Source organism: Fistularia commersonii, chromosome 34, assembly GCF_037954325.1.
Source record: "Fistularia commersonii isolate RoL2024-O1a breed Wild chromosome 34, RoL_Fcom_v1.0, whole genome shotgun sequence".
Classification (NCBI taxonomy): Eukaryota; Metazoa; Chordata; class Actinopteri; order Syngnathiformes; family Fistulariidae; genus Fistularia; species Fistularia commersonii.
Window position 1 is genome coordinate 834491 of NC_141317.1, and position 71061 is coordinate 905551.

The window sequence follows — 71061 nt, forward strand, 5'->3', positions numbered from 1 at the left end:
TTGAGACATAATTCAAGCAGCAGACAAGGAGCCACCACCACCCCAGAAGCAGAATGCAGTGGCTGCAGGGGTGTCGGCATCCAACAAGGAGAGTCTTTTGTGCACCTGTTCTCATGCAAGGCCAGATGAAACTTTTATGATCTTTGTGGGAAATACAACATCACATCAACCAGCACAAAGCAAACAATTCCTTAAGCGGTGCTTATTTGTGTTTTCAAACTTGCAGTTGTTGTTTTTTTTTTATATATATTGAAAGGATTCAGTTGTGCAGTTTTGTGTAATTATAAACAGGGATACAGTGATCCGCATTTTCTGCATCACATCATTCTAGTACTGACATCACACATTGAAGATATTGGACAAATAAAAGTCTTTATTGTTGATGTTGTGTTTCCAGACATTCTGTATTTTACCAGGAAATTGCCATTTTCAATTTATATTTCTCAAACATTATTGAAATTGAACTACTTACTGACTTTTTCAAACGTATGAAGACTGACATTTTTTTACCACATAGTTTGTGCATGAAATGCAAAACAAATAAAAACAGAATAATTACTTGGTAATAGCACATCTGTATTTCTTATGTTGGGTGAGTACGCTATTTGTTTCAGCAAGGTGTTTACAAATGGCAGTTTAGGCAAAAATTCATCCATACAGAAAAAAATCCATAATTCGGGAGGAAAAAATGGTATATAAGCACATGGTGTTGCTTTCAGTGTCTGCCATGAACAGTTAAATTTTTTTATTATTATTATTCTGCCTGCATGTATTCCCTAAAGCAAGAATTTTCATCTTAAACTTAAAACATATTCAGCTTCAAATGACTGTAGCCTATACTTTCTATTTTGGCGGAATTGACCTGTTGATTCCTTTTGAGAATCTATGTACATGCATTCAAGTGATCAAACACGATCCACTTTGAAGTTTTATAACACCTTAACAGCTGAGAGTATGAACACACTGGCATTTGAACACGAGTTCTTAAAGGCAACCATTTTTTTCAAATCTGCAACCCAAACAGCAGTGCTTGCTGACCTCTTTCATCAGTCATTCATCAGTCATTTCATCATTCAAGCTCAATATCAAGGAGTGAAAAGATGCAGCATTACGACACGGTTTACAAATGCAGAGTTTTTAAAAATTCAGGACGTCATTGTGGTTTTTGTTCAGCAAAACTTCATCAGGAAATTTCATTTATTTTCAAACAGAAACAAACTTCTCATAGAAGCAATTCAACTGATTCTTCCACTGAAGACAGGTATCAACAAAGGTGCCTTATAAAGGGAATCTGAAACATCTGTCTAAAAATCAACAGGTTATCAACAGGTACAAATTTCACACACAGGCCAAATAATGGTTACAAAGAGTCATTAAGTATAATCATACTATGATTTACAAATGAGTGGATCCACAGGATCTATTTATGGGATTTTTTTCTTTCATAAACACAAATGTGATCAGATCAGAGATACTTGATGTCAAATAAATACAAAAAAAATCAAACTGCATCTCAGAATCTTCACACATTTGAACACAGTTCAATAGAACAAGCGAAACAAACACAATCGCAGGATACCTTGTATCCACACTTACAATAAACACAATCACAGAGTCAACACTCTCATGTCAGACATACAGGAAGATATTCAGTAAAACCTGAATCATTTGAGCCATTCCAAAGGAAACCCAGCACATTGTGCAACAGTATAGACTCTTCTGGCAAAAAAAGAAGAAAAGGACTCAAGGGAGTCTCTACGAGTGGTCTGTGCCATTCACAGACATGCTCTTGTCCTCTGTTTGTGGAGGTGACTTTGCTCCCATCCTACCAGGGCCTCCACAGAGCACAGCCAGCCTGGCTTGGACCCTTACTCGAGCTGAGCTGATGGTGAGGCGAGCCGGGAGGGGAGAGGCTGTAGGGACTGTTCCTGCTGGGCGCCTGCAGGCCCTGGAAATGGCAGAGCAGCTGTCTGTGGGCTTGAGTCTGGACCTTGCAGTGGGACAGGAAGCCGATGGCCTCCTGCACGCAGTGAGAGTAGCCGTCTCTGGCAGTCATTAGACCAGACGGCACGCTTGACTGCTGCTGCTGCCAGCTTCTCAGATAGGACACGGCCATCTCTAAGATGTCAGCCTTCTCCTGCTTGGAGTCGGGCTGTTGTCTGAGGAACTCTGGACCCAGCAGGGACTTCAGCTGCTCGATGCTGGTGTTGATGCGATCTCGCCGCAGTTTCTCCACCATTGGTTTTCGCAGCTGAAAATAAAAAGATCCAAACATTCAGTCCCCGCAAGCACGTTGAACTCCACATTGCAAGAACATGATTCAAGAAAAATAGAGAGGTAGGCTTTCTAGACGTGTTGTTTACCTTGTGAGCTGGAGCTAGGTGTTCCTTAGCAAAGGTTGCTTGGCCATAAACAGTGGGAGCCATCACTGTGAGGAAGAGCCGAATCTGCTCGGTCAGAAGAGTCAGTCGAATCTGAGCTGCTGACTCTCCTGCCTCCCCCTGTATTTATACATCCAAATCTCCATATGAATGTGTGGGTCTTGAGCTTGTTGGAGGTTCTCACAGTCCCTCAGCCAATGGCAGTGCTGGGAAGGGCTTTGAGGAACGCCGGGCTGCCACATGCTCAATGAAGTGTTTATAGCTGTGGGGACAATTGAGTGTGTCTCCGGGGAGCAGGTGGAGGAATAGACTGTGAGAGAAAGGGCCTGGGTGGGGTGGCTGGGTGGGGAATGGGAGACTGACCTAGTGCTTGTGTTGATATGGGAAAGTGGTGACCCCAGAGAGAAGCATGCCGCTCTCGCATGTCATCCCCACTGCCACGTAATTGAGCACAAAGTGCCTCTGCCACTAGGCACACGTGGGTGTTACAGGGGAGCAACCTTCAGAAAAGACTAACATGTAACCACTTCCAGCAGTTTGACATGGTGGACTCGCCTCACCAAGCTGTGCAACAGTTGAGATGCCTTCACACAAGCAACCTAGATAGCATCAGAATGCACTTTAGAATAGGCCGTTTCTTCTAACCTAATAAAGGCCCTGCATCAGAAAACAAGTCGGAGCTACTTTCTTTCTCTCTCTTTGCGCTTCTTAACTTAACTTTTCACATGGAAGTGAACCCATTCCTGTGGCTCATAACTTTTTGCTGACCAAGTTCATTGCACTTTGGTTTTAATAATATCGAGTTTACAATCTGCATGATTTCCAGATCACTCTGGCTAATTTTCAATCTGAGACATACTAGTTTGTGATGGACATGAAAGTCCTGCATAGCTGCCGCTTCTGTCGACAGTAATACCCTACCATTAATCAAAAGTAAACTGTGAAACTGCTGATCCTTTCTTCCACTGTTAACTATTGTTTTACTTTGATAAGTGGTTTCTAACCTCCACAAAGGTATGAATTATGAATTCTGTCCACTAAAAATATGGCCACAGATGGTGTTACTGGAAAATTGGTACTCACTGATGTAAAGTTGCTGTGAAAAACACTTGAGCAGCTGCCTCAAGACACAGCCTGTCAGCTTGGATTTGATGGTAGATGATGATTACAAAGTTTTATAGAGGCAAAGTGTCTGACTGTAAACTGTGCTCACACTTCTGGAGCACAGGCACACACTCCCTCCCAACCACACACAGACAAATTCACAGCTGGCTGGCTGGCCTGCCTGCCGCTGGCCACGTCTCAGTCACACGCTTCTTTCCTGCATGAGTGGGACGTGGGAGACGCTGTGGTCTGGAGCTTCCCACACTTCAGTGTTAATGACACTGAGGCTGGCCACACAAAGGAAGTGTGCCCCATTGAACAAAGATTGAGTGACCGGCCCGCTCTCAGCACGCACACACACACACACACACGCACACACACGCACACACACACACACAGAAAGAGGAACACAGGACTGTCAACAGGGCTTCCAGGCACACCATCTGGACCAGTCCTCTGCTATTGTCAGCCAATCAAGCATGGGAGATGTTCACCGTGAGAACTAGAGGTTGAAATAGAGACAGAAATTTAAAGAATAGGCTGGATGTGTGTGTGTGTAATATGGCAACTCTTGTGGACAGTTTACTAAAATTTGGAATATGCCTGAAATAAAGAAGTAAATAAGGACAAAGAGGACTGCTATACTACATTTATGGAGATTAATGTACAAGTAGGACACACGGAACAAATGGAGACACAAGAAATACCTCCTCCTGATAGAAAAGTGGTGATTGTTTTTATTTTGCTATTTTTAAAAGGACATAGAATAGTACCTTGCAGTTCACATGTCTGTTCAACATTTAATTAAGAAGACATCATTCTTATCAGTCAGGCAGATGTTTTCCTCCAGATATCACTCACATCAACCGGACAGAATGAGAAGCCCCCTCCCCATGTTCTCGCCAAGGAGGGGCCCCTCCCAGCTTTGTGTCTGGCTTGGTGCTGTTGCATTTCAAAAGTTAATCGAATTTATTCACATCCTCTGGTCATATCCCTGCTTTGTCATTGGCTCAACACTGAGATCCAGCCTCAAATTAAATGGAAGGGACAGTTGCTCTAAGTATAAATGGAAGGTCTGTAGGTAAAATCAGAATCTTGAGGGATTTATCTGATGCCACGTGACTCACAATGAAAGATCAACACACCACGTAACCTCAGATTCTCCATCTTTACTTCCTTTTGCATCGACACACACATCAAAGGTTATACTGGGGTGAAGTGTATTTTAAAATTGAATGGTGAAAGAGTATGACTCATGAACTAGTTTTATTAAGCTGAGTAAAAGACTACTTGAAAAATTTGATGGATACTTAAGGGGTTCAAGGACATTGTGTTGCAGTCAAAGGAGAAATCTGAGATGGACATAAGAAAAATTTGACTATTAGTCAAATGTTTTTCCCCTTTGGGGAGGTTTTATGATTTATTTCATATTACATTTCTTTCCCCCAGCATGTGCAAGATGAAGATCTTGGAGAGGAAGTGCACAGACAGAGAAGTGGAAGATCTGCTCAGTTCTGGTGCCAATTCACTGCTGGGATGTCAAGTTCTAACATGTGGGATAGGACGGTCTCCTTCTTTGCCCTTACAAAAAGTCATGATTTTTTACAAGTACTTCACCAAATCCCTCTGGCTCTTCCCATCCCCGGCTAAGGATGTGGCTCCACTTTGCTGCCAGTAATGAGACCTTGAAGCCTATGTAATAGTGCATCAGAGAAAAATATTTTTTTCAGAATGGAAAAACTGATAACAAAGCCGATTTTGAAGCTCACTCTCTAACTGTGTTGCACCAATATTATGGTTTCCACTGTAGCAAGTGTAGAAAATTGGAAAATTGTTTCCTGACCGTTTGTCAAGCACTTAAAATGGGCCAGGGGAAGTGCATTTCATAATCAGCCCAAGAATTCCTGTTTAAGACTTTTAAGCGTAAGTCATATTTCCCCCTGTACAAAGCAAAGCTGTTTTATGCAGATGCATGTTACATGATTTTAAGGCATCCTGGCTGGTGTCATTTTTGTGTGTGTGACTGTGGACAATGCAAACTCAAGGGACACTTTCTCTATGAAAATAAAGTCTCAATGATCAACATTGTTACTGACAGATTTGCCATCAAGGCAGTGCTTCATGAAGTTATACATTTACAGTTCCTTTCTAACACAATAGAAGTATATTAAGGTGCTGAATAAGTGTGAATTGTGGAATAAAAGACAAAGAAATAGAAATGATGTACAGTTGTTGGTGCTGACTGCTGAGACCTTTCAAGCTGTTACCATCAGATTTGTCTTCCAGGCAGTGCTTATTGATCCAAGCAGTTACTCTGCTGTTCAGAGACTTCACTTATGAACAATATTTGAAATATAGTGTCATTATTATTTTCCAGCTATAAACCATCTAAAGAAAAAGTTCAATATTTAAGATCAAAAATGTTTTTGAATTGGCAAAACATTGAGTTAACTGTAAATATTCCCCGTCTAGTTCCATTGAGTTAAGTCGGTATCATCAATTTATAAACCATTAAAGACTGATGCCATCTGTTAATGTGCTTGATTATCTTCTAAATAGACATTTGTTTGATTTTGAACAACACTGCATATTGTTCAAGTAATCATTAAGATATACATTCAGTGTTATTTTTGATGGACTCCGTACGAAACAACATTGCTGAGATCTCGACTCAAGAGCACAATTTATGGAAATTGGGTGCATTTTCTTTGACAAATATGGTACCCCTTGTCTTCTAAAGATGACAGGACAAATTGAAGTCTCAGTCATTTACGGATTCTGTAGCTATTATGTCCATACAACACTGTAATGGTGTGCTGAATGAATACTCCTTTAAGACACATGACATTAACAAGATGTTCACAACATCTGGATTCTGTGGCAAAGATGGACACTGACAAACCCTCATCTTATTCACACTATTTACTTCTCCAAGTGTCAAAAGTTGCCTTTGGCGAATAATACCCCACTAAGTGCAATCTTTGGTTCAGATGGAAACACTGGTGCTTTGTGAGTGATGACTCAAGAAGTGATGCATCTCTTGGAATGGAAACAGAAAAGGTTACCCTGGATCACTTGGAATTATTACGGCTTTATTAATCATAGGCTAAATTCAAAAAGCAGACATTCAGCAACATTTGAACAATTGTAGCAGCGGGAAGAGGCAAATTAATAATAAGCTGAGTGTGCTCCACACCATGCATTCAGCTTAAGAACGAAAGTATAAATATTGTAGCTGTATTTTGAAATGCTGATCAAATCACTGAGGTCAAAACTCAGTGGCACTTTGCTTTTCAGAATTCTGACAGTTCTGCCGGTGGTTTCAGGAACACCAAAATCTCAATTCCAAGAGCACAGAGGCCCGCCAAATAAAGAAACTGGTGAAAAGTAAACTGTGGAACAAATAACCATTAGGCAAAGTAAATAAATGTTAATGTGATAGAATGGAGGTCTGCTTTATTATTAATTTAGACAGCTCTGACATATTGCAACATATGGAATCTTACATGTCCAAAGATAACTTCTCCAAACAACAGCGTTTAAGAGGAAAACAGAACATTATTCATAATTATTTTCCCCATTTTGCATCTAAGGTTTGATAAGAAACCTTTACCAAACACACGAAATGAAAAGAACAAACTTATTTTTTTTAAATCCACCACTCAAATTCCAGTTAGAACCTACATGAACACCAAAGAGCAAAAGCCCTGAACAAAAGGACATTAGCTCACAACCATGTGACATGGGAACAGTCTGCCATTTTAAAAAGCTCTGTCCAAAAACAAACAAACCGAAGAAACAAAAAGGAGAACAAGATAAAATCAAATGCCACTATGATGCAGTGGGTCAACCCAAAACACAAGTTACCTTAAACATTTCACTCCAACTGGTAGGATGGGGAGGGATTTGAACAAAACAAAAAAAACAAAAACAAACAAAAAAAAAAAAGGCCCCGCTCACAGAAGTCCCATTAACCTGATAACCCGATTTTCATTCCACTGCAGCCACTGTGAAATGTCGCATCCGGGTAAACACTGGTGAACTTCATAAAAGTAATGGCGGTTCACTTGTGTTTGGTGTGTCACAGTACCACTCCTCGTCAGGCTAAATGGAACAGACCCATACTTAATGAGTTACACATGTGTTTATCCTGAAGTGACACAGAAAAGTGCTGTCAATGAAAAACAAAAATGTCTTGCACTCAATCATCTGTATTGTCAAGCTTGCCAATAATCTTGACAGTTACAGGCAGACGTATGAATTCTGTTTTAGTGTGTTCCCTTTGCTCCGTAACAGCACTGTGTGTTTGATTGACTGTGTGGTTGTTGCCACAGGTGGCTCATTTTTAGACTACTCATAGTTTCTGCTTCTTTTTGTTGATGTCATACAGAGGAGGAAGGTGAGAAGAAAGTATGGTGTATATACGGTGTTTCTGTGTAACAGTTTTTAAGAAAACAATTTGGTTAGGTGTCCCAATGACATTTGTTGAGTGGTTGTGTTTCAAAGGTTCTGAAGTGAAGTGGGCGATCAGGGTAAAGAGTTCAACAAATCCTGAAGGAAGAGGTCTGGGTCAGCAATGTCAGAAAGGAGACCTAGAACACAAACTTAAGTTAACATTCACTCATTCAAAGAGTATTTACACAACAAGTGTATGCGGGTTACACATTTATTAGTACAATATCCATTATCCATATCAAAAATACTTGAGAGAAATGGAAAAGAGAAGCACAGCATCACTGATCTGAACATAAAATTAAATCTAATTAATTAAGATATTCTTTAAATTATTTATTGTTAATATTAAGGTAATTTCTATCCATTTTTTCAGGTAAATTGTTGATGTTTCGCTTTCCCCAGATTTTTTTTCTTTTTTCCTTGATCTATTGGTAATGTAGGAATGATTATTTTTTACTTTATTTTTCTTTTTATTTAAATTTTATCTTGATGTGTTCTGGCAGATTTGAGCAGATTTTCAACTCGCTAATTAGCATTGTAATAATGGAAAAAGTGAAAGACATTTGATCAAGAAACATATTCAAACCTGAAGAGGAGCCTGTGTATTCATACTGACCTACAACATCAAAGAACTCTGAGAGGGATTCAGCAGGCATGAGTTCATCTTGAAATGCCCTCAGCACACGCTCTGAAGCTTCATAAATGGGCATATCATTGTGACGGATGTACTCTGCAAGCGAGAAGGACCAGCCCCCCTCTGTGTTACTGGTTGGAACTTTCTGCAAAGCCAGAAAGCAGAAGGAAAGGTCAGTTTGATAGATTATGCTGGAAAAGCTGAGATTACTTAAAACTGCTCCAATAACGCGAACTGACATTCTACCTGACGGTCACTTGAAAAAGACATGAACAATCTAATAAAGAAGAGCCCATAAAACCTTAACCAAATGCAACATCAATATGCAAATGGTTTTGAAGTTGTTACCCTGAACATGTCATAGACCAGGTCCACCAGGCCCCAGAAGAGAAGAGGCGAGCGATAGACTGCATATTCCTTTGGTGCTTTATCAGTGAGTCTGATGACAGGAAGAAGGACAGGATTGGTGAAGGAGCACATCAGCTGCTGAATTTCTTCATAAATCCACCCATCACATACTTTCCATGGCATTTGCAGTGCCTTTCGCACACAAAGGTGCTGAATAAGTGTCAATTGTGAAATGAAACACTAAGAAATAAAAAAAGATGCATACTTGTTGGTGCCAACTGTTGAGACCTTGCGAGCGTGTGCGTTCACCAGGAGTCTTCGAAGGAAGTATATCCGTGAAGTTCTCCAGCGTTCCGGAGGCATGACGTGCATGGCCAAAATTGTGAAATAGTGCGGTCCTTCAACATCGTACGAGCTCTCCACCCATTTCTCAAATGGCTGCTCCTGGAAGCTCTGCAGGTTCTTCTCCTCCCGAGATGTAGCCCTTGTACTGTGAGGGGAGGGAAAGGTTGGCTTCCATGAATTAACCAGATTATGATTTTTGCTGTCAAGTGTGCAAATCTACATTACAACACTTGTGAGGACAAAACTGCATACGTGTTGAGCACATAGAGCACAGTATGGATGATGTAGGGGATTAGGTGAATGTTGCTTTCTCTGCCTCCTCCTCCTGTGTCCACACTGAATGACTGTTCAGTAGCAAAGCGAAGGAACAGCAATTTGGTATCTTGGATGTTGAGTTGGTACGTGGGCTCCCGCTGGCCTGTGCACTCCTGCAGATATGTGTTGTGTCTGTGTGGTAAGAGAGAAGTCCCAGTTGTTAGTTCATATGAGTAAAAAATAAAGGAAGTATTTCTCATTGGCATGACAGCTAACACTTGACTTCACCTTGCTAAACATGTAGCAAATGCTGATTCTGGCACATGTGGCCCCCAGACAGGAAGTAGCCCATTGCACTTGGTGTTGGCATTCTGGAGAGCAGCACTCTCCCATTCCTCTCGCCCCCTAGCCAGCCTTCCACAATAAAAATAAAAACATCAAGTTACACCAAAGAGATTTAAAATACTAATACTAAATTAAAACCGACAAAGCTTTGTTGCTACCTGACAGCTGCCAGATGGCAGTCATAGTGGACTATGTTAAAGTGCGACACAGTGCTGTAGCCTTGTTGTTTGCGAGGTTTGTTTTCAAAGTCCTCCAGGGGCACACGCTTTGTGAAAGTGTAAATGCCTAGGACCTTGGTGGGCTGAGATAAAAGGAGAATAGGACCACGACATGAATTAAAAACACAAAACCTGAGAATATTACATGTTAGCCTCATCATCTGAAAGTGGCTCAAAGTGACTGGACTGAACACTGCAAGTTTAAACCAAGACAAAAAAGACCCGGTTGACTGAAAAACAGACAATTATTAGCAGGCAACTTATTCTCAAATGAGTTTTGCTCAAATTAAAGAGTCAGTATACCTGAAACTTGTAACCTTCTCTACAGATACAGCAAGTCAAGCCTGGTTCCTCTATGAGCTCCTCCATTTGCTTCAACAGGGAAGTCTTTGTCACCACCTGACCCTTCTCATTAGTCTGCAAGTAAAATACAAATGAAACATTGAAATGACAATATACTACCAAAAACCCAAACACAATCAAAAATAATTTATGACAAAATCATAAAAAGATGAATGTGAACGCAGACATGGAGCTCATACAGCCTGTCGGAAGCTGTACTTTTTTGAATTATCTGGGGAATCTGCTTTTTTGCAGCTTCCCAAAATGTTGTTTCAAAGAGGAGTGAACTGTAGTGCCCCCTAGAGGGTCATAATTGGAGTTGTTGCTATGGCAGTATGTTATCAATATGGAAAAAGTTGAATTCAATTCGCAGAAAGACACAATAAAAACAATCCAGAGTCAAGATAAACAAAGAACTGTACCGTCATGCCCAGAGTTCCCAGGGCTTTCTGTCTCATTGCCATTGCCATACGCTTCTTCTCAGCTCTGGTCTCCCTGCGAGCAGCTTCAATCTTTAGGTTTACATCACTGTGCTCCCTTAGCGCTTCGAGTAGGTTTTCTGCCAGTGTGCCAATGCCTTCATCACTGGATACCTGCTCCAGCTTGTGCAAGTTGGATATCGAATCAGTGCCGATGAGAACCTGTAGGTAAGAACACATCCAGTCAGGTGATATCTTTTTTTCTTTTTTGGACCTCAAGAAAGATTGAAGCAATCACATGTAGGCAGGAGAGAATATTTTTACGGTACATATTTTTAACTACAGCTCTCTCGGTTTTGTAAAGGGCTTGACTGAAGAGATAACTCAAAAATATTACCTACCTGTGTGGGAGGATGCTGGGTAGCCAAACCTCGGAGCAATCTGAGAATGAAAGGCAGCGCTGGCCGTGAAAGGAACTTCTTCCACACATCTGCATCCAAACTAGACACAGAGGAAGAAAGTGTCTCAGCCAGTTATATTAAATAAGCAGAACAAAAAAAACCTCTTGGAATCGAAGAGACCCACTTTTTGGCATTTGGGATATGTTTCTTCATATAGTCCAGAGCGCTTTGTGTGATTCCTTTCTGAAGAATGAGGTCTTTCAGTTGATGGCCATTGCTGTTATTTTTGATTCCAGCCGCAATCTTACAAAAGCAATCCAAAAACACTTTGTCATCTGCACTATGTTCCTCGTCATACCTTAGGAAACAAAAGCAGGAGTCAGGTTTAACTTTTCACAAATTCTTATATAAGGACATACCTATATTTGAATTTCTCCCATTTGTGGATGTTTACACATCCATGCTCACTTATCAAAGCTGCAACATGGTTTGAAGCGCTCCACTAAGATCCTCATCTTCTCGAGTTCACCAAAGGACAAGTATGGGATGATGCGCAGCAAACCCTGCAGAACACTGGGGTTCGAGCGCACAAATGGAGTGTTGATCTGGTCCAACAGCATGACCAGCTGGTCTTTGTCTCCAGTGAGTAGTAGGTTACCCTGAAAAATATTGTTTTTCAACATTTCAAAAAAGATTTCTCAAACTAGCTTTATTTAAACATTGCCATATGAAGTTCCTGATCCTTTAGTCACAGGAGTCAATGTAATTACCTTGTCCTCTGAAATCTCTGCATTTGCTTCATCCAGAATGATCTCCATGATGCTGAGAACTTGCTCTGCAATCAAAGCTCCTCCACTGTCCTTGCTTTCCTGTTCTGCCACTAAAGCCTAAAAGAAAAATGACCTTAGGATGTTGTGTTCTCACACAAGATTAATAACATGAAAACCAAAAAAACAGCTGGTGTCCACACGAATGTGACACACTTAGTCAAAACAGTTACAGCATGACTTACCAGGTTTAGGGTTCCCAGCATTACATTGAGTGTGTTCATCTCTGGTTTGACCAGCTGCTGTCTGTTGATCTTCACCTTTACACAATAACTGAATAACTTCAGCAAAACCTGAGAATAAAAATGATAAAAGCTAAGTCAGTGAAAAGAGTGTCCGTAGGAAAGACATACAAAGATCAGAAAAGGTAATCGGTACTCAAAGTTCAAATTTTCTAACACTTCATGAAGATCATAGAAATTAGCATTTTATCTAATTGAAAAAGGAAATGTCAGGAAAAGGATGTTTGCATACAGTAAGTAGATGTCGTCCTTGCTTAAAATCTTTAATTCCAGATAGACGGTTGAGCATGCACTCCAGCCCTCCACACTGAGCCATGACTCCTGCCATTTTATAGACCTCTTCATCATCCTCCTCCTCATCTATAAAACCAGGAAAGGAAAAAAAAAAAAAAATTCCGTATAGTGAAGTGATCTCTTCTAGACAAAGGATGTTTAAAATAAGATACATAAAGCTAACAGCTAAAATACTTTTGCAAATTATGAGTATGTGGTAAATCTGACCTGTGGTTGAGTCAAGCGACTCAATGAACTCCTCTGTTGCATCGCCCAGCAAGCCTCTCATTCGATAAATGATTCTCATTGGCTCACCCTTAAAAAAAATAGAAGAGCCAGTAGGCTACATTATTTAATAGGTGGTGAGTGTGTCATAGAAATGTATATCATTTCAATTTTTAGAAGGACCAGTCCTTTGTGACAAATAAAAAGGATACTTACCTCATTTGTGGGGCACCAGACCTTCTTGTAGACTTCTGCCACTGACAGATCCAAGCTAATGATTTTGTTGTTAACTAAAAGCTAGGAAACACAAATAAACGATGAAGGGGATGGAATTTAAAATTAAACAAACTTATGAAGTTGAGCATGAATTTTACCTCCATTCCACTGTCATCTTCAAGAAGAGCTACCAGGTCGCAGTCCTGACAAATCTTGTTCTTGATGTCCCTCATTAAAGGGCCGATGCCAGGCTCATTACTGCTGTAGGGGTTTCCTGGCATGCGGCCCTGTAGGAAGTCTTCCTGCTGGGGATCCTTTTCCAGTGTCACAAAGAACTCTGTAACCTCATTTTCCTCCTAAATCACAAGGGAAGACAAATTGTCAAGATGAAACAGAATTCAATGTCTCAATATTCATCTTTTTGAAAATAAACTAGAGAAAGGTTACTCACAGGATATATGATGCTGCACAGTCTCTCAAAAATGAAAACAGGTGTTCTGTAGTCATCTAGATTGTAGCGCTTTGCCGTCTCTATGCACACTGCCATAAAAGCTTTGGTTTCAGACTCAGTACCTATGAAAAAGAAAAAATGTTTTTCAGTTTGTTACTTAATATCTTTTACTCATAATTGCATTTTATTTCTCTTTTTTCTTTTTTTTGCTTCTATTTAATTATCATAATCGTGGTAAAACAATTGCCACTGGGTGACTCAAAGTAGTATTAGTCAAAGTGATTCAATGAAGGTTTTTTAACATTAAATAAAGAGCAAGGTTATAATAAAATAGACCAAAGGATAGCAGTTTTGAGCTATGGTGATATCGTTCTGTCAGCTGATTGGGAGTAGGTGCAGACCTGTTGTCATGTCCTCCAGCATCTCTAGCAACATGTCTTGAGTTTCGTCAATGAGTTTGGTTCGCTGTACAACCAGCTTCCTCAGACACAGGTAGCCATTGAGCACTGTGCCAACCAACCTACTCTTGAAATGTCGTTTGATGGACTCCACCTCCACAAACGATGAGAGCAACCCTGCAATACAGAATTAGTTTGAATTGCATGGAATGAATTTGAGAAATAGCATCTACACATGATGAGCATCAAGGGCACATCCCAAGGACAGCAACTCGCTCACCAGTCAAGCTCTTGAGAGCATAGCCCTGCTGTAAGTCTGTGCTCAGTGTGGCCTCCTCCAGAGCCAAGAGATTGGCTATTTCCTAAGTAAATGGCACATTGAAGAATATAGTTCTGTTACTGATATTAATTTAAATCAAGTTTTATATGTGAAAGGATAAGAAATTACCTTTGTAATCAGGTTCCCAATGTAGGGCAGGACTCCACGAGCAGCTAAGTAAACTTTCCAGTGTGTTGGCTTAATAAGTTTCTGGTAGAGACCCAAGTACTCTACCGCACATTCTCCAGCTACACTCAGCTCATCCAGATAACTGACAGAAATGCAGAGTATAACTTAGTGTTTCAAACTGGGGTTTCATACTCAAACCGACTGAACATTTCATTTTCCCCTGTATTACAATCAAAAATATTGACATTCCTCTGACACTGGCATGTATTCGCCACAAATCAAATTGGACATTACTATCTGACCTGGTTTAAAAATCGCAACATTAGATTGATTAAAATTCAACACATTTGCTTCTGAAATTATATTTTAAGTATTTTGACAGGAATTTAGACAAACAATGTGTGGCTTTAATGACTTGCTGATGTTCTGATTACGGTTCGTACCTGGTGAGCAGGTCTAGGACCTGTTGCTTTCGGCTGGGAATTGTTGTAAGAGCCTCCACTATAGTGCAAGCTGCCTGCCTGGCTGCCTGAGTGGCAGGTGTAAATAGGACCTACAATAAATGCAATATAGGAAAATTACTTATTTCAGGAAGGAACTTTGAGTAGTAATGTAATAAAAAATTAGCTGGGTGATTCATAAATAAAATCTGATGTGACTTGACATACAGGCTCCATCTGAAAGCATGTATACCACTATAAAGTAAAAACAAGCAGAGCAAAAATAGAACTTCATTTTACCTGGCGTAGCCAATTGTTGTGGCTCAGTTTGAGCAGGCGAGGGAAAAGGCTTTCACCTTTTCTAGACCGCATGAACTGCTTCCACTTCCACACATACTTCTCCAGAAGGTACTGCCGCCGCAACTCAGCCTTCCCTTGTGGTTTTGCCACTGTCTCCTGGCCTACAGTTATTGCAAAGGTTCAAGAGTGAGCATCTTCTTGATAGTTTGACATATTTTAGAAATTTCTGCTTTTAAGATGATACTTACATCTTGCAGGGAGGCACTTTTTCCAGGCCTCATAAGATGCTTTAGGATCTTTTTTGAGCCACATTTGGGTCTGAGCATGGATTTCATTACTGTAGGGCCTCACTGTGGTCAGGGACTCAGTAGCAGCATCCTGAAACAGACAGATATTTTGGTCATATACTGTGAAAAAACATGAGCCTCTTAAGATGATCAGATAAGTTGCTATGTGCTATGTAACAGTTACAATAACTAAATCAAATACAATGTTATTTGTTCTTTTTTTTCCGACACTTCTACTGAAAATTAATTCTGTTTTAAAGGGAGTCATTATGAGTACTGGATCAACTACCCACCTATGTGAAAGCTAAATTGCAGCTTTCCTCAAAGAAACCAGACAGACAGGTATACATGTAGACCAAAGGAAAAAAGAATACTCACCTTGTTCTTCTTGCTAGTAGGAGCTGGCGGTTTGATCAGTTTCTGCAGGATTCTCAGGCACATCAGAGTGATGTTCTCTACCACTACAGGTGTCTTTATGTTAACTGACATTAGGAACAGACTGAGGGCTATATGAAAGAAATGAAATACTTTAAGACATAAATCTCACTTTAAATTCATTACAATTCTGATTTAATACTTAGGTTGATAGACTAGTCAAACTATAATTATAGAAATATGTGATTAGAGACAAATTTATTTTAAAGATCAGCAAAAACAGTAGCCTGCAATACATAGTATAAAATGGGCAACTCTGAACAAGGCGGACTGTTTTTAATGTAGTCTGACATAATTTCAACAATTCCTGTTTTTATTTTCTTTCTAAAACTACATTATCAGAAAATGGAAAATTGTTAAATAGTCTTACCACACCGCAAGCGTAATTCCCAGCATCCTCCCTCTTTTGAAATTGAATCTGTCAGTAGCAACATCTCATATTGGAGATTACTAACCTGGAAATATAATCACTATGTTGTATACGATCAACAAAGTCTTCAAAGTTAACCTGCTTCACACTAAGGCCTTTATTCTCAGAAATAGCATAAACCATAAAGAGCAATACACAGAATTAGGCAAATTTATTAGTAGAATCTGAAAATGTTTATTTCTTTCTGTTAAAAAGCATGAAAATGGGCATTACCAAGTCAGGATTAGCCCAGTGTCCTTTGAGAGCAGCTGAAACCTTGGCAATAATGAGATCATTCATCTGTTGAGTGGCCTCTGCATGATCTCTGAACCAAGAAAACACAAGTTAATTATAGCATACATTCAATGTATATTGTCATCTAGTTTAATTGTAACTACTACATCAACCAATGTAGCTGCAGGAAGATATTCAGACCTGGTAAGAAGACAGACTAGCTGGCGAACTTCCTCTCTCATGGCTGCAGTTCCTCGCCTCAAGTTATACTCAAATAGCTCACGGATGAGCCCTTGGAGGACCAGTATCTGTCTTAAGGCTGGGTTAGTGGCCAGTGCACGGAGCAATGTGATACAGTGACCAGTAACAGCCGAAGCACAGCCATAGCACTTGGTGGATGAAGTGTGACCACAGCCCAACACTGAGAGTGCACGGTACTGACTAGCAGTGAATGTAGGTAGGTGGCTGCCGCTGCTTCGGGAGGACTTTGTAGCAGCCTCTCGCTGCTGTAGGTCATATTCTAGAAGTTCTTTACGAGATGCAAGAACTTTCTGTGAAGAAATATTCTTGTATGTTATTATCAAGAGAAAGCAACACAAAACCCACTTACAATAATACTAGGTATGACTATTCGGTAGCGATTCTTCACTAACCTGTATAATTTTGGAAAGTTCATCGAATGAAGTCTTGCAATCTCCACTATACTCTTGAGCAAGCTGTTGAATGTATCTGTTAACGTTTGCAGAGGAAGTACCAAGGCCTGCACCTGCTCCTGTGTCGTCCTACATTCAACAAAAAGAAAAGAAATACCATGGAATTATACAAAAAATACCATGCACATCCAAAGCAGTGTCTTAAATTATTTTTCAATACAATAACACATACTTACAAGAACAAAGGATCCTTCACATTAGTCAGACCTCAATTTTTTTCAAGTATAACATTCAGAATATATGTACCAGTAAGACACTAACCTGTGGTTTCTCCGGTGCTGCCTCATTGACCTTTGATAAAAGGCTCTCCAGTTGGGGCCGATGACCCATCAGCTGGTGATAGACACGATCTGCTTTGTCAAGCAGGGTGTTGATATTTGTCACAGCCTACATAAGTACAAAAAAATTAAACAAATAAAAATGGAAGTGCGTACAACAAGATTCTGACTGACTCAACTGCTTTTGTCACCCTTATTACTCTCCTGTCTTTCTAAATAAATGCCTACCTTTTTCCTGTCTTCTTCATTCTCAATGGGATCCACAGCACAACATGGTTTTGCATAAAGCATGAAGTCAAATCTGGCATATTTGCAAAAACCACATGCATTGCACAAGAATGGATCTTTTTCATCATAGTTAATAGACCTACAAGAAAAAAGAAAGTAGTGAATCAAATCTTGGCCCCCTTGGCCTACTTTTTCTATTTACACACCAATAGACTCAAACTGTATCTCACCTGCATTTGTGGCACTGATACACATTCTCACCGCAGTTGCCACAAACCCCTGGGTTCGCGGGGACAGACGCACTGCACCGTGGACATTGCAGGGTCTCAGTGGAAGCTTGGTAGTTCTCGTAAAAATCTGAGAACTCTATCATGAGATTGGATGCAACAATGGGTAGAGGAAGGTCAATCTTCACCTCAGTTTGTCCTGGGGTCAACTGAACCTTCTTTGCTTTGTGCCAGCGAGCAGGCCTGAAGAGTAAGACAATATTGTTATACTATGATGTGAAGCAGTGGCTTTTCATAAACTTGAACCAAAGTGACAGTGGGGAACTCTCACAAATTTATGAGCTTTGGCTGATGGTTTATCATTTTCATGTGATTATGATCTTTAACTATTATGATTAATTGTGGTAGTAAACATCAGGTTACTAAATTGGGATTAAAAAAAAGGAAAGGGGTGACAAAGAAATTGACAAAGTGACAAATTTGGTGACTTTAATTGAGACATACTTGTTCTTCAGTTCCACAATCGCTTGTACAGTCCTGTTATTGTAGTAGAGATTGATAGTCCGCACCATCTTTGTTCTTTTGAGGTCACCAATCTTAACAGTAACTTTGCTGATGGTATGGCTGCCAATAAGCTTGACAACCTGCTGTGTGGTGGTATAGCGAGTGTCCACTTTGATAGAAGACAACTTGATATTCTAGAGGACCAAAAAAGTATATTATTAGTAATAATGTTTGGAACTGATAAAAAATGTTGTTATAGAAACATTCTCCACTTAGTGAGGGTTTGTCACACATACAGAAAAGGGAACTTCTGGATTGTTGCACACCAAGCAAGGGTCGCTCTCCAAATAAAAGCCATCAAATTCCACCAAACCTGACAGGGTGCTGCATAAAATAAAAAAGTCCATTGTCAAAAAGTGGATATCTCCAACATTAAATGAATTCTTCTTTGGATAATACATCATATTTTCATACATACTTATAAATGTTGGAGTTTGGGTGATTGGTCAATATATGATTCTGTGTCCTCAAGATTTCAACAGCTTTCTGGGAATACTCCTTAAGCTGGAACAATTAACAAAGTTCAATAACAAAAACTGATGTGGCCTCTAAAAATGCAAGACTGTAAAGGTTCTAATTTAAATAACAATTAAGTGATAAAATAACCATTCATAAAATGTCTAAGCTAAATAGCTGGTGGGTAATTACTACCAGCCTTTGATATTAAGATGAGAAATACAGTAAATATCATATAACAATGAGCAAACTCTTCAAAACTACAGCCATTGAGGTATTCAAACCTTTTTTTCTGTCTGAGGGGTCTTTAATGAGAAGTATCCAAGGAGGTCAACAAACTGGGCAGCTTTGCGACCATATGCAGGCAGCTCTGGCCAGATGGCCCATGTCAGTTCCAGCAACAGGTCCTGCTGAGTTTTACTGGAGTTCCTATAGTATGATTCACCAGAGTAGGGAATAATTTCATAGCAGATTAAAATACAATGAAACTGCAAGACACTGATAGTAGCTTGCTGTAACCAAGCATTCTATAAATACTTTTACATTCAGACAGCACCTGTAAATATGTAATGCCAAACAGTGGGCTTGCCACCGCACAGCAGATGAATTTGACTCCAGTAGGAAGCAACGCAAAAATTGGATAAGTGTTTCCTTGTCTGCAAACTTGTTAAGCTGACTGACCAGAGCCATACACAATTGATCCTCCTGACTCCCAACTCCATCACCTGTGATCCAACAGCAGACACACAACGGCATGAAAATCCAACTACTATTATTCGTGACAAACCATCCTTTTAAAGTTTGTGGGTGACAGTCTATTTCTAGTCTGAACAACAACATTTTATTATCTCACCTTCTTTGTCTTTCTCTTTGTCCTCTTTTTTGCTCTTTTTACTAGATGACTTGCTTTGAGAGGGCTGAGATGTACCGCCCTGACCAGCACTACTAGAGCCACCTCCTGAGAATGATGAGGAAGAGGAACTGGCAAGGACCTTGCTGCCACACAGAGCACAAGACAGAAGTTGCAACAGCACTGGGGAGACTCCTTCATCTACTAAAAAGCTGACCTGGAGCAGAAAATACAACACCGCTGGGAAAAGGGGAAAAAAAGACAGAAAAAGGGAAAAGATTTTGATCATAAACCATATACTTGTCTAAAGCGTTACCATTGCTTAAAAAATCTTGAATGCACTTACAATCATCCTTCATACAAAATTTTTGCCAGTTAATTGTTCTCTGAGTGGCAATTTCAGCACAAGCTTTCAGGTGTTCCATCTGCATTAACAGAGGGCAGTTACAATGAAAAAGAGTGAAGTGTTCAACCATCAAACAATGTTTAAAAGAAGTACCCTTACCAGACTGATGAGTGTGTCATACTGTAGAGCTGAACCTGATGTAGCTGTCACCACACCAGCGCGGAGGAAGATGCCTTGTTCCTCTAGAAGCTTTTTGATGCTCCGCACATGTGAGTCAAGAGTATGCAGATCCCGCAGCTGACGGTATTTCTCTTTGGAACCGCAGATAAACAGCAGTAGCTTTCTCACTTGTCTTCTGACGAATGGTGTCTGCTGGATCATCAAATACTGAGGAACCACAGCAGAAATAATAGACAGTTTGTTCAAGAAGAAAGCTATCAAAAAGGGAAAAATAATTCATAAATTAAAATACAGACTTCAGACAAATAGTAGAACCAGGAATGGTCAAAGACAGGGGGAGGAATACGTGGATTGGTGTCTGCAATCTTCTTGATCTGATATGGCAGCCGGAGCACCATTTCAGTCAGCAGCTGGGAGTAGGCTTCAAACACATCTGCAGCATGTCCCTTTTGAAGGCAACAACAATGTTAGTGTGTACAAATCATCTATGTGCAAAATTGTAGTTTCAAGCAAAGTTTTTGGCATTTAACACATTACCTTGACATATTGTCGCAGGAAAAACGGGCTCATGTCTGGAGGCGAGGAGGCTGTATGAGGGCGAAGAAGCTGGCTAGTGGTCACAGGTTCTTCTTCACCTTGCTGACTCTTCCAGAACTCAAGGAGTGATTTTAGCACATGGAGACAGTAGTCAATGGCACCAAGACTGAGCAAAGCGGTCGCTGTGGCATTGGAGATCAGTGAAGAGGACTGGAAAGGGGGCATATATCGTAATCAGTGATGGCTGGTGAGACTTTTTTTTGGGTGGATGTGAGGGGAGGGGTCACAGCAATAAAGTCAGTTTACAGATGCAGTCATATCACATATCATGACAGGGGACCATTGTCATGCATCGCAACACTTTTTAAGACATTACATCAAATAAAAAGCAAAGCACGGCTTAAGAGCTCAGTTTCTGGGATTTCGAGCTGTTTTATCCAGTGGATCACTGGTTGCAAATGTTTGTGGTCTCAAATCTTTTGAACAGGAGGGGAACCTACTGAACATGCCCCATTCATTTCTGGAGTCTATGTTAGATTTTTGCACTTGAGAGGAACAGGAAATACTTAATTTGGCTATTCACTGACCAACATCTGAGAGAACATTTTTAACAACATTTAAATGTACATTAAAAAAGGTAGTCACAGACTGTACAATATATAACTGGTTGATTAAAATATTCACATTTTGTTAAATTATTTTATATGATTCTTTTTTTTGTTCTTTATGTGAGACAGACAGCATAGCTGTAAACAATCCACAACCTTGATTTCAGTTGTTGTTCATGGAAAAATTCCATCAGCAGCTATGAGAAGAAAAACCCCAATACCTGACTTCTTAATTTCTGAGCAAAACATTAAAAATGGACAATATACCTCAGTGGAGGATTTGGAGCCAGACTTTGTCCTTGACATGAAGACAGACAGCAGTCTCATGATGACAAGATGAACCTCATTGATTGGGCAGCGCTCATTCTTTCTTGAAACATCCTGCTGAACAAAATAGGTCATGTATCTTATGATGCATCAGACTTGGTATGGCATAGTGAGTCTGGTTACCTTCTTGTTCATGCCAAGCTCAGCAATGAGCTGGGCAAGCAGATCATCTAAAGCACCCTTATCCTTTTCATCCTCCCCATCAAGGTCTGAGGTCAACATGAGGATAACTTGCATGTATGGGATGGCTTGTACCCCGCCTACACTGTGTAGCTGAGGAAGGTGCTGAAGCAAACGCTCCAGAAGCATAAGGCGAACCATATGCAGCCTGACAATAGTAAAAAAATGAAATAAAACAATTGCCATTTTGCAGTGAAATTAATTAAGATATTCCCAACTGTGCATTTGCATATAACTAAGGATATAAAATGTTTAATGCTTCTCATTGGGCATGTTACCTATTGCTTGTGTGGATGTCTCCCTCATTTTCTCCCTCTCCCTCTGAACCTTCACCTTCCTGCTGGGCTGTGGTGGTGCTGATGGCCCCCGTGCTTGAACTCACACTGCCTGGACCTGCAGGGTTGCCCTCCACAGCTGTGTCCCCATATGCACTACTGCGTCCTGACACTGATTACAAAAGAAGAAACAAGGACATTCAGGACCAATCTAAAATTTTAAAACAACAAGAATAGGATTTTCGAATTGCAACGCACTTGTTTTATCACATTAACAGATCTGGTCCTCTTGATTATTTAAACAAGGTTAAAAATCAAAAAAGTAAAAGAAAAATCTAGTTATGGGGGGAAAGAAAGGGTGCGAAAGGCAGCATCATGTATAATGAACTAAAGTACAATATATTCAAGGGATCATTTAATACATCGCTGTTCAAAAAGTATTTTGCTGTTAAGTGAATGGAACATTGTTATATTCTGCCATCACCCACCACTATGCTCCCCAGCAACAGAGTCGATTGCAGAACCTCCACTCTCCGAGCCCACACTGCCTCCGTGCTCGGCTGGGGAAGTCCGCAGTGTGGAGCCATCAGTCGCAGCTGTGCTGCCTTCATCATCTGATGCTGGGGCTGAAATCATAGCAATAGCTGAAACAGTAAATATAACGCAGTCATCTAGCCAGGATTTAAAACTTTAATTTGTGTGCCACAAATGTAATAAAGCATGCAGAACTTTCAAAACCCTCCAGCCTGCTATCACAAGTTTTCATTTTTTATTTCATTATATTTTTTTATGGTTGACTCCACAATGGCTTAACCTTCTCCAGGCAGATGTTGCAGATTTGCGACAGCCAAATATCAGATTTTTCCTGCAACTACAACTTAATTTGAGCCTGGGAGGGTTAATGACTGAACTGTGACATATTATTTTTTAATATTGCCATTGTCTTTTCCCAAAATATGAACAATACCCACAGTAGCCTTGCAGACATAAATAAATATCATACTTGCATGATAATGGCCATTTTACCTGATGCTGTGGTGTCTGAAAGGGTACCAGCATCCAGTGATGAGGAGCTTGGGGCTTGGCCAGAGAGACCCAAACTCTGAAGGCCAAGTGCACTGCTGCTACTACCTAAAATATCAAATTTGTGTACAATATGGATATGCACCTACCAGGAATACTAAATTCAGATGTGGCCAGAGTTCTAATAAACATTCTAGGTTAAAATTTAAAGTGTCATTCAACCCAATATCATTGCATAAGGATGAAACATTGAAATTTACAGATGCATTGACAATGTTTAGAATTTTTCTTGAATAAAAAAAATGCCTACATTTTATTTCAGCAGTAGGAAACTGTAGTTTGGCATGTCATGATGTAGCTTGGGTCAAATAGGGGAATTGGTGGGGGAATCTATTTGCTTCTACTAACCCTGTTGATCCTGCTGAAGACTGAGAGCAATTGCCAATTCAACCATAGTTTCATCATCAGCATCTGGAGGGATGTCCAGCATGGGAGGGAAACCCTCTGCTCCAGCCAGCAGAGCCTCCAAGGGAGAAGGATTTCCATTGTTGACATTCTCTGCTGTTTCCAAGACCATTGACTCGGACTAGGAGAACACAAGATATGCTTGATCTATGTTCTAACTTGTGACACAGAGGACAGCAGAACACAGATCTTTATTGCCCATTCCATTTCTTTTTGAAGAGTCGACAATGGTCTGTGTCACTTATGCTGAAGTCCATCATATTTAGTTTTTGACACCACTGACTATAAACGATTCAGTTCTACCAATTATACTAATAATGTATGGATGAGTAAGGAGAGAATTCACACAATGTAACAGTACCAATTTTAAACTCCACTTCCACAGTTAAGAGAAATTGTTTCTCACCACCATCTCAAAGTCACCATGGTCAACTTCACTCTGTTCCTGACTCTCTTGTCTACCCTCTTCTCCCCCAGTGAGCACTGATGTCTGAATTTTCTCATCTGCATCATCATCGTCATCATCATCCTTGTCTCCTGATGTGGGAATTAAAGCAAAAAGATGTGAGAGCTCATTTGTGTTTCCTGTCATTTAATGCAGTTTGACGGTATATTATTAGCATGATTCACGTACTGCAAGCCTTTATGAATAGAACAAAGAGAATCAAAAAAACAGATGGTTTAAAATAGATGATTAACAGTGAAATAATAAATTACACATAAATAAACACATCAATTGAAGCCTAGAATAATATAACTGGACACTTTTGCTCATTTAATTAACAGCTTATATGATGTGTGAAATCTTAAAATAAAGCTCTTGTTAACTTACCCATTGGTGTGTTGGAGCGTGGGGGTGATGGAAGAGTTACATGTCTACGTTTGTTTCTTGGCCTAAGTACTCTGATCAGTGCCTGTTTACATGCAAAGCTCACTGCTGCATCCTGGAATTGGTTCAAAGTGATTCATTAGTTATCATTCCCAGTAATGGGGACTCAAACCCAAACTAGATGTCCACGTAATGCAAAGTTGTGGTCATGAATGATTTCATTTAGACAACCAATTCTGCATAAACTTGATGTATACATACATACATACATACATATAGTGTCTAGAGTTATGAATATTACAACTAAAACAGTCAAACATATGCAATGACTTTCACCTGGCCTCGTCTTTGAGTTACTCATTTCATTTTGTTGATTACTTGAGTTTAAAATTATTCAAAATTATTGACAGCAAAACTGGACTTACAGGGCACAGCAGCATTTGCATGTAAATTTTTGAGGCTATATTGATGTAATCAAGTTCACATGTGCAGTACGCATGAATGATATCAACCAAGGCATTTACAGTTGCTTCCACATGAGTTAGTCCTAAAAAAGGTAGAAGAGAAGAAATTCAAACATAGTAATTCTATTCATTCAAGTCAAAACAGTGCTTTAGAGAAAAAAAACACCCGAGAGACTGTACATACCAGGTAGACAAGCAGGTGCAAGGAATGCATTCTTTGGTTTCAGGGCATGAAGTTTCCAGAAGTTATTCATTAGTTGTGTGATGAAATTACAGCTCTCACCATCCATATGTTTTTGCCCATCTTCTGTCATCTCTTGTTAGAAAAAAGAAAGTGCACAAATTTTGTGAACATTTTTTGCTACTCTTGACGACAAATCTAAAATTTTGACTGTAAACACTGTCAGAGGTTCCTTCAATATATTGAATTTTTATAAAGCATTAAATTATTTTACCAGAGAGTGGCATGGTATCTTAGCCTCAGCAATATTTGGCACAACATTAAACTGTGGCTTACCAGAGTCGTGATGGAGAGACTTTGTTTCTGTGTAATGCACCAAATTGTTAGGTCTCATGATTGCAATTGAGCGGGCAGTGATGACAAGCCTCTGGAAGACATCAGGGTCAAGCTCTCTCCCTTCACGGCTACAGCCGTTTAGACACTGAACAGCATTACTCAGCAAGGACTGGTCCTGATAAAGATGCAAATACGTATATGACTTTTGGTATGCAATTAAAAAACAGTTAGAACATTATTATCAATTTCTGAGGTGGCAGATTCAGTGTCTGTTGATTTAAGCTGTAGAAGCAGGTCAACAATCTCTCTAATGAAGACATTATTTTTTCAGTACTGGTGACAATTACCCATTCAAATCCAAAGGAACAAACCTATTATTGGTTACTTCTTTCATAGTTTCCATTGTCATTCAAATTTCTAACTGTACTTTTGTCTGAACAGTACAATTATTTTTACTGAACTTGGCAGACAACTAACTTATCAGATGTCTATGAGCTTTTGGTCTCGTAATGGTTTTACCTTGTGATTGTGATAGGCAGTACGACTGGTGTGGAGACTAGCAAGTAGTCCCTTGGTTTGCTGCTGCACACCTGCTGGGGTGGGCATAGACAAGAGAAGAGTGGCCAGCTCCAGTGCAGCAGCCTTGTTTTTCTCCTTAAAAGAGTGAAAAATAGTTAACATACCCCTGTAAAGACAAGGTTTTATACATTCAGACGTGAAAGGATAAGATTTTTACCTTTTCAATGGCGGAACCTACAGCAAAGCAACTTTCCAAAGCTTCAAGGGCACTGACCACCAACCTAAAATTGTAAAAGAAGTTCAAACCTGCTTCTACGTAATATTTCAAATTGAAATTATCCAAGCAAACAGAAAATAAAAGTGTATCTCAACCTGTTGCTATTACCAGATAATACAAGTGTTGAAAAATAACACTGAATTCCATAGATATCAGGGAAAACATGATTTTGTTGTTGAAGTGTAAGGATGGGTCATGGCATGTTCAGTCTCAGGCATGGACACACAAACCAGCACACATGCACAAAACCATACAAACGAGCAGAGAAAGGGCAGTTACTAACCGGTCCAAGGTTGATAAGGACTCAGTTTCACAACTTTTTATTGTATAATTGGGAGCAAAAGAAAAAAAGAACAAAAACGTGTGAGGATCACAGAAAGAAACAAGTGAAATTAAATGATTCAGTTGAACAAAAGAGAAGCATGCAAGAAAAAAATGACATCACAACAGCCATGCACTAATAACTTGAGGGACGAGCCAATTCCTAATTACTAAAATGTCTTCAGTGCTTCCTTCAACATAAAAAAAACGAAAATGTTGATAAAATCCACCAACATAATTACTGTATGCACAGTTGCTCCATTTCAGGATTCTTATAATTTTCATTTTATAAAAAATGTAAAAAGTACTTGTGACCTCGCAATAAGAGACCACAATACCAGCAAAATGTTTGAAATACTTAAATTCAAATGTTCAAACTTGAATAGTTTTACATATTAAAGGATAAATACACAATTTCAATAAGTCGAAATCTTACCATGCAATAAATTGTATTCTACCAAAATGACTAGATTTGCACAAGATTTTAAATCAATCAGTCTTAGATGTACCTTTATATCATGGTACATGGTTAACAATGATAGACAGTGAAAATTGTGTTGGTCATCCTGGGTTGAAAGCTCATACCTCTCCAATACAGTGCCACTGGTGGTGGTTGGGGTAGTTATATCTCCGTCAGATATGCCATTGCCCTGATTGAGGTTGGGACTACAGACATTATTAACAGAGGCAGAGGAGAAGTCCTCTGGTGGATCTTCAGGCCAGCCAAACTGCTCTTTTGTTTTCCCATAGATCTTGATGGAATCAAGCATTGTGACGCCAGCTGGGTCAACGGATGCTCCAACTTTAAAATATTAAAACAGCAAAATGAATTCTCAGATGGCTTCTCATTAAAATTAAAACAAATTCAGAGATGAACTGGAATAGCTCAGGAAAAAAGGACACCTTTTTATCACATCATATATCACTGTGAAATTGTGGTATCATTTTAATATCTATGATTAACTCATTGAAAGATGTGTGTTAAAAAAGGACACCCTTACTGAAGATGGACAGCTTTTTGTCAGCTTGTAGGGCCTCCTCTCTGGTGAAGGGGAAGTCAAACCATCGAGCTCTTGTTAGATTTATCTGCATAGTGCGGCCAAAAACCTCCACGTAGGAGGGAGCTCTCTCAATGGCTTGAGTGCCCACCTGCACCCGCATGCCCGTCATAACCATTGAACTATTATTGTTGACTGCCTCGACAGTAAATCCCCCAGGCTAGGAAGACAAAATATATTCACCATTTAGTCAACCACATGTACATCAATAGAACAGCATACAGATGTTATGCTAAATTTAAAGCTCATGTGTACTTGGGGCAAAGCTCAAAACAAAACATTTATTCTGGTCAAAAACAGGGTTGAATAATCCTCTGCTTTGTTCAATTTAAAACAGGGAGGAAGAAATTTGAGACAAAACCAAGCTCACCTTCACTTAAAATTATGCTTGAAAATGACAAGTTCAGACAATTTGCTGTTACTGACCTACTAAGCCACTTTTTTCTGAACAAGCCATATAGACACAACTCCCCACGGTCAGATCTCAATTTACACCAAAATAACTGAAGAATTACAAAAACATTTTACTCTTAATTTATCTAGAAGTATAATAATGCCTGCGTAGTCTTTCTTTTACATTAAGTTAATTAAAAGGCAAAACACATCTAACCATGTCTATAAACAAGTGTTAATACGATAATAAAATACAAACAAAAAACAAGACCTAGTATCACAAAACACTGGTTTACCATCAAAAGATAGTAAAGGAATAATAATCTGAAATATCATTACCTTTGTGTTGGCAACATACATTCCAGTAGAATTGAGTCTGTGTTTGATCTGTTGTCCATTGTAAACCTGGAGTAAGTCATTGCCCCCAAACTCGACCTCTGTGAGCTGCTGGTTATGCTCAAAGAAATCAACTGGAAATGTCACCTGACTGGAGGTCCTGGTGGCTGAAAGTAAAACCATGAAATTGAAATGAGGACATAATCACTACCACATGCAGGGATAGAAGCTAAAAATTTTTAGCACAATATTTTCTTTTGTCAGGGAATGCAGCCTCAGGGCGGCACTGGCCCGTGTCTCTCCAAGCCTGCCTTGGGGGGGCATGGAGCAGTGTTTCCCTGTGCCGGTCCCAGGACCGGATATACGCAGAGGGTTGTGTCAGGAAGGGCATCCGGCGTAAAACTTTTGCCAAAACCAAACATGCGAGTCAACTGAAACTATATCATACCGGATCTGTCGCGGACCGGGTTACCTACAGGGTACTAATGGAAATTGGGCTACTGTGGGTCGAAGAACAAGAACAAGAAGAAGAGGAGGAGTGTGTGTTTGGAAGCAGAGAGAGAGGAGGAAAGGAAAGAGTCTGGGACTGAGAGTAGGGACTTTGAATATTGGGACTATGACAGGAAAAGGTAGAGAGTTGGTCGACATGATGCAGAGAAGGAAGGTGGATATACTGTGTGTCCAAGAGACCAGGTGGAAAGGTAGTAAGGCTAGAAGCTTAGGAGCAGGCTTTAAGTTGTACTATAATGGTAGACAGGAAGAGAAATGGAGTAGGAGTTATCTTGAAGGAGGAGTTTGATAGGAACGTCCTAGAGGTGAAAAGAATGTCAGATAGACTTATGAGTCTGAAACTGGAAATTGAAGGTGTAATGCTCAATGTTGTTAGTGGCTATTCCCCACAGGTGGGATGTGAATCTGAAGAGAAGGAGAAGTTCTGGAATGAGTTAGATGAAGTGATGCAGAATATTCCCAGAAATGAGAGATTGGTAATTGGTGCAGACTTCAATGGACATGTTGGTGAAGGCAAGAGAGGGGATGAAGAGGTGATGGGCAGATTTGGTATCCAGGATAGGAAGGCAGAGGGACAGATGGTGGTAGATTTTGGAAAATGGATGGAAAGGGCTATAGTGAACACCTTTTTCCAAAAAAAAAACAGGAACATAGGGTAACTTATAAGAGCGGAGGTAGGAGCACGCAGGTAGACTACATCTTGTATAGACGAGGTAACCTGAAAGAGATCAGTGACTGCAAAGTAGTTGTAGGTGAGAGTGTAGCCAGACAGCATAGGATGGTGGTTTGTAGGATGACTCTGGTGACAAGGAAGATGAAGAGGAGAAAGGCCAAGCAGAGGACAAAGTGGTGGAAGCTGAAAAGAGAGGAGTGTTGCATGGTTTTCAGGGAGGAGTTGAGAAAGGGTCTGGGTGGTCAGGGTGAGCTTCCAGATGATTGGACGACTACAGCTAGTGTTATCAGGGAGACAGGTAGAAGAGTACTTGGTTTGTAATCTGGAAGGAGAGTAGATAAGGAGACTTGGTGGTGGAATGAGGAAGTACAGGAGTATATACAGAGAAAGCGGTTAGCAAAGAAGAAGTGGGATACTGAGAGGACTGAAGAGAACAGACAGGAGTTCAGGGAGATGCGGCAAAAGGTAAAGATAGAGGTGGCAAAGGCCAAACAAAGGGCGTACGATGACTTGTATGCTCGGTTGGATAGTAAGGAAGGTGAGAATGATCTATACAGGTTGGCGAAACAGAGAGATAAAGATGGAAAGGATGTACAACAGGTCCGGGTGATTAAGGACAGAGAGGGAAATGTATTGACTGATGCTAGAAGAGTGATGGGAAGATGGAAAGACTACTTTGAAGAGCTGATGGATGTGGAAAATGAAAGAGAGGCAAGGGTAGAAGAGGGGACTATTGTAGACCACAAAGTAGCACAAAGTAGTAAAAGTGAAGTGAGGAAGGCATTGAAGAGGATGAAAAGTGGAAAAGCAGTTGGTCCTGATGATATACCTGTGGAGGTGTGGAAGTGTCTAAGAGAGGCAGCGGTAGATTTTCTGACTAGATTATACCAACACTGGAAAAGTAAAGCAACTGCAACTGCAAGGGTCAGATAGTCATTCACTTGTAAGCTATAGTTGCAAATTTCATTCAGCATGTAGTTGCCAAATATTGGTATCTGACTGGGTTGATGATCCCAGCTTAATGAACTTGATTCGCTTTTTTCTTTTGAAACACAAATGGTCTTTTTTGCCACAAACTTACTGGTAGTAGCAGTTTTACGCTTGCGTACAGGCTTCATGATACTGATACCACAGCTGGGTTGTAGTGAGGGCTGGAGCCAGTATGAGGTGTTGTCGACATTAGCCATGTAGATACGCAAGCTTCCATCCTCACAGAGGAGAATCATGGTAGTACGCTGCTGTTCATTACTGGCAGTGTGTCTAATCGCAACCATATCTTGAATCTGGGAGAAAATGCAAGCAAAAATCAAACTAGTAGAATACATTTTTTTATCAGGAAAGTGTGTGTGTGTGTGTGTGTGTGTGTGTTTGTGTGAACATATATATATGTTTCTCAATTCTGGATAAGATTTAGTTTAATCACACAGTTTGTGACTATGAAATAGCAAGTGGCTCATTACCTTTGCTTTGGCAGGCAGAGTTTTAATCTCTTGAATGAGAAAAGTGTCAGGTTTGACCATGATAACTAGTGGTATCCCAGTTGTCTGTTGCACACAGCACACAAGTCCTGGGTGGTTCATGACCTCGGACCATTGGCAAAGAGCAGGTGACATCTTACTGCTGCCGCCATTTGAGCTTAAGGGAAAAAGTTGTAGACTCATTACAATCAGGACTCACCTTAGTGAAAATGTCATTTCAGAGTAGTAAGTTGCTTGTGGTTCGATTACAGTTACTGATTCTTGCTTGTCCCAGTGTTTGGGAGCCCCGACAATATGAGCTATTAATGTAGCCAGACTGAAAGATCAGACTAAACAAGCAAGTATGGGAGGACTAATATTAATATTGCACAGTTACTTAATATGTGCAGGGCTACAAACAAAGAATTACATTGCGAATTATTGACTGACAGTTGGAACAGATCCAACACATTCCAAGTAAGGACTCCATATATGTTGTGGAAGAAATAATACCCTTTAATGTTGACGGGAAAGAGTCGCTGCACATCAGTGCTACTGCGACTCACAGTGGCAGCAAAGGACTTTCCCTGGCTGTAGCTGAAGAAAAGCATCTGGAGGACATGTGAGTAATATACAGACACGCCTCCTCCAGCAACCTGGCCGTTGCTATCCTATAATCACACAAAAAGATTGTGCATCAATACCATTATCCAGCTGAATCAGAAAACCTCGAACACTTGAACTAGTGTGCCAAGACATTGAGCTTTTCTCACAGCCAATGGTTGCCTGATGAAAAATAATGTGCTGCCAACTCTTTTTCCACATTTTTATCCTTCTTACCTTTAAATCTTCATGGTTTATCTCCAACACATTTGTGACATAGAAAGGGCCATGTTGGGCACTGCTGGATTCATCCATGATCTGAGTATACATGTAACCTGCTGAAGACATAATGACGATGATGTTCTTCCCTTCTTCATTGAAAAGGAAGGTAGCATCGCGGATTTTGGAGCTTGGGAGAAGGAAGTAGTACATGGGACTCAAGGCATCCAATGATAAGTCATAAATCTGTTCAAAAGAAGAAAAAAAATTATGTGACAGACAACTATTGTGAAACTGCAGGGTTTAGCACATATCTTGGGTTAATTGTTTAGCATTCATGACAGGCATATCTAACCCACTATACTTTGTGTCAAGTGACACTTTGCCCACAGTATGTCAACTCCCAAAAGACATACCTTAACAAAGTCGGCAGTGATGATTGCAAGTTCTGTTTGTGAGCCAGGTAACCAAATAGCTTTGATGATAAAGTTGCCTGTGGCCAATTGTGGGTGCAGTACCAGATGATCTGACACAGAGCCTGTGCTACTGAAAGTGAGTACATGGCAGTCCTGGAAAAACAACACACCACCATCATAGGAAAGATAGCACTGTCTAAGACAAAAGACTTATCTAGTAAGTATTCATATGCAAAAAATGTACTTATGGGTTTTACTGAACCAGCTCCCAGAAAAAGTCCTGAATTATAATCAAGGTCACTGGCTCAATTTATATGCTTCAGTTATATTTTGTTACAGTGGGAGTTTCCTGACCTTAAGGCCGCATACAGCCAGGTAATCTTCATTACAAGCATTGCCTGTTAAACTGAGGACAGTAAATGGAACAGGGGCAGAGGCCAGACGAGTCAATGTCAGCTTCCTCTTGCTTGAGTCAGCCTGCTTCAGCAGAGTAGACAGCTGTAGAACTGTTATCTGTTAAAAAAAGGAGAGGAAATAAAGCTTTAGCTTTGAAAATACCACAATCTGATGAAAAATATGAAAACCCCCTGAAATTATTACATTTGAACATAAAATAACAATCAAGAATTACAAAGGGGAAAATTTGGATAACTAACAGTAACAAGAGTCATATTTGAGGCATCAAGGCCAATTCAAATAACTCTCTTGAGGGCTGTTTAACTAAATGCCAATATTAATGTCAAAGTACAGAAATGTTTAATTGCACTGGGCCATTAGATAACTAACTGATTATCTTGGCCTGCAAATAAATGCAAGTTTAATTGTAGAGGTTTTGTTAAGATTTATTTAGAATTCTCTCAATCAAGTGGCATCACATGGCTTTGAACACTGACATGCCCAAATTACTGCAGCATTTTGCAGCTGATGAACAGCAATCCTGATAAACAAGAGCCCCATTTTGTAACTAAATGTGCATTTTGTGTGTCCCGCTGTCTGATAGGATTGCACTGTTTGTGCTACTCACCTTTCCCTTTTCATGGCTGACTGCAAGGTGTTGGCGGCGGCCGTGGGGTGAGGACAAAACACACATGGCAACACGCCGGAGAACATGTGCACTGATGAGCTGACGTATAGTTTGTCCCTGATCACCACTGTAGTTCATCCTCACATTCTCAAAAGCCCCTTCCTGGGAGCCCAATGTTGGTACCTAAAGAGAACAAACAACGAATTATCACTTTAAGAACATTGAATCTCTGGATGTAAAAGTTGGGTCAGATTTATGTACATGGAAAGGAATTAGAAAACTAATAATAATACAAAGTATGTAGTCATTATACCATCAACTGATCTGTCATCTCCACATTTTTGTCCTGAGTATGTAGTTCACTAAGGGCACGTTGAGCACGGCTACTACTTCCTACAGCTGATGCCTGCTGGAAATTGGTCTGAATAGCTTCCATAAGAAACATGAGCATCTCCAGGATGATAGCTGCAGTGGATGAAGCCATCTGTTGAAGACAGAGTGTGCCAAATACATAAATAAAGCTCAAAACAATGGGCATTACTTGATGTGATGAGGTCTTTTTGACCCATGAAGTAAAACAAGACAAAGAAAACGACTTTGTGGTGATTCTTGAAAAATACAGATATTATCTCACCACTTGAGCCAGCAATTCTTCCTGGCAGCCCTCAATTGTTTTGCACACACTGCTCTTCTTAGGTTTGTCGTCATCACCAGGTTTTCCGTCACAGATGATAACCTTGCCCTTATCAGAAGGCGAGGCATTTTGGTGGCGTGTAGCACTCTCAGGCATGCGTAGTTCACTCTGGAATGCAGATGACTCTTTGAGTGTGGACCCCATGCCACTGCTTGGACTGCGTTTGACCAAGGCCTGTGGATGATTGAGCAGAAAAGAAGCCAGTGAGACACAAACACAAATACAACTAAATATTGCAGTTCTGTGAATAAACCTTTTCAGTCTACTTGATCACAATTAGGATTACTTGATTTTCTTTCAATTTGCTAGCTTGATCAAATGGCGAAGACTATGCTTCAGCAAAAGAATTAACATAGTTACTGTTTTAAATATAAATAACCCCAAAGGCAAAGATCAACTTTAGCACTGAAACAATAATAAACTGTAAATGGAAATTTATGCATGCAAAAACCATATAGACTATTCCAAGTTTTTCCCTTCTGGGATAGTAACTCAACGCAATTACAAAGTGAAAATGTATTATCAAGGAATACACTAAACTAAAATATGCAATTGCATGATCAGACTGATCTTGAAAATGCAATATTTGAATCAGAAATACAAAAAGAAATGCAATATTGTAAAACAAGTAACATATGGTATAATGAAGAAGATGGTGCATTCATTAACACATGCAAATTCAAATATTCATAGTTTACTACAAAAAGGTTAACTACAAAAGGTGGCCCTTATAGAACAACAGTTGTTGATCCTGAATACATGTAATATAGTTTTTTACTTTATGGCCACAAGTGTAGACTAGCTATAACCCTGACCAAGTGAAATGACTGGATGGAAGTCAAGGGGGGAATGACTTGCAAGCCAAAGTTACCGCTGTTGTTCTCTTCCCATGATGACCTGAGGTATTCGGTCTCACCTGGCAGCTGCCATCCTCTTTGGCACCGCAGTCACAGAAGAAAGAGCCATATTTTGCATAGGAGATCTCATGGTCTTTGTGACAGACCTTGGCGCACACTGTGCACACACCTACCCCATCCACCATCTTACAGGTGTGACAGTGGTACCTGCAGAATTACACAAATCATGGGTGAATCATGAATCAATTTGACAAAAACATATTCACGGGAATAATATTTTGTTCTAATTATAATTAGGTAAAAATTAAAAGATAATAGATGGCAAATCACTGATGACAAATATAATTTTCATTTCATCTATGCAAAGCCAAGCTAGATATGATTTTTTAAAAGCCGTCTAGTTTTTTTGCCGGTCTATTCTAGCAGTCTAAACAAGCTAAACATCCTTATACTACAATGAAAACATTTCTGCTAAATTCCTCAACCACATCCCATGAAAACTGGTACCACACAAGCATCAGGCCAAAAATGATGGAAAATATCAGCAAATTAAAAACATTTCTTTACCAGTGCTGGTTCATGAACTCCTTCTGAGTAATGGTAAAGGTGCAGAGTTTGTTGCAAAGTGAGTCTTCATCCTAACAAATAGAGAGAGTAAGTGCATAATTTAGCAATTGATACTGTATAATACTGAATATGCCAACTAAAAATGGCATCAATGGAACATGTTTTAGGAATACAAAATAGAACTGCTTTTTATTTCTTGTGTGTAACAAAATATATCAGTCTATATTTTGGAGTGACAAGGCTGTCTTAAGGCAAAAAATGTGAATTTCTACCACAGACTAATTGAAACAAAATAATGCTGATATGAAAATACAACATGTGAACCTGAGAATACTATACAATATTTCATTAACTACTGCCTAATCCTGGCATCTCAACAATGCTCCACATTTCCTCTCTAATTCAGAACAATACTTTGTCGTGAAGGGTCTACAATTCATTTCTGGACATGTCTGAATAGAGCCATTTCAGGAATAAAGATATACAGGGATTAGATCTTACAGAATCCTCTGCCTGAGAATCATCATCCTCTACTGCAAGCTCTTCCACCCAGTCAGAGTCAACTTCCATGGCCTTCTCTTCTCCCTCCATTAGAAGGGCTGAAGTACCTTGGCCATTGCTTTGCCTCAAGGCATTCATTACATCAGCCAAATAAGAGATGATATGGCATGAGCACTCCAACATACTAGCATGCTGAAATCAAGGAACAGGTGAATAATCATTGGTATATGATTAAAAATGGGAATCTTTTACAAGTAGAAAATGTATAAATAGCCATTGTTTACATTTACACCTGGACTATGGCAATTTCATTCAAAAATTGTGATAAATACAAAAACATACCTTTCCTTTGGACAGATTTGTGCTGACTTTTTCCACAACATTTTTTTGTGTTAAATACTTTTTGCTGCAGAAATAAATAACAGAAGTTTACAATAACCTAAAAATCAAAATCTGGTGAAAGCTGTTGATGAAACTGGTATCTTACCATCTGGTCAGCCAGTCAATAACTGCTCTATGCAGTTGCAAATGGCCAGCTCCCTGTCCAGCACTGGCAAGGGTGGCCATGATGACCATGAGCTCAGGAAAACCTGTTCCATCACTACTGGTCAGCATGTCTGTTGCCATGGGAATCAGTGTGCTGAGCAGAACTGTGCACACTCCTTCGCCCACCTGGCTATTGTCACGTACGATATGAGTGGTAAGCAGCTGCAATAGCTGTCGGTTTTCCTGCACAATTTCCAGCTGTTCTGAATCCTTTGGAGGCGTGGTTGTCATGCGTGTCAGCCATGACTGCAAACGAGTGGGCTCAACACATGCTAACTGGGCCAGGGAGCCACATAGACACAGTAAACTGGGGTTTGGGCTCTTTTCCGCTGAGGAAAAATGCAACACCATTTAAATTTGCAAGTGTTCTGTTGCATCATATAAGCTGCTCTTTAAAATGTTTCATTTTATAATTTGTACTTGTGGGGTTCCATATGGACCCACAACTCCAATTAAACACAAGCAGCTATCCTTACTATTATTGCATGGTTGTCAATGCATGATCATTCTTTTTTAGCTGACTACCCCACGCTTAAATAAAATGCTGAAACATATCATTATGTTTCTTTGTGTTTACTTCTGTTATCTGAAATGCACAAGCATTCATTCAAATAATATTCTTATTATGAATATACAGGACGACTTACTGAGCTGGAAAAGCTTGGTGAAGAATTTCAGCACCCGGTTGCAGAATTTTGCAGATAGGTTTTCATTGGCTGTTGCCATCATAATCTGGACAAGCTCTCCACTGAGAGAAGATGAACACAGAATAATTTAGTAGCTTTGTATTCTTTTGCAATATTAATAATGCAGTCTATTTGACCGGAATTACCTAAATGAAAAAAACTCCTCCATTGCTTTGCGGACTAGACTGTTCTCAAGCTGTTTTTCAAGGTACTGAAGGCATTCCTCAAGGACAGACTCATCCAAACCGCTAGTGAGATGTATTGATGAAAAGTTTGATAAGAATATACAAAACATTACATATGCAAGCTCAAACAATATGTAATAGATAATGAGTTATTTATTACCTGTTTGGGTCTGAATGATTGGCAATTATGTTGTAACACCCTGTCACCAGACGATCATAGATGCGTCCGAGAAAAGCATCGGATTCTGATGGGCCAAGAATGCGCTCAAGTGAGGTGCTGCTGATCTCAGCCACACTCTCTGTGCTGCCCTCCAAGACAAGGGGTAGCAAAGTACGCACAACCTGGGGAGGATTCAGGTCCTCTGTGCTGAAAAGTTTGATAAGAAGCAAAACAAATTTGGGATGTCACTTGAGAAGGGTCGTTTTACATAAATAAGCCCATTTATATTACCTCCCACCCACACATCACATAGAATACAGCATGCTCATTGTTTCTAATTCAGGTGAACAAGCACTCACACAATGAGGTCACCAGTGAGTCGAACCAAAGACAGCAGAATATGTTTAAGAGATGAAGCCAGCGGCAGAGACTGGCAGCTCAGTGTTCCCAGATGAGCTGCTTGGATGGCACTGATGTAGCTCTCTGATGGTATGGTGTCATTTGCAAATGCGTTTCGCTGGGTGAAAAAAACAAAAACAAAGGTTTAAAAAAAATTCAAATAGAGTGCACCTATGAAATGTTTGTTAATATTCAGTTTAATAGTTCATATATCTTTACGAATACGTATCTATTAGGACTTTTTAAATAAAAAAAATTAAAAACAAAATTATAGGTTCAATCAGTCCAAAGTGTATCAATAAAAAAAACAAAATAAATAAACTCTTGAGATTTTCTCAGAGGAAAACATAATGCCTTGACATTAGCATCTAGTATGAAGTGGTCACCTGGTCAATTGAAATTATATAAGGGTTGGTGGACCCGTTACGCTAAAAGTTGAAGTGACATACCCAAGAACCGATGTTGGGGAATTCATTGGTGTGGATGCCATTCCAAGTCTCACAAATTGTCTGTACAGTCGATGGCAAGTTCTGCATGATACTATGTCCTGAAATTTAAAATTCAATATTCATGAATTAAATAGTTTGTGTTAAAAAAATCTGTGATGAATGATCTGGGCACTTCCAAATTCATCAACATACCAAGCGTATTGGCCTTACAGCGGGTAGACCCAATAGACAGAACTGCAGCATAACCCTGAAGCTTGGCATCTGTCAACTTGTTCTCCCCCTCTTCTGGGATGTTCATTAATAGGTATGACCTAGTATCATAATGTGGTATAATGGTGTAAATAAAATAGAAAACAAGTCAGATATGTGTCTAATTTTCCACACCTGACGAAACATTCAGGTTTGATCTTATTAACAGGTTTGAAGAAAAATGTTCAAATATCATATGTACATAGAAGAATAAGAAATAAAAATTATTCAGTTTTTTGGGATTTGCTCTTGCCAAAAATTTTTGGCCTGTTTGCATGAAAAAAAGAGGGGAATAAATTACAAGGGTGAAAAACAGAATGTTTTACTCATTTCATCGTTGCCAGTGTTGAAATTACATACCTGCTTTAAACTCTATTGTCCTGGATCAGTGATATGACTCACCTTGTGAATGCTGTGTAAACATCAGTGAGCTGCAGAGTGGCAGACAATAGGTTCTTTGTGATTTCTGAAGACTTGTGGCTATCTGCCTCAATGGCAACCTTGGACAAATGCTCATCAAGTGAAACCTGCACTTTTGAGATGACTGCATCTAGTGTATAGATCGCTTGTAGAGAGGGCAACTGGTGAAGAGGAAGGATGATGTTTGGATCTACACCAGAGAAAGTAGAAATCTGTAATAGAGAAAGGCTGCCAATATTAATTGCTGTCCGAGCCCCACTACAAACATAGCAAAGGTCATCAGTGGTACTAATTACCTGTCTGGCAATGTATTCCTCTGCTAACTCCACATCATATTTGACAGTGCTGCATTTAGCAGCTGTCATCTCTACCAGAGATGCTGCTTGCTCTGTTTTCATTCCCTGCTTTACTAAGTGTTCCTGTCAGTGATGAAAGGTCAGAGTCATAAAACAAAATAAAATAGAAAGGTCACAGATAATAAATAATTAAAAAGTGCCAAAAGTACATGGTGCGGGTCACTATGAGTATACTTTAACAAAATGAAAGATAAACCCTTTATTATTTCAAGAAATACAATAATGTGTTACGACACATGTCTTCACAATCTGTCTGTCTTTCTAGTTACCAGTCATAAGTTGTTCAGGTGTCAACAAACCTTTATCCAGTTCACATAGGTAGATATTCTTAGACGCGAGGACCATCGCAGAGTGTGGAGGATATCGCTCTCGCTGGGATCAACACAGTCCATCTTTAGCTGCTCCATAAAGGATTTAGAAGGCGGCAAAACCCCCAATATCCTCCATAATACTAGAAAATAATACTGAAGAGAGCAGGCCTCCTGCACAGGGTGACAAGCATACTTTTTGAGGCTTCGGGGGCATTTAATAAATGTTCTATTAAATCTCTGTACAACCAAAAAAATACAAAAAACCCAAAACAGTGGGAAACTCTGACACCTACCTGTAACTGAAAGTGAGTCTCTAAATTAATCTAATGGAAAACAATATAACCACTTTAAATAAATACAATAGGATTTTGGATTATGAATGGTATGAATAGGATGAGCGAATACAAAAAAACATTGACATTTTTTGTTTTTAAGGCTATTGATCGAATGAATAACTAAAATATCTAGTCTCTTGCCGCAAAAAAAAAAAATCTGTTTTACATGGAAGACAAATGAAGTGAGCTGATAAATTGAAGAACAGTTAAAGTTGCTGCTGCAGAAAAAGAAAGGTAAGGAAAGTTGGAAAGCTGTGTAAGCACCCCATTTTCATGGCACATGAGGTTTGCTCTCACCATGGGAGTGATTGGCTTGTTCTCTTGTCTTCTTGCCTTGTCAAACTGAGAACCTGCGGCCAGGAGTGAGATAAGCCAAGCATAAAGTTCATCATATTTAACTGTTCCATTGAACAGCTTTGGAAAAACCTGCAAAGAAAAAAAAAAGTTATCATAAAAAATAATAAAGCCCATCAACACAGCCAAAATCTTCTATCCACTTAGACAATAAAACTGTATTAATAGACCAGCATGATAAAAGACTTGCCTTGCTGTCCAATCTGCTGATATCATCTTCAGAGGCCTCCGGTGACAAAACACAGTAGAATTTGGGCTGAACATTTGACTCTAAGAAATGAAAGATCAGGAACACAGAGTAATATTTTGAATCAATTGTCAAAGTACACACACTCTTCATCATATAACAGATGTGGTGAGTGGCTATTTCAAATGCTTACTTGCAAGTTCCTAAAGTTTGGAAATTACAACCAAAATTTTGAAAACAATGTATAAGGTAGGTATTAAATTTGTTCTATTGGTGAGCAATCAGTATTCAAAGTGCTTTTCCCAATAATCAAATCACAATTGGAGTTTTTGAGGCTTTTCCTCTGACTTTGATCTGATCTCTTCATTTATAGAGAAAAAAACAACAAAAAACCCTCACTGTCTTACCTGTTGCACAGTTTTTGGTCCAGTTCTCCTCTACCTCCTTGAAACCATAGTAAAGTGGGACATTGCCATGCTTTCCACCATCCTGAACAGAGCTTGGCCCAGTTGATGGTGGGGTCAGGAGGTTGTACTGCACCTACATATAATCATGGAAGAGGGAAGCTAAATCTTTCTTGTCACATTATTTCATTTATCTTAGTAGTAGTAGTAGCAGTCGTAGTACATCAGTAATTCTTTTTCAGCAACAATTAGAAGTGATAATGGGGAGCTGTGCAACCATTCACTGTGTAAGCATTCATGTTTGGCAAATAGTAAAAAAAAAAAATCTAAAAAAGAAAAAACAGCAAGAATTTAACTTAGTTGCCATTTAGATATACGTACTTGAATGAATTAAAACTTTACCTGTTCAAACAGGTACAGTGGGGCCTTGGAATAGTGGCGCAAGAGATAGTCAAAAACGAGCAGTAGGCGGGCCAGGTTGAGAGGCACAGCCTTGAGCTGAGATTCTTTACTTTGCGCGACATCCGTGATGGCCTGGGTGACCAGAGTGAGAACTAAGCGTCGCCCACGTTCTGATAAATTATGGAAAAGGAGTAGCATGAGCTGGAGGTGTTCCACATTGAGGTCGTCCTCTCCATGAGCAGATCCTTGGAGAGTGTGTTGTTTCAATGTTCCCAAAAACCTATGAAAGTCAAAAGAAAAGGTGGCAAGAGAAAAAGGGCATTGGTGGCATGTATTGTCATATATGTCAAAGTAAAAGGTGATGTTCATGAGCATTCCAGCAAAAGACGGATACACCAAAACCCTGTCCCGATTCATCCAAGACGCACTGAGGAAAAAATCTGATTCAGTAAGGTGAATGATGCACTAAGATGAGTATGCAAAGGTTTGATACCTTTCCCAGACTTTCATACACTCAGGCACATCTGGTTCTCCCTGGACGCTGGCTTTGTGCTGCCATATTAGGAGAAGTCTTGAGAGGACAGACAGCGATTGGGGGTGTATGTACAGAGGCCAGGGACCCTCTGAAAAGGGTGCAACACCTAACTGCTGAAGAAGGGTGTTCTGAAAATGACCAGAAATTTCATATGATCACAAATCTTCAAGCATTTCATTCTTTAAATTAGAACCTTGACTTACAAACATCCCTAATCACGAACAAATCAGCCTACGATCAAATTTTGAATTGAGCTGTGAACAAGCCTTGGTGCAAGAATGCTGCATTGTGGCATTGCAGCGTCAAGGCTGTTATGCATGGTACTCCACGCTGTTTATGTCGTTCACGATTGTGTTCTATCATAAAGTTTTTTTGGGCTTTGTTTGGTAAGTAAGCCCTCATTATGCCTTTCAAAAAGGTGAAAAGGGCTCGTGATATTGGTGTTAAAAAGAAGTTACCGTCAATCTGAAGAAGGAAGTAATAGCAAAGGTCTCAATCCTTAGAAAAAGTAGAAAAGTGACTGTTAATTTGGATGAATGAAAGACAGCTTGCTGGAAATAGTGTTAGCAAGGGTCTTGTATGCACAAAGGCTTTACTTTTGTTGATCTTGTGAAGGAAACGCTGAGTACAAGGGCTGGCAAGAAGGCAGCGAACACAAGATACATAGTAATAATTAAGGTTATCTTCTTTTCTGTATTTTTGCAACAAACAAATCCATAATGAGTTTCAAAAGAGTACAGTATGTTTTGGGGGGCTGAAGAACAGATTGATAGGATTTATATTGATTTCAGTGGGGAAATTGATTCTATTCGCGAACATTGCCTTCCACATACAGACCACAGATCAAATTAAATTCATAAGCCAAGGTTCTACTGTATCATTGTGTGCAGGGTCAGATTCATGTGACATTTTATTGTCATATGGATCATATTATTTCACATCTTTTGAGTGTATAATTTGTACATGTGTTCACAGAACTCACACGAATACATAATGCAAAGCTTTTCATTCAAAGAGTACAAGCTCACTATGAAGACAGAAAAATCTGACTTGCTCCAAAGGATTAGCATCTTGGGAAAATAAAGCTTTCACTTACCTGCAGGGCTGGAGATGGCAGGTCAGATGTAACCAGAGTGTGGTTGAAGTGATACAGCGCGAGAGAGAACACCTCATCTGAGGAGCCTAAAGAGTTAGTTACAAGTGTTACCAAACTATGGAGTAAATATTAGTTTAATTGTTTGGCAAGCACTATTTTTTCAAATATACCTTTGACATCTTTGTCAACATCTTTGATGATGCTGGCTAGTGTAGCCATGTGCTGCTCTGTTAGAGAGACACTCAAGTAGTTGCGGATGAAGTTGTTCCTGGACTTCAGCATTGAGGTGGTGATGAAATTCAGAATGCTTGAGGCTAAACTTAAGAACTATAGGGATAAACAGTCGAGAGGTGTTTAAAATCGTAAGTGGGATTTGTCCTGTGTACGTGACTTGGAGAAGGTTCATTGTTGTACTAGGTTCTTTATTTAAGCTTAAGTATACTCTCACCAGTTCTGGATCTTTACGTCCTGCTAAAATATTTCCATTCTCGCTTGGGTTCTGTTTGCTGGGGCTCTTCAATCTGGGTGATGTCTCCAGCGGCGGGGGTGGGGGAGGGGGTGGGGGAGCTACTTTGTCTTTGGTGGGTGAAATTGTCTCTTCGAACCAAAGCCCCAAGATTGGTTCACTGTCATCATCTGCAATGACAGAAACAGACATTCGTAGCAATCTCAAACAGCTGTGAATGGATAATTATGGGGTGAAAGTGCTGCCATCTTCAGCCAAAATGAACATAGCTTCAGTCTGTCAAGATAACCACAACATCCTGCAGGCAGTGGAGAACAAAGACAGCAAATCGTAAAAATGTGCTAACCTTCTGTGGGTGAATATCCACTTAAAGGAGATATGAAATCCATCTTTTAGGTATTTTTAAAAGAATAATTAGCACTTATTATGGCAACCCATCATAATCTTCCAAATGGAAACCATTGGAAGACGATACATCTGCCTCTATCCAACCCTATTTTTCATCCTCAAATAGTCAATAAAACTCCTTTGACTAAAAAGTGATGTTTTGAATGAATTGTATGAAAAATTAGGTTTACTAGTTACTTCCTGTTATGAGCATATATGATTTTTTTTTCTTCAAAAAACAAAATCAAATATTACTGGTGAAATGTTTTCAGATGCGTCCAAAAAGACCTTTGGATTCAAAATAATGGACGTATTTTGAAGAGTGACAATCCAGGGACCACAGATACACTTGTAGCACTATAGTGTATGTGTTGTTACTCTACACAATGAAATTCAACACACCAATGCTACATTATTCCATTTCAGAAAAATTTGTGTCGCAACCAATGTTAAAAACACTATCTTCTATCATCCTGATGCAACAACAACAGTTCCTTTTCCCCACAATGACGAATCTGGTCAACCGAGACTAGTCATTAACTAACATTACTTCTATAATTTCATAATTTACCACTTGTAATTGTTCTAAAATTATTTTGCTTTGTGGCTGCCCATTTAATGCTGTGTAATGTGCTTCTCATTGACTCTCATTTGGCTAAGTAAAGGGGCAGCCAACACACCATATGAATGGGAGAATCCAGAGATGAAAGCATCACTTATTCTGAATGGCTGTTGAGGCTACGTTACAAAGCAGGAACCGGACTATACAAAAAATGTCTAATTCAATAATAAAATCAGTGAATGGACTTTTAGCCATGCAAGATGAAACAAGATTTAACGTCTTTGACTCGACATCCCAAATCTCGGACTGGATAAGGGAGAACTGAAAAGGGACAGTTTTGAAAAGGGTGCAACACCTTGCTATATTCACACAGGGACTGACAGCCACAGGATCAGAGCAGAAACTCCCTACAAGCAGCAGGTTGACACTGGCACTGGTGGACAGCAAAAGCTTCTGAATAAAGTGACATAAGTCATTATCGGGTAATGGGCTATGAAAATGTGTTTGCAAGCAGGGAGAGACATAAATACAATGAAAAAAGATATTTTATGAAAAACAGAAAAAATATGGGAGATATTTAAAATTGTTGATTTCCCGGGTGAGTTGTTCAAGAGCAAATCTGAAATATTTTTTAGGAATAGGACCAATTTGCAGCACAAAGCTCTTCATTCATCTATTGTGGTAAAGTCAATTCCTGCCATTAATGGAAGAGGGGAGATATCATGTACATGAAGTAAAATAGGACAATACAAATAATTCTGGCTTTAGCGAGATAGGCCATTCCAGGAGAAACGGTGTTCATCTATTTAGACTACATTAGTGCCTCCAATACTTAGATTTGTCTCTAAAATGTCATTATCAATCAACTTTTCCGCAAACAGACACAAATAAAAATCATATAATTATAGTCCTTAATAAGGGAGGAATTTTTCACAGGACTGCTCTATTATGGTACATCATTTTGAGCAAGTGTACCTAGTAATTTGGCATGTTTTTGTTATTATCCAGGCAGTAAGAGCTCCTGAATATCAAAAGTAGTCTCTCTACCTAAGGAACAATACTTTAACTTGTAGTAGAGTTGATCTCCAAATTCTGTTGCACTCTGTCCAACAACAAAAAGTCTTGAATCCATGAATCAAGTTTTAAGAGATTGTATCTGAACAAAACAAATTGGGATCATTAGATGTTAACCAGTAAAATACATCTTGAGTGCCATGATTATTGGACTTCAAATAATTCCAAAAGTAGAAAATTGAGATTTAGAGGAATGGCTTTAAGAATTCATAAAAAAGGCTTAGGGATAAAGGGAATATCACTTTAGGTTGATATTCACGTTTGCATGCAACATACAAAAATCAAAACCTTTCTGGTGACAGCAAGATGAAGCATAGTGTGTTTACAGTAAGCCCACAGTTTACAAGCACAATTCAGATTAATTAAATTTAAGAATAATACCACTGTTTAAACGTGGGTTCTACATTATTTTGGCTTTTAATTATTGACATTTTAGATATGTATGACTAGTGTTACACTGACAAATAAAAATGACCAAAGAAAAAATGGCTGGGTAATAACAACAAAGTAATATAACTATATTTTAATAGCTATCAATATATCACAAAGAAAAAACAAAAAGTGTGAAAGTATAAATTTCGGATTATAAGTACATCTCGTTTACCTTACAAGCAATAACATCGGTGGACCTTAAGGTAAAAGCCACTAAACTTGCAATTACGATGGAAGAAAACGGCAAGGCAGCAAGATTGCAGAGACTGGATTATGACAAATCGCTTAAAATTGTTTCAAGGAAAGCAATTTCATACTAAGTCTGAAAACAGTGTCAATCTATCAAATACCAAAATTAGTCAGTAAATGCTGTGACAATCAACACCCAGCACAAATCAGGTATTACAACAATTAAAAACTAATGAATAAACCCACATGATAACACCACTGGTATTATCCTTTGAACTGAACCACAGATGAGCCTGATTAAATATTTCAATTTTGCTCATATCAATGAAAACATTCAGCATATTTCAGATGAGAGGCAATTGTGCTATTGGAATCTTCATCTGTGGCTCTGTCATAGTCTTAGCTAATGAGGCTTAAGCTTGTACCCTAAATTGTGAGACATACAATAACAAAATGAATCTAGGACAGTGAAGTGGACATCAAGTCTTTGACCTAAGGACAGAAAACTGCTGACCTGAGACACAAGCTGCGCTTGTCTTCTCCTGTCTTCTCTCTGCTGAAATAGTAGACACTGTCAACTACACTGTCATTTAGGATGACAGAAGAAATTTTGTGACATTTGTGTGTGTGTGTGTGTGTGTGTGAGTGTCTATATCTGATATCTTTCTAACTGTAGTCATAAACTGCTTAAGCCACTGGTGCAAATCTGCTTCACTGCTTTATAGAAAACAAATACAAAAAAAAAAAACAACTCTACATTAACTGTACTTTAGTATTACTGATTACTTCAAATCAAAACTAATACAGTTACTAGCATCTGCATGCACACTGAAGGAAATAACAATAAGATGATCCCACTATCGTATCCAAATTTTGTGATCCATTCACTTTTAACACGTCGTAACCGCTTTGCCTAATTGATCATGTCTATATACTTATTACTATGAGAAAGCTCTGGATCAATACATAATATTACCATATATGTAAAATGCTGCTTATAAATCTATCTTGAATAAGTCATTTCATGAACAAAAAAAGTCAATGTCAAAATTACTATTAATTGTTTGATAACTTGATAACTAAGTTCACTTCAGTGAAGTTTATGCAGAATATTATTTGATGAGCATGGCTTGATACATTACAATATCTACCTTCACTCCATTGTGTCTATCAAAGGTCTATAGTCTGTTTTGCATCCAGTTATGGAATTACTGTTTCTTGCTATGTCAAACTAAAGCTGCAACTGCATGTGGATCCATTCTCTCATAGTGATTTTGACTTTTCACTTCAAATGGCTATCTGTTGCGCCAATAAAATACCTTTTTAACAGTCATAGTACCTTGGCTACTGTCCTCCTCAGTACTACTGAAATCATCCTCATAGTAGGTGTTTGAATCTGTGGAAGCACTGGCATCACTGCTGACTGAGCCCTTCCTCTGGCGTTGGAGCACACAGGCCTGAAAAAAGCAAACACTTTAAATGAACACACAACTCACAATCATTTAATAACCAGTCCTCATTAAATTCCTTGGTCAACTGCACTTGGCATAAATAAGAACTATCATGTCAAATGTCAGTCAAACAGTTCAGAAAATTCAAGGGAACTACAGATCAACTAATGGTTGGGGGAACAGTTGATCAATGATGATCACTGTTTTCAAATGAAGTGTCAGTTTCTAGCAAAAGTTCAATTAAGATGCACATTATGGCATTTACCCTGCAGCTGCTTTAATCTTCTTTTCCTTTCAACTGTTCTCTTCAGGGGTTGCCAAACTGAACCATCGTCTTCCATCTAACCCCACCCAGCATCCTTGTCTCTCACACCAACTAACTTCATGTCCTCTTTCAATACATCCATAACTCTTCTCTTCAGGCTCCCTCTTGGTGTCCTGCCTGGCAGTCCCAGTCTCAGCATTCTTCTACCAATGTTCACTAATCTCCTGCACCCAAAAAATCTCTGGCTCCTCTGACTATCTCCAGAACATCTAACATGTTGTTCCTCTGATGGATCCATTACTTTGCATCAGTGTTTAAATACTACCTTTAAAACACGCTTTTTAAGCTTTCTGCCAAAAAAATACTAATTTACTTCTCTTTATACACTGACTAATGATGTAATGATTAAGAACCAAAGGGAATTAATGATTGTACCTTTTTGTAAGCAGTGGAGACAAGGGTGAAGAGCAGATTAGTTAGGGGCACTGAGTCAATCAGCCTTTGGACCCTCTGGATGGAAGTGCTTTTTGCCATGATGTTCAACTCAGCTGGTGGCCCATCACTTGCCCAACTCTGGGGGCAGAGGAAAAAAAAAAGAGTCAGAAGAACGAAGATGCTAATTCTTTGATTTACAGCACGACTTTCTTTAAGCACTGGTAACATATACCATATACATATACCTAGACTAAAAAGGTATTGATTAAAGGTTTTGTTCACCAAAACCAAAGGGAAATTAAAGCTGGATTGTGTGCAACCAAAATAGCTGAGTCCAGCTGTAACATAACACAGACATGTTGTAAAATGTAAGACTTACTCGGTGCAGAGCCTCAACTTGCAGATCTTGAAAAAGTGATGTTAATAGCTTGATGGCATGGTTGGCCAGGATTACAGACAAAACTCCAAATCCTTGATGCCTTGGGTAGAAAGCATGATTATAGGATGATGAACGCATGTTAGTCACTTTTTAAGGACGTAGTAAATGAGATATAAAGACAAAGTCAATAGTGGTCAAGACTTCATAAAACCTGCTTAAATTCTGAAATGCATGAATCGAGGTGATAAATTGTGTTTATAAGCTAATTCTCACTTACCCTTTTCCTGGACCCAATTTAGGTGATCCTGCTCCATCCTTGGTGCGAGCTGCAATATCTCTGACACGCAAGGCAGCCAAGGGATCTTTCTCTTTTCCTTTGTCAGCCAGGGCAGTGGGGCTCAGGTTAAGTATCAGGTATAGGCTGTTTAAAAGGCACCAGGCCCCAAGCAGCTGGAAATTTTGATAATGCTGCAGAACACAATATGTGTGAAGATTATCCAGAGAAAATAAGAAAAACATCTATGAATGGAAACATATGCATTAAAATGGAAATTTAATACCAAATTTAACAGCCAAAAATCTGCAAAAAGTGACCCAGTCACTTGAATCATCTATCCATTATCTACCGCTTATCCTGCAGGGTTGATGGGATGCAAGAGCTTATCCCAATTTTTCCAGTATATTCCACTTAACCTCAAGTTTTTAGACTCCAAGGACACCAGAAAAACTCAGCAAAAACCCACAAAGGCAAGAACATGCAAACTCCACACAGAAAGCCACCATATTGCCCAAAAAGTAATCATAAGTCACTGAAATAAGTGTTGTCGAGGTCATCTTAGCAGCTCCATCAGTACCAATGCACTAAAACCCAGCACTTACCTCTCCTCCAGCTCGGCGAGAGTTGCTGATGGCTTGGCCAATCATTTCATAGATCTCCAACTGATGCAAACAAATTTAGTATTTGTTAAAATGTTAAACATACTGAAACATTTTAAGGATTGCACAAAATCCTTGCATGAGATATAAAAGTTATGGGACAGGTACAAATCAGTTCACCCCACCAATAGCTAAATATTTAAGCCATATAAATAAATAAAATAACTTGTTTCTTAATGATACTTTCTAAAGAACTGCCATGAGGAAGTACTTTTAAAGGCAGAACAAACGAACAATGGAATGGATCTTACTAAACCATTTCCAAGACAATAAAAGCTGCTTGTATATTTTGTGCCACAAGTCTATGAAAATGACAATCTTGACATGCTAAAATGGTTATCAGGCCATTAACTTTTAATCCACCACGACTATGTCAATTGCTGTTTCTTCATATCAAAAATGGCCAAAAAAGGAGTTAATTTCTAGACGTGGAGAATCATGACACACAACTAACACAACTTCAAAAGTTTGGTATTTACACATAAACCATTGTATAAAAAAAATTACCCTTTACAGGTACCAAAGTATGAGTATGAGCCTACGGTGACAACATTTTTCCTGTAATACTCACACATTTCTGGACAATTGTGGCAGCGTCATTTTCATAGTCCTCCTCTTTAGTACCAGTGGATGCAGAGCGAAGCTGGAGGCCACAACCAACTTGCAGAATAGCCATGCAAGTGGCCACACTCACACCTTAACAGGGTATAACACATTTTTCATTGCATAGAAAATGAATTTGATGGTTTCTTTAATAAAGTACAGCACAAAAAGCTAGGAATGCCAGTGCATTAATTCATAAAATGAGGTTACAATGGGTCTTAGCCATAGCCATATCACCTACCTGCATAGAGACAGCTCAAAGCCAGCACAGTCATATCTAGTAACCTCCCTGGTGTTAAGGGCTCCAGAACAGGTAGGGAAAGGGTGTCCAAAGCCATGGTTACATCTATCACCAATGAGTGAAATCTGGAAATGGGTTCCAATATGGAATAATAATATTATAGTTGTTTTGGGTTTTTTTTGGTTTGTGTGTTTTGTTTTGGTTTTTTTTTTTGGGGGGGGGGGGTTCAAGCACAAATACAGACAATGAAATTGATTTCACTGCCATGTAGAACAAAGCATTGATTATTGTATTGTGTGAAAAGCTGAAAATAAATGATGTGTATAGATTTTGAAACACTTACCCATTGCGGACAGCTGTGGCATCTGCTACAGTGGCAGGCATGATAAAGAAAGAGTTGGCTGATACCGCATCTTGGAAACGGTTAATGTAGCGAAGAAAGTAGGGCAGGTTGAGGCACACACGTAGCAACTTCTCAGACCCACCTGAAATGACAAATTATAGTCATCCATTCGAATAATTATAACACCAATATTAATAATGACAAATAAGAAATTAAGCTTGTGGACACTACCTGGCAGATTGTATGGGTTTTACTACTTATAAAACAGTAACTAATTTCAATTAAAAATTCTCAAAACAAATATATTTTTAAATTAGGAGGAGGAACCCAGAGTGAGGTGATGGGATTCCCTGACAGGTTTGAGGTTTCTGGCTGTCGGTGCATTTTAAGTAAACATATCAGAATATGTAAAAAATACTGAATTTTAATGCAATGTTCAGCACCAACTTTTCATTAAATAAAATGTACAGAACAAATTTACATGTGTAACTCATGTACTGTTTTTGAACAGAAAAACAACTCACCTAGTTCTTGTAAGCTTGACACATTCTGAGAGACAAAGGCATTTTTCAATTTGGCCTGAACCGCTTGATCTGTGGTTTGATCATCGCAATCGTTTTCAGTCTATGAATAAAAAGACGAGACAAATATAAAATTGTAATCAAGGCAGAACAGGTGTTTCTTTTTACAGAAACAGCTCTGATTACTTGGTGGACACTGATCATATTTTCAACAGAATATAAAGCTAAAAGTTAACATTAGTGTGTGTTACTTCAAATTTGGCGTGTCACAATTACCTGCATGTGCGCTGCTGATGGGGAGGCTAAGATGGTGGTAAGGTCAGGATTAAAAACTGAAGTCAGTTGATTAAAGAAGTTCATTTGCACTTCTTTCTGTCGAAGCTCTGGGTTCACAGTGCTGAGCACGTCCTTCTGATCTTCCACTATTGAATGGGAAAACGCAATTTTAATCTTATACCTAAGGTGATTTTTTTTCCTTCCAGACAGTTATTCAGTATAACATTAACAACTTTAAGAGGTAAGGCCAATGGGTGAGTCCTAAAAAAAAAGTTTCTTGTAATCTTTAAAAAATATGAAGGGTCAATATTTTACTATATATGGTTTCAACAACAGTGTTGACTTAAACCTGTCCTTCAAGGAACTCACCATCTGAAAGGGTCTTGACAGTTTGAGGCAACTTGGCAGACTTCATCATAGCAGTGAAAGTAATAATTTCTGTGCGATCTAGTCTGCTGCATCCAGTGCAAAGGCCTTTTATCAAAAGAATCAGATGTTTCTGCAAAAATGTAAACAGCATTGAAAGATAAAGAAAATCAAGTTAGTTAACTCAAGAACAAAAAAATTGTGTAAGGATCAGAAAATTCAGACACCCAAATAATTTAACGAAAATTGATAAATTATCTAACCATGTATATCGGGGACAAATCAGGCATTGTATTTGTGTATCTCAGTATTTGTATCCTCATAAACCTCTGTAACTGTGCAGCTACTTCAGCTACTGTACACCAGCATTTCAGTTTCTAAGTTTCTATTGTAGTCCATATCTCTCACCTGTGACACTGCACATGCTTCATCTGGATTTTCCAGTCGCAGCAGTGAAAACTCAATCAATACTTTGCAAGCTGCAGCCACTGAAAGCAACTGATTTCTTGGTACTGGAGAGACGGAACAAAAATAATTTGTAACAAGCAAGAAACATAACATTTACATTTTAACATGTTTTAATAATAAATGGGATAATGATATCAATTCGACTTTAAGAGACAACAAAAAATACATACTTTGTCCACATACTGTAGTGATGTAATGTGCAGAGAGTGCCACAAATGAAGAGTAGAAAGGCTCATACTGTTTGTCATGATGAAGAATGTCTGATTCACTGCAAATGAACAGAGGAAAATTTAAATAAAAATCAAACACAGGACTTTTTTTCTAGAGGGTTGTATTAAATTTTCTTTCCAAACTTGGACAAGAAACGCCTATTGTCCCCTAAATTTATTACAGGGGAATAGATCAATTACTATGCCAAGACAAATAGTCAGAGTATATGACACACACTGTTATGTCACTGATAATGTTCTATGTAACCAGGTTTCACTTTTATTCTTTTTCAAGCTGCCAATCACATAAGACACAATAGACAGAATAGAAGAGGTCATTGAAGATATGCAGGTACTCTTATGGTGCCAAAAGGGAAACCTCATTCCAAAACCAATAAAAAAGATTGGTTAGGGATAAGAAAGAAAAGCCAGAAGCTTTGTATATTCAGCTACATACTTTGTTAACTTTAGCAAACAGAGAAAAGTTGATTCTTGAATGCTTGGAACTTGAAAGATTATGTTTTAATTTGATTCTATCAGAATCAGAAATTCATGTGGCATTTGTTTACATTCTTATGGAAGTTTATGTAAGCTGACTTTCATGAGTTTTGACAGTTAAAATTTTGCCATAAATTAAGGACAATGAAGTGGCCTTAATTTATATGATGAATATTATCCTCCTTCGTTTCCTTTTACAGAAAAAGAAAAAGAAAAAGATGCTTTCTTGCCAAGGTACAGCTAGAACATTCACAACATGAAGCTGCCATTGGGGTCTTTTTTATTTTTAGAACAGTATCAAAAACGACAACATAACACAGAGGTTTCTTGAAGTGGGTAACTGTGTGAGATGTTTGCAGAATAATTCTTGTAAGTCACCTAGAGTTAATGATTATGGCACATGTGGCATAACAGATACTTAAATCCATCACATCTCAAGTTCTACCAAAAGGTTCTGCTGACTGTCTTCCCTTATGAAGAACAAGCATATTAGCTTGGTGACTGAAAAGAGGTTGTCTCAGATGTTAACTGATATGTAACACCTGTAATATACAATGAAAAACATTACAGTGACACAAAACTGAGTATCCTCATTTTTGTACCCTAATGAAGTAGTTCTATTCTGTCCATTTAAGTTAGTAAATACATCTATGAGAAACTGGAAAAGACAGGCAGTATTGTTTACCATATACACTGTGAGAGTGTATAGTGGCAGAAATATGACAAGCGCATCCAAAGACGATTGCTTAATAATTTATCCTTTATTAATGCCTCTTGGGAAATTCATTCTCTGCAATTAACCCATCATGGATGAACCATGAGCAATCGGCTGCCATCCACCAGCACCAGGGGAGCAGTTACGGGTTCAGTGTCTTGCTCAACAACACTTCAACACACTAGGAGGAACCAGGAATCGAACCAGGGATGTTCAGTTCCAAAGACGATTGTTCTACCTTCTGCACCACGCCACCCCCAAAAATGAAATAAGAAGGTTAGGTTACAGAGAATCAAATTGAAGAGTTTATCACTGCTCGAAACCAGGTCCAAATTTGGATCTCAGATGTATGACCAGAACTTCTAACCTAATTTTATTAAGTTAATGTTCATGTTTACGCTCTATAATTTATTCTTAATTACTTCTATTCTATTCTGAATGCCACGCAAAGTTACTATCACAAAAGTTAACATCACCTCACTAAGCCAAATGAAAATACTACATGATTAAATCTAAAGAAAAAATATGGCTTTAAAAAGTACAGACAAAACTGGTTGGCGTCCATCTTCAACATACACTGTGAGTGTATGATTCTCAGTGACTTTCTTCACTCACTTGAAGATGTCAAACAGTGAAATAGGTCATTTTAAGCTTTCCCAGTGAAAGGCCGTTTTGAACTGACAATATCTTTGCTCAAATCACTTAGATTTCCTTAACACTTCCTTCTGGGGTGATCTTATTTTTCTACAATACCTGGAACATCAAAAATGACCACATATGGTTCATACCCGATTTCTGCGGTTCTCTTCGTTTTCTTTAAAAACGAAACTCACAGGCCGGGCAACAGTGCTTCCTAGTCTGGTGATATTAGATGTGCAAGAAAATGTAACCAATCAACATGGTCGTCTGAATGCTTGCTTTTATCACCTGATGTCCCCCTGAGCAACGTTAACAATCGCTTCATTGTGATGTAACGCATTGGTGGCGTGTAGGGGGGAATGTGCTTGTATTATCTCCGTTCACAAGAAAACAAACGCGTTGACAGGTGTCCACAGCAAACAAAGTAGACTTGCGTAACAGACATTGAACTCCATTCCCTTTAACTATTACTTTTAAGTAAAGCGTTGATTTACCTATGTACATGCTGTTATGAGCATGAGGATAAATCGTTGTATTGACAATATGTGAAAAAAATGACCAGTTATCCATAACCCCAAAATGAGTGGTGAGGACAAGGTCCACGCCTACTTTGAACACAACCACAGGCACAAGTTAGCTTCCAACCAATAACATTAAACCGATATGCTAGCTTACAAATCGGTCAATATGTTCCTATTAGTCTCGGTTAGACTAGCTCGGCAAAGAAAGCGAATTCTATTGCCGTCGATGTATTTTACAGTTAAGCTGTGTCATGGTTACGTTATCCAGTTCATTCCTCAGGCCCATTGGATAGCCTGCTAAATGTTTGTGTTAGCTAGCTAATGATAAAGCAATTTTTCCCAACATTACAGTGTGGCGTTGTGAGACAGTTACGCAAATGCGACTTATTTGTACGTATTCATCGATAAAAAGCCGCGTTGTTATCAAAACCAGGTTTTTACAAACAAATGGGGATGACAGTACTATAATTTTAACTAAGTTAGCTCAAAGTAGCATGTTAGCAACCGTCAGCAACTGACCCAAAAGCTGTGCAAGTTGGGCCAAAATAGCTGCCTAGCCGCTATTGTTAGCTAAGCTACCGTTGGGTGACGTTTCCCATAACTTACAGTAACCAGGCTACGTGAGCAGGCTAATGAGCTAGCGCACTGCTGTTTGGGCACTGAATTCGAACGAAAACAAGCCTGCAACGCATTGACAGGCCACCCGTTACCTGTTTATTATAGATCCAATAAGCTGAGGTAGCTCCATTGTTTCAAAAGCGGTGTAAGAAGCTGATAAAAGCGGCCGAACTGCCGCTGTCCATTCGTGTTCCCCATCTCCTCCGCTCGACGCCATCTTGAATTCATATAGAAAAAGCTAGCCACTGGAAGAAGAAACGGTGAGGGTGAAATCGCAGGGGGCGCTGTCTGTGCGACCACACTCGGTACAAAACCAAGACAATATCATACTTTTGGATCTGGTTCAAATACTCTAGGCAATTTCAACTTTCTGAGCCCTTGGAACACGAGTTAAAGAAAACCCCAGTTACACGTATTCAGCGTTTTCAGGTCCTTATTCACTGATATATACTCCTCATGTATGACATTCCCTGTAAGCACCTTACTCTGGTTGTCATGGGGTAGATGTGTTGCATTATTCTCTTTTATTTGATGGCTATATAAACCAACAGACACCACCATTGCTCTGTCGACGAATACTAGTATATAAAACTTAAATTTCTTTGAATGAAAAGCGAATGTGATGAAAAAAAAAAAAAACATCGCAGCATTCCATTCCATTTTGATTTATCTGGTTAAAAAAAAAACATTTAGATCTCAGTAGAGGAGTCAGTTTTGTCAGCGTTTAATTCTTAAACTTGGCAACATGATTTTTGTTCGGAATTTCAGTAAATGAGTTGGCCAAAACATTTACAACAGCATGCTTTACAATCAAAGGAACCCCCCATCTTGAAAACATGACGTTTACCCTTTAATGTCCAATGATTCAGGTAGTATTTTTGTGTTTTATTCTTAATTAATGCTATCAATCAATTGTATTAATCTCATGTTCATGAGTGGGGAGAAGAAGTGGACACTTTGGATGGCACACCTTGAAAAGTGACGGTAGGAGGCAGCACCTCTCTCTCACGACCGAAAGCCAGGCAACCGCCGACTTCCGACTTTCATTGCAAAGCAAGTCGAAGCTACTGTCTCAAGCTGTGGTAACGATGGCAAAGCTAATAGTGTTCTTGACATGTCTAATATCATGCTTCTCGGTTGATGCTGTATTTGAGGACCAAGTCGGGAAATTTGATTGGTAAGTGACAACATATGACCTCTGTGAAGCTACATTAAAATCTGAACGTGCTAATGCTATAACCTGTCATTGTGCCCGGCCGGGACCCGGTGTGTTTGGTGTTCAGTGTTTCTGAACGGGCCGAAAAGATGTATACGGTTACTTGAAATGTGCACAGTATGTGTTTTCAAAGTCATAAAAAAAAAGATCCTTTCGGGTCACTTCGGCTTCTTGGCAAAATGTTTAGAAGATACTCGTGTTAAGTTTAGAGGGCTAGTTTGCTTTAACGTTACCCAGTTCATTTAAATTATATTCATCCCTAAGCGTCTGGACATCGTGGAACAAGTAAAAAATGGCCTGTATTCAATTTTCGCGTATAATTTAGGCTGTTATCCTTAAACCCAATTGGATTTGTTACTTTATATTTGATTTTCTAATACGCATATAGACCGTCATTTCTGGTGCTCCTCTTACAATCTGTTTTTATTCACAGGAGGCAGCAATATGTGGGCAAGGTTCGTTTTGCCCATTTTGATTCAAACCTACAGTCATCCAAAAAGTTAATAGTGAGTACTGAGAAGAATGTCTTTGCTGCAGTTAATACCAGGACAGGGGAACTTTGTGAGTACTTTTTTTATTGATGTGTACTAATGGACTAAGTGAAATTGCTCTCTTGGTTTAAATAGCTGATTCTTGGATCATTGCATACTTAATATTGTTACAGTTTGGCGACATGTGGATAAGACTGGGCCAGATGGAAACATTGATGCTCATTTGCAACATGGACAAGGTGATTTCGCCATTTGTTGCTGATTTTTACATGTGAGATAGCTTCAAGTGTATAATTAATTGTAAACTATTCTCTCCTAGATGTGGTGTTGGTGGTTGGTAATGGTCGTATTCTTCGTTCCTGGGAGATACATGTTGGCGGTTTGAACTGGGAGATTCTGCTGGATTCTGGCAGGTGACAGTCTCTTGATATGAAGTGGTTGATTGAGTAATTGTTTTTATTTTATGTAAAAGTGAAGTTTTTTTTGTTTGTTTTTGTGTCATGTTTCAGTTTCCAGGCAGCAGTTTTAGTTGGACAGCAAGATACTGTGAAACATGTGGCTGTTTTGAAGAAAACTGTCATTTCTCTCCATTACCTTTCCAATGGTCATCAAAAATGGATAGAGACTCTTCCAGAAAGGTAAGGGGTCCTGTGTCTAATCAACACCAAAAATAATATTTAATATGTCTGTTGCTAATGTCTTATTTGAAGTCTACAAACATCGATCTTGAAAATACTGTGTTAAAATTGCTGTCTTTATTTCAGATTGCAAGGATTTAATTAATTGCAAAGCATAGTAGAAAATGTGTAATTTGCTGCAAACAAAAAGGGAAAAGAGTTGGAAAAAATGCCAGATGGCATCTGTTTAATGTGCAAACTCTGCTCACTTTTTGAATTTAAAATTCAGGCAAGCCACAAAATATTATTTCCAATGTCATGATCATTTAATCATAGTTTCAGAATAACACACACATTCAAGGTTTAAATTTACATTTCTAGTTGTGAGATGAGATGGGATGAGAACAACTTTATTCATCCCGAAGGAAATTGTTGCGCCAGAGTTTCAAGTAAGAAACATAATAGTAGAAAGGAGGAAGAATAAGAAATACAATGAAATATGAATTGTCTTAACTGTTAGCTGTAACTACAAAGATTGAAGATTCCCTGCGGCTGAGGGAAGAGGAATTAAAAAGTCTGATAGCCTCAGGTAGGAAAGACCTCCTGTGGCGTTCAGTGGAGCTCCTTGGTGGTATCAGTCTGCGACTGAAAGAGCTCTGACAGGACATCAACATGGCATGCAGGGGGTGATGGATGTTGTCCATGGTGCTGAGGAGCTTCCTCATCATCCTCCTCTCTGAAACCTGCACAACAGACTCCAGCTCTACTCCCAGGACAGACCCAGCTCTCCTGATGAGCTTGTTGAGTCTGTTGGTGTCAGCTGTCTTGAGCCTGCTGCCCCAGCACACAACAGCATAGAAGATGGTATTTATGTAAGCCAAATTGTAAGTTTTTCCACCTGTTTTTTTTTTTTCTTTAATCTCTCACAGCAACACAGTGGATTACCAGTCTGTGTATTCAGGTGGAAATGGTCAAGTATTTGTACTGGGAGTCGTGGCTCATTCCCATATTGTTGTTGTCGCTTATAGTGTGGAGGATGGAGAGATAATCCAACAGGTAATACATTTTTAGTATAAGTATGCATGCTTTGTCTAGGTGAAAGACTGTTTTCAGAACAAATTAATAAATACTTTATGATAATCATTACCTATTTTAGATAAGCAATGCTTTTAAAAATACTCTTCACAATTCTGTTTGTTTCTTGTAATTTTTTTGTATTCAGGTTTCAGTTGAGGCTCCATGGCTGTCCATCATACAGGCCAGCTGCGCAGTGGTCGGCCAGGGAATACTGACATGTGTGGACTCAGCAACTACATCCCTTTACACACTTAGTATTCATTCTGACACACAGATGACCCAAATCCCCTTGCAGGTATCTACAAAAAACTGTTTTTTTAATTATCATTGTTTCCTTCCAAAGTCACAGTCAAAACATACTCCCATGTCTCTCTGGATGAAGTCTTTTGACCTTTTTTTTTCTTTACTCTAGTCCCTGGGACTTGAAATTACGCCAAGTTTCCATCCAGTTGTGATTTCTACACACCCCAATCCAGCCCGACATCCGTTGTCCGAGTTCTTACTACAACTGGGTCCTGAACAACACTTGCTCCTCCAGCTCAGCAACGGCCAAATAGATATACTCAGGGAATTCAAGCCTGTGTGTAACTCTTTCACTTGTTTGCTTGTTTTTCTAATTAACGGCAATTTATTACAACAACTTGTCTATTGAAATTTGAATAATAACTTTTATACAAAGACTTCCTTTACATGTGATTCTAGATATCACGTGTCTCCCTCCTGCTTAATTAATTTCTACATTATTTTATTATTTTTACAATTGAAATACTAAGTAACATTCCACGACATTGCTTTTTGTTTTTTGCTGATTGTTTTTGTAATTTACAGTTTTGACTTTCAGCAATTCGGCAAATGTCAATACATATCATGAAGATATTTTGAAAGACTTTGAATCATACCCGCTATTGATGATATCTTGTTTGACAGGCCATGCTGGCTTCATTTGCAACTGCCGGAGAGAAGACTGTTGTTGCTGTCATGTCACCAAAAAATAAAACAGTAAGTGAAATTCCACATTCTGACCTGCAATGTATATTAATTGCCAATTATAACAATGAAATACAGTAGGTCAATTTCTGAAGCTGCAAGGAGCTACACACAACAGCTCGAGCATGAAAATCAAACACAGAAACAGTATGGCATTTATTTCCTCTTTCATAGTAAAACACACGTTCATCTCTCTCTCTCTTGCCCTACCTCCTCCCCTCCCCCATTTGAAACCTGCTGTTTCAAATCAAATTCCTTCATGTGATTTTCACACATAACCATAAGTAATTATACCTCATAGCTGTGGAGAAAAATCATGAGGAAAATAATGATAATTATCAAAGTGGTTATTGATGGAATCAGGCAGACAGAACCAGTCATTTCTGAATAGGTCCTGGTTTAGAATGCAGCTTTGTAATAACTGTACATCTGTGATATTTTCAAAACATAACAAAGATATCCCCAGTAGGAACCATGTTAAAAGTTTGATGTCTCTTTGGGAACAGTGTTTCTATGGTAACAATGTTTTTCTCATGACACTTGATAAATTCAGTTAATAAATGCAGAATTTTGATTGTGAAAGCTATTATCTGTTATTCCCTCTAGGCTTGTAGTCTCAACCTCTTTAGTGCAGAAACTGGCCGTAGACTTCTTGACACAACATTGATCTTCAATTTGGATCAAAATGGTGGAAAACCAGAGTATGTAAGTGAAATTCTGAATATTGCCCTACAGTCCCTCTTTTTCGCTGTCCTTTTCAAATTGTGTGAGGTTTTAATGATAATCTCTTTTCAAACATGTATGGCTTTTTTTGTGATGAAACACAATCAAATATATTTAATTTTGTTTTTCAGTTGCACTTACAGACATTCTTGAAGAAGGATGATTCTGTTGGCTATAGGGTCGTAGTGCAGACCGAAGACCACACTCTTACTTTAATACAACAGCCAGGTATGGAGGCCAAACAATTTTAAATGTGTCACTCATCTTAGTGGCAGACTACTTTCACAGGTGTCATCTAAAATACTGTAAACTAATGCTGGCCATGACAGCAGTGTGTACTGAATATAGATTATGGACTATATGATGAGAAAGTCAATGGTTGTGTCTCTATATGTGAACCCATAATTGAGAAGCAAATGGTTTTGTTTAACTCAAGTCTTACCCGATGTCTGGTCATTGTATCCAGCACCCCTTTGGTACCGGGTGATGTATAAGCTTTATGGACAACAAATGAATCAAAAATGGTTAGAAATTGTCTAAAGCATCTTGAAAACCTGACCGTACAAATGATATTAATCTCTTCTTCTCTTATTTATGTTCAAAAACATATTATTGGATTTTCCATAAATCAGCTAAGCTGATGTTGTATCAATCTTCTTCTTCTTCTTCTTTCGGCTTTTCCCGTCAGGGGTCGCCACAGCGAGTCAACCTTCTCCATCTAACCCTATTCTCTGTATCTTCCTCTCTCACACCAGCTACCTTCATATCCTCTCTCACTACGTCCATAAATCTTCTCTTTGGTCTTCCTCGAGACCTATTGCCTGGCAGCTCCAATTCCAGCATCCGTCTACCAATATATTCACTATTTCTTCTCTGTACATGACCGAACCATCTCAGTCTGGCTTCTCTGACCTTCTCTCCAAAACATCGAACATGTGCCGTCCCTCTGATAGACTCATTCCTGATCCTCTCCATCCTGGTCACTCCCAAAGAGACATCCTCATCTCATCTCAACATCCTCATCTCTGCAACCTCTAGTTCTGCCTGCTGTCTTTTGGTCGTTGTAACAGTTTCTAGTCCATGCATCATCGCTGATCTCACCACTGTCTTGTACACCTTTCCTTTTATTCTGGCCGATAGTCTTCTATCACATAGTACCTGGAATCCTCCAGCTTCCTCTCATTCACACACATATATTCTGTCTTGCTGAGACTAACTTTCCTTCCTCTCCCTTCCAGAGCAAACCTCAACCTCTCTAGATTTTCCTCTACCTGTTGTCTGCTCTCACTACAGATCACAATGTCATCCGCAAACATCATGGTCCATGGGGATTCCTGTCTAACCTCATCTGTCAGCCTATCCATCACCATTGCAAACAAGAAGGGGCTCAGAGCTGATCCCTGATGGAGTCCCACCTCCACCTTGAACTTCTCTGTTAACACTATAGCACACCGTACCAGTGTCTCACAGCTAGCATACATGTCCTGCACCAGTCTAACATACTTCTCTGCCACTTCAGACTTCCTCATACAATACCAGAGCTCCTCTCTTGGCACCCTGTCATATGCTTTTTCTAGGTCTACGAAAACGCAATGCAGCTCCCTCTGGCCTTCTCTGTACTTTTCTATTAGCATTCTCAACGCAAATACTGCATCTGTAGTACTCTTTCTAGGCATGAAGCCATACTGCTGTTCACAAATGCTGACTTCTGCTCTCAGTCTAGTTTCCACTACTCTTTCCCATAACTTCATTGTATGGCTCATCAACTTTATCCCTCTGTAGTTGCCACAATTCTGCACATCCCCTTTATTCTTAAAGATAGGCACCATCACACTTTGTCTCCATTCTTCAGGCATCTTCTCACTCTCTAAGATCCTGTTGAATAATCTAGTCAGAAAATCTACCGCTGCCTCTCCTAGACACTTCCACACCTCCACAGGTATATCATCAGGACCAACTGCTTTTCCACTCTTCATCCTCTTCAATGCCTTCCTCACTTCACTTTTACTCATTTTTGCTACTTTGTGGTCTACAATAATCACCTCTTCTACCCTTGCCTCTCTTTCATTTTCCACATTCATCAGCTCTTCAAAGTACTCTTTCCATCTTCCCGTCACTCTTCTAGCATCTGTCAATACATTTCCCTCTCTGTCCTTAATCACCCGGACCTGTTGGACATCCTTTCCATCTTTATCTCTCTGTTTCGCCAACCTGTATAGATCATTCTCACCCTCCTTACTATCCAACCGAGCATACAAGTCATCATAAGCCCTTTGTTTTGCCTTTGCTACCTCTATCTTTACCTTTCGCCGCATCTCCCTGAACTCCTGTCTGTTCTCTTCAGTCCTCTCAGTATCCCACTTCTTCTTCGCTAACCGCTTTCTCTGTATACACTCCTGCACTTCCTCATTCCACCACCAAGTCTCCTTATCTACTTTCCTTCCAGATGACACACCAAGTACTCTTCTACCTGTCTCCCTGATAACACTAGCTGTTGTTGTCCAATCATCTGGAAGCTCTCCCTGACCACCCAGACCCTTTCTCAACTCCTCCCTGAAAACCATGCAACACTCCTCCCTTTTCAGCTTCCACCATTTTGTCCTCTGCTCTGGCTTTGTCCTCTTCATCTTCCTTGTCACCAGAGTCATCCTACAGACCACCATCCTATGCTGTCTGGCTACACTCTCACCTACAACTACTTTGCAGTCACTGATCTCTTTCAGGTTACCCCGTCTATATAAGATGTAGTCTACCTGCGTGCTCCTACCTCCGCTTTTATAAGTTACCCTATGTTCCTGTTTTTTCTGGAAAAAGGTGTTCACTACAGCCATTTCCATCCTTTTTGCAAAATCTACCACCATCTGTCCCTCTGCATTCCTATCCTGGATACCAAATCTGCCCATCACTTCTTCATCCCCTCTATTGCCTTCACCAACATGTCCATTGAAGTCTGCACCAATGACCACTCTCTCATTTCTGGGAATATTCTGCATCACTTCATCCAACTCATTCCAGAACTTCTCCTTCTCCTCAGATTCGCATCCCACCTGCGGGGCATAGCCGCTAACAACATTGAGCATCACACCTTCAATTTCCAGTTTCAGACTCATAAGTCTATCTGACATTCTTTTCACCTCTAGGATGTTCCTAACAAACTCCTCCTTCAAGATAACTCCTACTCCATTTCTCTTCTTGTCAGTACCATAATAGTACAACTTAAAGCCTGCTCCTAAGCTTCTAGCCTTACTACCTTTCCACCTGGTCTCCTGGACACACAGTATATCCACCTTCCTTCTCTGCATCATGTCCACCAACTCTCTACCTTTTCCTGTCATAGTCCCAACATTCAAAGTCCCTACTCTCAGTCCCAGACTCTTTCCTTTCCTCCTCTCTCTCTGTTTCCGAACACGCACTCCTCTTCTTCTTCTTCTTGTTCTTCGACCCACAGTAGCCCAATTTCCATTAGTACCCTGTAGGTCATCAGTACCAATGGCGGTCGTTGTTAACCCGGTCCGCGACCGATCCGGTATGGTATAGTTTTGGTTGTCTCGCATATTTGGTTTTGGCAAAAGTTTTACGCCAGATGCCCTTCCTGACGCAACCCTCTGCATTTATCCGGGCTTGGGACCGGCACAAGGAGACACTGCTCCGTGTCCCCCCAAGGCAGACTTGGAGAGGCACGGGCCAGTGCCGCCCTGAGGCTGCATTTGATGTTGTATCAATACGGGGCTTAAAATACTCCCATATTCCCCTGGCTTACTTTAAGCTGCTGTATACTACTTTTTCTCACAATGTTATGAGATTTCTCTCTGAAATGTCAAATAGTCCAGGTTTTGAAGAGGTCGGTGATCCACACTTGGCCTCATTGAAGTGATATGGTGAAATACAGCGCTTAGTCATCACAAATATTGCCAACATCTGACCACTCAGTATTCACAGTGTACACATATTTATGGAAGTTTCTGGTGAGCAGAAACACAAACTGCTAAAGGTTGTGGAGAAATGGAATGAATAATTGCAACAATAAATCTTGTTCTCCAGGGCGTGTAATGTGGACAAGAGAAGAAGCCCTGTCAGATGTGGTGACAATGGAAATGGTGGATCTGCCCCTCACTGGAACACAGGCAGAGCTGGAGGGGGAGTTTGGCAAAAAGGCTGGTAAATGTTGATCTGAGTAAAATAAATAATGCTTTAGGTTAATCACTCAGTAATTCAGTGTCCGTTTTCTACAATGGTTACTTTTTCTTATTCAAGAATATAGAATTTTCCCATACAGATATTAATCCTTTTTCAAGATTGGTCCTTTACAATCGCTGGGTTTCATCTTCACTACAGTTGCTTAAAAACCCAATATAATCATCAAATGACTCATACATTAGAAAAGTTGACAATTTATTATTTATGAGTTTGCAACTTTGTTTGGGAAATGATTCTTGGGTATGTTGAGGTCATAAATCTCTTTGTTGCCATTAGCTCAATTTGTTGTTTTTGTCCCATATTTTTATTGCTGCGCTTGGATCAAGCTATTCAAGGTAACAAATTTTACAGTGAATCTTGATACACTGAAGACTAATTTCTGTAAAGAAAATTTAACCCTTAGTCAATCCCGCATACATCCAGATTTGAATTTCTTGAATTTGTCAGAGTTTTTCTACAAAGGCATAACTGTAAGACTCCTACTGCTGAACAAGTTTCCATTTATGATTTTCTCTTTTTTACACAAATTGATTCAAGGCTATATACTGTATTTTCCGGACTATCGAGCGCACCCGAATATAAGCTGCACCGCTAAAAATAAACAAATAAATGTATGTGTACATACTTAAGCTGCACTTGTCTTACACAGAAACATTATTTTTTAACTTTTAATTCAATACATACCTGTAACATCTACAAAAGCGTAGTGGAAATGTTTTTTTTCTAATCAGTGCCTGTAAAACAGCTGATGAAAAAGAACAATATCAAGTAAAACAGGAAAAGTCCTGTTGCTATCTTGGTCTTCCTCCTGTACACTAAAACCGTAAAAGTTGTCTTCTTCAATGCCAGAATTGAATGGCCTCAGAATTTCACAATGATTTAATTGCTCCAACATGAGGAGGCTTAATGTTTTGGTGGCATGAAGCCCCCAAAAATCCAGAAATTAATCGCATCTTTGTTTAAGCCGCAGTGTTCAAAGTGTGTGAAAAAAGTAGTGGCTTACAGTCCGGAAATTACGGTATTCTGCAAGGCACACAATTATGTCTTAGCAATGACACAGAGGCTCTAATGAGAAGCAAAGGGTTGTACTATCTGAGAACCATTAACAGCATTCCATCTGTATTGTCCATGTGATCGGTCTAGATGGCCTGATGTCCATGGTGCTGAAGAGGCTCTCCTCTCAGCTCATCCTGTTGCAGGCTTGGATCACTCACCTCTGGAAGCTGTTTTATGATGCACGGAAACCTCGGAGCCAAGTTAAAAATGATGTGACTATTGAGAACTTATCAAGAGATGAATTCAACTTGCAGAAAATGATGGTAATGGTGACTGCATCTGGCAAGGTACAAGGATAAAACTTACCTCTTTGTTTGTTAGTCATGTAATTTTTGTTCAGGCCACAAATTATGTCTTGCCAAATCTTTATTAAAATTCCACTGTGATGTTTTATAATTTATCTCTCTAGCTCTTCGGAATTGACAGCAGGACAGGCAGTATTTTATGGAGGCACTACCTGAAGGACATCCCATTGAATGCAGCCTTTAATTTAATGGTGCAACGAACAACATCACACTTCCCTCATCCTCCACAGTGCACCCTGCTCATCAAAGACAAGGTATCCAACAGTCAAACCTTTGTCATTTTGTGTAACTCAAATAGGTGGAAGTTATCTGAGTGGGTATGTTAAAGCTGCAGTGAGCAATAAACATTTATGAGTAAATTAAAATGAGTTAGAGGGCTGTGTGCTGGACATTTGTCACTCTGCAAAGGTTCATACACAAGTAAAGATGCTGCAAAGTCACAAAACCCACCATGACGGTAGATTTCGAATTTTAATGTACTGAAATTATTAGCATTTTTTTCTTCCTCTGAAACAAGCATCTGAATCACTTTTGCCATTGAATATAACTATAAATGTTTAAAAAGTCCCTTTTTCTTGCATATATTTTTCAGTGGTTAAAACCACAGTATGAACTACATGTCATACCAGTTCCAAGTTTTTTAAATGTGAACGGCTAAATTAAAAATGTTAAAATAACTCAGCACAAATAACTTAAAGCATGTTGGATACCAATAAGAAGTTGTGATGTTTGAGTATGTAATTAATGAGAAATTCATTGGAATTTTTTTAGTCTGATTTAGGAATCTGAATCCATACAGTTTAGTAAGAACAACCAAAAATGATGTTGGTGTTCTCATTAGATAAATGTAGACTTCGTTTTTTTTATTCTAAACTTGAAATTAAACATGAAGAGTTAAATTCAGATGTAAATTAAAAAAAAACCAAAAACACATCATTTCTAGAGCAAAACACCCAACTGATTAAATTCATTGGATTACTAAACCCAATGTTAATCTTTTGCCCCCTTCATTCATTTCCATGGAAATGAATAAATATTTCTTCAGTTGTCTGTAGCATAATTACAATTTCTTGTTCCCCCTCCACCTCCCCATTTGTTTCACATTAGGACACTGGCTTGGCGACACTTCATGTGTTTAACCCAATCTTTGGAAAGAAGAGTCACATCACACCACCTGCCTTGCCTCAGCCAATACTTCAGACACTCATGCTGCCACTCATGGACCAGGATTATGCTAAAGTCTTACTTCTTGTGGATGATCATTACAAGGTAAAATCAATCAAAATTCTGCTTCAATCATCCCATATATGGTCCATCTATCAAAGACTTGACTCCCAAGCCACTTATTTTTGGTTAAAAAGAATCGGTTGAAAAGAATCCATGTAAATGTTTCAAGACTTGTCTACCCAGACACAGCTTTTAACCCTTGTTATTCTGCAGGTGTCTGCCTTTCCCTCGACAAAGAATGTGCTGCAGCAGCTCCAGGAGATGGCCTCCTCAATATTCTTTTATCTTGTGGACTCGAACCAAGGAAGACTGTCTGGCTACAGGCTACGAATGGCAAGTGGAACTAATATACCTGTATAATGCAATGTTCAAGGTAGCTTAGAATAAAGCAGTTATTTTTAGAAATGTATCTCCAGCCAGTAACTCCCATGATTTTGATATTTGTAATGGATGCACACAATCCTACATTGTATCATAATTCTAGATTAGGAGATAATATTTGAAATAAATTAGCAATTGTTTCTGTGAAGATATTTCTTTGTATGGACTGCCATTTTCTTTGTTGAGGATAGCTGTATTTTATTCAGCTAATACTTAAACCAAATGAATTGATATGACTGGATCAAAACTCATACAGAGTTCAGTGTTTTAACAGCAAATTAATGAAAATCAATGTAAATGTTTCAGGACTTGTCAACTGAGCTGATCTGGGAGGTTGTCATCCCAACAGAGATACAGAGGATTGTCTCTGTCAAAGGGAAAAGGCCAAATGAGCATGTTCACTCCCAAGGCAGAGTCATGGGAGACCGCAGTGTTCTCTATAAGGTACACTCACTTCCATAAATGTAAAATAGTGGCTTTGAAAAATATATTATGGTCTTATTTGTGCCAGGATTCCACAGTGTTCAGCCTCTTTTCCACTCTTTTCTTTCATTGATCAGAAAGTCAGTCTTTTTTTTTCACACACAGACTGAAAAGTCATCTTTCCAAGTACCACAGTACCATGTGTCACCGTTTCCCCAGTGAATCATAATCCACCATCAGCTCAGAATAAGAATAAACACCTCTTCTATCTGCCAGGGATTTTACACTCTGCACTATTTTCTTTACTCATATGTACTTTATAAAAAAGTCACTCTAATAATGACATTGAGTCATGATATCCTTTTTCGTCTGGTCTGCCTTGTTTCTTTATGTCCTGTTTATTTGACATTGTTTTCAAAACATTCAAAAGTGCACCGAGATCTTTTCTAACAGAAAGCCATATAATATTGATAACAATAGAAGGAAAATTAAATGGTAACTGGAATGAGAGGCATATATTTGTATACACTGTAGTAAAAACATTAAACCTAAACATTGACTGGGAAAAACAAAGACGAAATAATAAATAAAATTGACATTTAAACATCTTTAAAAATCTGGTACAGCAGAGCAGTTTTTGCGCTTCCAGAACTCAATGCCCCTGAAAAAGAGTGAAATATTGGCCTTTCCATATGGAAAAGTTTGGAGGATGAAAATCTGAAGTTTTTGATTAGAGTAAGAATGGAGTCCTGTCTGTAGAAGTTTTTTTTTTTTTAATTAGTATTTATGTTTTTGTTTTTTTGATATTTGACGTTAATCTCTTCCTCCACTCTAATTTCTTGCCTTTTTTCCGTACCACAAATTTACATTTGTATGAATGATACCTTCTTTTATAATCTAAAGAGGATGATGCGTAAGTGAATCATTTATCATTTTGCACAGTACCTGAACCCCAATCTACTCGCTGTGGTGACAGAAAGTACAGATGTGCACCCCGAGCGCAGCTTTGTCGGCATATTTCTGATTGATGGCGTCACCGGGCGCATTATCCATGAAGCTGTTCAAAGAAAGGCTCGAGGACCTGTTCATGTTGTGCACTCAGAAAATTGGGTAGTGGTAAGTGTTTCACATCTGTATTCACTATTATCAGTGAAATTATAAAGGATCTTGTGTTTCCAAAAAAACAAGCAGTTGACTCACAGCTGCAAACACACTTATCAAACCCGGATGATCTTCATGCTGTGACTTGGAAAGTGAACTTGGAAGACAATTGTGTCACTTCTGCATTTTTGCTAACTCTCTTCAGTATGAGTACTGGAGCACCAAATCTCGCAGGAATGAGTTCTCTGTAATTGAGCTGTATGAAGGAATGGAGCTCTACAACAGCACCGTGTTCAGCTCTCTGGACCGACCTCATACCCCCCAGGTGCTTCAGCAGTCCTATATTTTTCCCTCGTCTATTTCCACCATAGAGGCCACTTTGACTGAGAAAGGCATCACCAGCCGCCACCTTCTCAGTAAGTCTCAGCGTGCGCATGCGCGCATGTGTGTAAAAGTAAGGAACATTTTCTGTGTCGTCTTCTATCCGCTGTTTGTAATCCTCTTTGCTAATGGCTTTCTTACAGTTGGTTTACCATCAGGAGGAATTCTGTCACTGCCTAAAATGTTTCTTGACCCTCGGAGGCCTGATACAGTATCTGAGCAAAGCAGGTTGGTCCCATCAATCAGATCAGGTGTAAAGACACTGTTATATTTTATTGAACCTCTTAACTTAATCACCAGGGAGGAGAACCTGATACCATACGCACCGGAGCTGCTGATCCGCACAGAGTGGTTCATCAACTACAATCAAACTGTGTCAAGAGTGCGCGGAATCTTTACTGCCCCGTCTGGCCTAGAGTCCACCTGCCTAGTGAGTCCCTGATCACGTAATGCTGAATTTTGTGCCAAAACACTACTTTATTGGAAATTAAGGTTGTTTGGGGGGGAGGTGATTGTGGTATAGGTGTGAAAATATTTTTTATTTATTTATTTTGCCCACATGTCTTTCTTACAAAAGGGATGAAACAGGAGTCACTGTAGCCATTTGTTCAGTGTTACTCCAGACCAGTCATGTCAAAAATGGACTTGAAAACACATGAAACAAGAAATACAACATTTACCTTTTCCATGCAATGGAAAATCTAGTTTAATGCTTGGAAACTACGGAAACCCTTTTTTTTTGTTTTCTCCCCCACAATATTGAAAACACAAAGTTATGACACTGAGTTCCAAAATAGTTTATAGACAAAAGGCATTTTGATTCAAATATAGATATAATTTATCTTTTTGATTTTTCAGCTTAATATATACACCATTGAAATAATACAGAAGTATTTTATTCCCAATAATTTGTTGAGGGAAAAAAAGGAACGTTTAATAATCGAAATAGCAAATACTTTGACTGGTTGTCTGAAACTGAAACTAATTACTGTGTTGCTAAAAAATATTCTGGAAAAAGATATTGGGAACCATGGGAAACTGAAAGTCCATACATCCCTATTATGTGAAATTGACTTATAGTTGCTTCTCAAATAGTGGGGTGCGCCCCCTTAAGGGGGTGCAGTGCGATGCCAAGTGTGTGATCCCGGGGAACATGCTTATTTTTGCTGCATTAGAATAAAGTGTAATTGCATATCCACAATAGGTGCAATGGCGCTCTCATTGTCAGAGTATGCGCAGAGTATTAGCTCTATGGTGTCGTTTTTTTTTTTTTGTTGTACACCGAGC

The 71061-nt window shown here is 39.2% G+C and overlaps 3 protein-coding genes across 11 annotated transcripts in view; 1 reads left to right on the plus strand and 2 right to left on the minus strand.

Moving 5' to 3' along the window:
• Positions 1–1431: 1431 nt before the first annotated feature.
• Positions 1432–2526, minus strand: LOC147214134 (transcription factor HES-5-like). The gene is made up of 2 exons (XM_086141456.1): positions 2364–2526; positions 1432–2251 (listed from the first exon to the last, which is right to left on the minus strand). The coding sequence occupies exons 1-2, from the start codon at positions 2424–2426 to the stop codon at positions 1826–1828; spliced, it is 489 nt and encodes a 162-aa protein (XP_085997582.1). The 5' UTR covers positions 2427–2526; the 3' UTR covers positions 1432–1825.
• A 4030-nt stretch (positions 2527–6556) lies between these two features.
• On the minus strand, positions 6557–55824 carry ubr4 (ubiquitin protein ligase E3 component n-recognin 4). 9 transcript variants are annotated; one of them, XM_086142027.1, is made up of 106 exons: positions 55685–55823; positions 52563–52660; positions 52333–52436; positions 51928–52057; positions 51559–51704; positions 51286–51385; positions 50762–50903; positions 50419–50543; positions 50146–50270; positions 49518–49577; positions 48916–49106; positions 48639–48738; positions 48260–48397; positions 47448–47565; positions 46623–46664; positions 43447–43634; positions 43169–43325; positions 42999–43084; positions 41861–42030; positions 41368–41647; positions 40969–41101; positions 40565–40644; positions 40318–40446; positions 39674–39856; positions 39315–39437; positions 39001–39230; positions 38542–38660; positions 38350–38447; positions 37861–38018; positions 37502–37708; positions 37303–37404; positions 37118–37218; positions 36412–36799; positions 36267–36330; positions 35925–36116; positions 35424–35494; positions 34916–35063; positions 33940–34173; positions 33619–33789; positions 33306–33488; positions 32636–32794; positions 32282–32434; positions 31884–32111; positions 31557–31714; positions 31047–31221; positions 30668–30869; positions 28407–28570; positions 27618–27834; positions 27202–27418; positions 26579–26611; positions 26236–26299; positions 26019–26153; positions 25500–25674; positions 25167–25298; positions 24944–25065; positions 24522–24633; positions 24096–24226; positions 23633–23810; positions 23228–23332; positions 22690–22827; positions 22205–22373; positions 21870–22074; positions 21687–21803; positions 20812–21021; positions 20571–20720; positions 20254–20481; positions 20095–20173; positions 19752–19988; positions 19455–19623; positions 19183–19327; positions 18861–18946; positions 18679–18766; positions 18383–18576; positions 17882–18121; positions 17652–17790; positions 17407–17532; positions 17086–17214; positions 16634–16983; positions 16433–16523; positions 16160–16244; positions 15733–15860; positions 15316–15445; positions 15068–15228; positions 14771–14880; positions 14328–14469; positions 14160–14241; positions 13883–14056; positions 13482–13603; positions 13189–13386; positions 13031–13111; positions 12818–12905; positions 12549–12676; positions 12260–12367; positions 12018–12134; positions 11716–11906; positions 11432–11605; positions 11248–11347; positions 10850–11068; positions 10389–10502; positions 10026–10168; positions 9811–9936; positions 9520–9714; positions 9188–9412; positions 8923–9013; positions 8557–8719; positions 6557–8077 (listed from the first exon to the last, which is right to left on the minus strand). In XM_086142027.1, the coding sequence occupies exons 1-106, from the start codon at positions 55807–55809 to the stop codon at positions 8013–8015; spliced, it is 15549 nt and encodes a 5182-aa protein (XP_085998153.1). In that variant the 5' UTR covers positions 55810–55823; the 3' UTR covers positions 6557–8012. The 9 variants fall into 9 exon arrangements, with proteins under 9 accessions (XP_085998153.1, XP_085998148.1, XP_085998147.1 ...); XM_086142022.1 differs by having other exon boundaries at positions 21687–21785; positions 34871–35063; XM_086142021.1 differs by having other exon boundaries at positions 21687–21800; positions 34871–35063.
• Positions 55825–56609: 785 nt separating this feature from the next.
• emc1 (ER membrane protein complex subunit 1) overlaps positions 56610–71061 on the plus strand; it is a 16212-nt gene continuing 1760 nt past the window's right edge. Inside the window, exons 1-21 of the mRNA XM_086141749.1 lie at positions 56610–56769; positions 57242–57369; positions 57473–57538; positions 57619–57712; positions 57809–57937; positions 58846–58972; positions 59139–59288; positions 59406–59573; positions 59921–59992; positions 60587–60685; positions 60835–60931; positions 64745–64861; positions 66044–66243; positions 66366–66515; positions 67369–67530; positions 67702–67821; positions 68176–68313; positions 69235–69408; positions 69599–69809; positions 69918–70002; positions 70075–70204. Of these exons, the coding sequence (XP_085997875.1) occupies positions 56681–56769; positions 57242–57369; positions 57473–57538; positions 57619–57712; positions 57809–57937; positions 58846–58972; positions 59139–59288; positions 59406–59573; positions 59921–59992; positions 60587–60685; positions 60835–60931; positions 64745–64861; positions 66044–66243; positions 66366–66515; positions 67369–67530; positions 67702–67821; positions 68176–68313; positions 69235–69408; positions 69599–69809; positions 69918–70002; positions 70075–70204 (2706 nt within the window). The 5' untranslated portion in view covers positions 56610–56680. The remainder of the gene's footprint in view (positions 56770–57241; positions 57370–57472; positions 57539–57618; positions 57713–57808; positions 57938–58845; positions 58973–59138; positions 59289–59405; positions 59574–59920; positions 59993–60586; positions 60686–60834; positions 60932–64744; positions 64862–66043; positions 66244–66365; positions 66516–67368; positions 67531–67701; positions 67822–68175; positions 68314–69234; positions 69409–69598; positions 69810–69917; positions 70003–70074; positions 70205–71061) is intronic.

Excerpts from the sequence above, each read along its gene's own strand:
- LOC147214134 (XM_086141456.1), bottom strand. The coding sequence starts at position 2,426 with ATGGCTCCCACTGTTTATGGCCAAGCAACCTTTGCTAAGGAACACCTA. Across the intron at positions 2,252-2,363 it reads ACCTAGCTCCAGCTCACAAG|CTGCGAAAACCAATGGTGGA; the intron begins GTAAACAACACG and ends TTTTATTTTCAG.
- ubr4 (XM_086142020.1), bottom strand. The coding sequence starts at position 55,809 with ATGGCGTCGAGCGGAGGAGATGGGGAACACGAATGGACAGCGGCAGTT. Across the intron at positions 14,242-14,327 it reads TTGGGAACCTGATTACAAAG|GAAATAGCCAATCTCTTGGC; the intron begins GTAATTTCTTAT and ends CCATTTACTTAG. Across the intron at positions 8,720-8,922 it reads TGGTCTATGACATGTTCAGG|AAAGTTCCAACCAGTAACAC; the intron begins GTAACAACTTCA and ends CTGGCTTTGCAG.